Genomic DNA, 54,118 nt, shown 5'->3' with positions numbered 1-54,118 from the left:
TCTTCTTTAGAAAGATTAGCATTTCAGCCTTCTCAGCTGTCAGCCTGCTCCTCCTTTAATCAATAACTATGGACGCTGTGCAGAAGAGCCTCTCGCTCTCTACACTTGTTGAAGATGCACAGAGAAATTTAGTTGCTGTGACCGACAGGGAGGGAAGTCTAGGTTGGTTGACTTTCCAGTACAGCAGTGGATTGTCTGAGCGCAGAATAGTTGGCTTGCTGAGGTAGGGATACACTTCAATGTGTGCACTTGTGGTGGTTGACTCAGGACCAGGTTCTACTGTGATTTCCTCCAGGATTTAATCAAGAACGCTTCCAAGTCTGCTGTTGCTTGCAGCCTCCACCCATGTAGTCTTCTTTGCTGGCTCTGAGGCTGCTGATTCAGATGAGGTCCCCTCTGCTGGCTCTGAGGCTTCTGATGTGGTCCTCCTCATCACTTCCTCCATCTTTCTTACCTCTGCCATTAATGCAATAATGCATCCTTTGCATGTCTTGAGGTTTCTGCATATGTGAAGTACCTGGAATGATAAGAATACACATAACGTTTAAAATTAGCCTATCCTTAATATCAAGTGATTCATCACATTCTGAAGGTTGATACTTGATATGAAGTACTGTCATTAGATGTGCAAAGTAAAAATTCCACACACTGACAGGTATTTGATTTGTGTGTGTAAATCTTTCTCTCCCTCTCACTCACATACACGTGAGAATCATATCAAATAAAGTTAACAGAGGCCCCACATGCTTGTCTTTATATCTTGGCTCCAGTAGCGTTGCAACTGAATATAATGGCTCAGACTTCATGTCTCTGAAATGTCTGTTCACAGCCTCAAGAAGGGTGCCTTTCATGGTCTTAATTCCCTCCTCATCCTCGTTTTTTTCGAGTGAGAATGCATTTAAGGACTCTGACAATGGGAATTACATCAGATACAGATGAGGAGCTTACCTCCCTTGTCAACTTCTCAAAGGGGACTAGAGCTGAGACGATGTGTTCCAGTACCCTCCCACTGGTTTGCAGTCAATGTGGCTGGCAGGTCATACTCCGCTGTATATGTACACAGGGCCCGTTTCTGTCCATGAGGCTCTCGATCATGTAATATGTATTGCTTCACCTCATTCGTACATCTTTTTGTAGATGCTTTGGCAGCATATTCAGCTCCACTTGATTATCCTCCAAGTGGGAATACGCAAGTTCGAGTGCTTGAAGTGACCCACAATTTTTCTGCTGATATCCAGTGCATCTTTTACATTATGCTGTGATAGCAGTCCCTTGTTTACAGTAAGTTGCAGGGTATGCGCAAAGCATCCCAAACTGGCAACTCCAAAGTGATCCATTGCTTTTATTGTTACTGGCATTACCTCTTAAAATGACATGGACTTTCCTCTTCTCTGTTATCCATGCATTTAACATCTCCATTGCTGTAGTGATGGACTCTCAGTTTTGTGTGAGCCACAAAACTGCTTAGCCTGCAGCACTGCTTTGTGCAAAATAAAACTCGAGTATATCCACTCTGCTGTCAGACTTAGTAATGACATTAGACACATGTCTGAGCTCCATATGTCAGTTGTGAAACTAACCATGGCAACGTTTTCCACGCATTTTGAAATGAATTTGCACACTTGTTTGTACCTATCTTAGATAGCCGTTTCAGAGATGAAATGCCAGTTTGGCAACGTGTAGCAAGGCTCCAAATGTTCGACTAAGCATTGAAAACCCACATTTTCAACAACAGAAGGGGGTTTGTCATCCAGTAAAATGAATTCAGTGACTTTCTTCGTTATCAAGTTTGTTTTGTTGCTGTCTAGAGGGAGTTTTTTTTTCTAATAAATTTAAGTCTGATTTTTCCCTTTTTTCTCCCAATTTAGTAGCCAATCGATCCCTATTTTAGTTCAAACACCCACACTTGTACTGCGTGCATTCGCCAACTGCATCTCGCCGGCCGGCAGTCTCGAAGGAGACACCTCCCCACTTTCGTGACAAGGTGACTCCAGGCCGAACCACTGCTTTTTCCAACACACCCAGAGACGCATTCATGTGAAGAACACAAGCTGACTCCGCCCCCCTCCCGAAGACAGCGTTGCCAATTATTTCTGCTTCACCGAGTCCGGCCATAGTCGGATCTGACAAGACCGGGGCGCGAACCCCGGTCCCCGGTGGGCAACTACATCGACACAAAGCCGATGCTTAGACCGCTACACCACCGCGGACCCTATGGAGGGAGTTTCTCACGCTTCTGAATTGTTTCCAGCAATTTTTGTTGCTGCGGCACACGTATTTTCTTGGTGCTTGTTGCCTGTTTAAATTCGACATACTCCTTTCCATGATGTTTCTGCAAGTATTTAATCAAGTTTGTGGTGTTGAAGTGTCCAACGCTGCTGCCACCCCTCGAAACACTCGCATAGCAAAAATTGCACTCGGCTGTTTTGCTTTTTTCCCCCTTGAGCTTAAACTAATTCCACACAGGTGACACAGTAATGTCTCACTATGGTCTTACCCATGTTCTAGCTACTGCATGTGACACGTTACTCGTCGTGATGCATCTCTCTTTAAGGTACATCGCTCAAAGTTTAGTTAAGCATATACATGATAGTTTAGGCTAATGGATCGTATTAGATTATACATTTTTTTCCATATCTGACCCAGGGATTTTGACCAGTATCTGACTGATACCGATGGATCGTATCATATACCGGTATACATATCGTATCGATACGTATTGGAGCGTATACTGGTATACGATACGATCGTATACCGGTGTACGCTCCAGTAAGTATCGGTTGATACGTATTAGATCAACGCATCCCTAGTAGCTTTTCCTCATTGGGGAGTGCTGAAAGAAAAGATGTAATTACTGTCACTGCCAAAGGGGAGAGACAAAACTTCCGTACTGTAGGTTTAAGGCCAGGGGAAACCAATCTCGACGGGGAAACTGAGTTCGATACAACACATGCAGTCACTGAACTAACAACTGCAGGTAGAGTTTATTTTTGGATCATTAAGCATTTGTTTTTGGGACAGCGGGCTGTGTGACAAATGGGCTTTTGGTCCAATGGCACAGTTTTCATACTATTGGGGTTTTGGAATAATGCGCTGCCGGAACAATCGCATGGCACCATAATTCATAACGGATAAAATGAACGCAAACCAATACCTTTCTTATTCCATGACACCCCATTCTGTGGAAATATACCTCAGTTATAATTACAAAATGAAATATTTTTCTTTCTTTTTTTTGAGCAAGTTGAAAATATGGTGTTTTGCATGGCTAAATGCAGCAAAACCTTCTCAAACTCAGCAGTGACAAAACTGAACTCCTCTTCATTGGCTCCAAGTCCACTCTCAGCCAAATCAACAACCTTGCACTCAACATCGATGGCACTACTGTCTCCCCTTCCCCTCAGGCATGCAACCTTGGTGTGATCCTTGATCCCACCCTCTCCATTGAGCCACATATCCGCCAAATGGTCAAATCCTCCTTCAACCACCTTCAAGATCCTCTCTCACACGCCCTGCTGCTGAGATACTGATCCATGCCTTCATCTCCTCCCGCCTCGATTACTGCAACTCACTCCTCTATGGCACCAGTGCTAGCTCTATCAAGAGACTCCGATTGGTCCAGAACGCATCCGCCCAACTTTTAACTCTCACCAAATCCTGGCACCTCATCACCCCAGTCCTAAAAGACCTCCACTGGCTACCTATCTCCCACTGGATCAATTATAAAATCCTGGTTCTTACTTATAAAGCCCTTCACAAACTGGCTCCCCCATACCTGACCGATCTCCTCTCCCCCTACCAACCCTCTCGGTCCCTCAGATCCATCTCAGCCTCCCTTCTCTCTACCCCCAGGTCCAACCTCCGCGGCTTTGGTGACCGAGCCTTCTCCAGAGCAGCTCCCAGGCTCTGGAACTCACTTCCCCAAATATTAGAGACTCGGAATCCCTCCCACTCTTCCAATCCTGTCTCAAGACACACCTTTTTCTCCATTGACTTCTTGTGCCCCCTCCCCCATCCGCTCATACACCCCTGGTCTGGGGCAGGCTGGGGACTGAGCGCTTGACCTGCATCTGTGATGTATGTGATTTATGATGTTTGTTTTTCTCTCCCTTTATATCTGTCCAAGTCGAAGAGTACTGCTGGCGTCGTGTGTGGCTGCCTCTTCTCCCTCTCGTAGCCCCCCTTCCCATCCACCCCTGTATGTCGCTGTTATGTTTATCTATCATCTTGTTTCACTCCATTTATTGTAAAGCAACTTTGGGTACTAGAAAAGCACTATATAAGATTGATTTATTATTATTATTATTATTATTATTATTATTAAATAAGGGGTTGCATTTCACGGCAAGGGTGCATATTACGGTACAATGGCCCGTTTCATTGTCAACATCCGTTGTTGTCGCTTTTGTATTTGTGTTCTAGCTTTTGGATTTGTGTTGTGTCTTTTGCATTTATGTTTTCCATTAATGCGCTTCTGTATTTTTTCTTCTTTTTTTTTTGCGAAGCATTTTGGATATGCAATTTGTTCGACACATCTCAGCCACCGTAGAAATCTTGATTTTGCCAATGAAATCTAAGGGGTTTTAAGTTTTGTGTTATAATATTTGCCACAAGCCGGTTCATTTTTGCATATTTTTTCAGGTAATTATTTTGGTAAAGGTAATTTTTGTTTGATAATTATTTTGGTAAAGGTAGTTTTGTTTGAAACAACTTAACACATTGTGGTAAAGGTAATTTTGTTTGATATAGTATTTTGAAAATTACTATTTGTTATTTTGAAATGGTTCTAATTTGTACTGTTCGTGTATTTGTTTTCCTTCAACCAACAGGGTAAATATAATTTGTACATTACAAAAAGCAGTCAGTACACTGTTATTCCCTTTCATCAAGAGCATTGTCTGGGGGTCAGTTATTTAAAATACCATAGTAAATGTGAACTAGTCTACTGCTACGTTGGCAGTTTCTTTGTTATTTGGTATTAAAATTTTGGATATAACACATTAGGTACAAACTGAAATATGAGGTTAAAGGAACACTTAGCAAATTTTAGGTCATATATTACAAAAAGAAAAATATATATATATATGTATATATTTTCTCAAATACATTGATTCCCCATCTCGTGTGGGATGTACATTGTTAACAAAGGGTTTTGTAGGTTTGGACTAAGCTTTTGCTCCATCCATCCATCCATTATCCAAACCGCTCATCCTGCTCTCAGGGTCGCAGGGATGCTAGAGCGTATCCCAGCAGTAATTTTGAGTATTCTATTCTATTTTATTTTTATTTTATTTTATTCTTCTTTTCATTCTAGTATGTTGGAATACACTTTACTAGAAACCAACTGAATGCAGGGGCTGAAGGCTAATTGCATTGTAGGCGTACAAAAACAGTTGACAATTGTTATCAACTGATATTTATAATAATGTGTTTTTTATTGTGCATTCAATCAAAAAACACCTGGGTGTTGTATGTGGTGTCTAGTTCAAATTTGGATTCTTATGCTTGTTTCTTGCTTTGGACAGTAGCCAAGCTACAACGGAAAGCAATCCGGTTGTCTTTGTGACAGCGGTGCAAACAATAAAAACACTTGGATATCCGGGGGGGGGGTTGAAAAGTTGTCTACGTTTGCTTCAAAAAACTATTAATAAAAGCCACAACCCCCCCCCCCCAAAAAGTAAGTAATTGGTTAATCGGTTATTTAATTAATTAATTGATTAACGTTTTGATTTTAAAAAATTGCTGTCCATCATGGATAAGAGAGTACTGTCGAAAGATGAGGATATTTTACAGAGATGGAGGGATTATTTCAGGCACCAAATGAATGAAGTGAATAACAGAGAAAGAAGAACAGATGAACCACGAAGGAACGAAGAAGACATGGGGGAGATTACAAGGGATGAGATGATCAATGAATGAAAAATGGAAAAGCTGTGGGACCGGACAGTATACCAGCAGAAGTTTGGAAATACTGGCGAAACTGGCATAGAGTTCCTGACTCGACTCTTCAACTACATAATACAGACTGGGAAAATGCCAGATGAATGGAGAAAGAGCATATTGGCAATTTACAAAAAATTGATGCTCAAAGTTGCAACAACTGCGGAGGGATAAAATTGATTGGACATATAACTAAGTTATGCATAACTTATAGTTAATAGTTATGCATATAGGTTATGGTACAGGATATGTATGAGGTAAATGTGACAGTGGTGAGGTGTGTGGTTGGAATGACAGATGGGTTCAAGGTGGAGGTGGGATTACGTCAAGGATCGGCTCTGAGCCCTTTCTTGTTTGTAGTAGTGATGGACAGGTTGACAGATGAGATCAGGCAGGAGTTTCCATGGGCTATGATGTTTGTGGATGACATTGTGATCTGTAACAAGAGTAGGGTGCAGGTTGAAGAGAGCCTGGAGAGATGGAGGTATGCACTGGCGAGAAGAGGAATGAAAGTCAGTAGGAGCAAGATGGAATACATACTATGTATAAATGAGAGGGAGGGCAGTGGAATGGTGAGGATGCAAGGAGTAGAGGTGACGAAGCCGTATGAGTTTAAATACTTGGGGTCAACTGTCAAAAGTAATGGGGAGTGTGGAAGAGAAGTGAATAAGAGCGTGCAGGCAGGGTGGAGTGGGTGGAAAAGAGTGTCAGGAGGGATTTGCGACAGGAGGGTACCAGCAAGCACTAAAGGGAAGGTTTACAAGATGGTTGTGAGACCAGCTATGTTATATAGTTTGGAGGCAGTGGCACTGACGAAAAGACAGGAGGTGGAGCTGGAGATGGCAGAGTTGAAGATGCTAAGATTTTCATTGGGAGTGACAAAGAAGGACAGGATTAGGGATGAGTATATTAGAGGGGCAGCTCAGGTTGGATAGTTTGGAGACAAAGCAAGAAAGGCAAGTTTGAGATGGCTTGGATGTGTGGAGGAGAGATGCTGGGTATATTGGAAGAAGGATGCTGAATATGGAGCTGCCACGGAAGAGGAAAAGAGGAAGGCCAAACAGGAGGTTTATGGATGTGGTGAGGGAGGAAATGCAGGTGGCTGGTGTGACAGCTGAAGATGCAGAGGACAGAAAGATATGGAAATGGATGATCCGCTGTGGCGATCCCTAATGAGAGCAGCCAAAAGTAGCAGTGGTAGTAGATATAATGAAGTTATGTGAGAGAGTGATTGAAATGAGACGTAGGAAAGAAGTGACTAGGGAAAGAAGGACTTGTATTCATGCCTAGAAGAAGTACCACAGATGTGATATTTGTATTCAGGACCATAGCTGAAAAATACATTAAAGGACAAAAAGAATTGCTCTGTGTATTAATTGATTTGGAGAAGACATATGACAGAGTACCAAGGGAGGAGTTGCACTGCCTGAGAGCAAAGAGAGTGGCAGAAAATTACATCAGCGTAATTCAGGACATGTACAGGGACTGTAAGACCATAGTTCAGTGTGCAGTGAGAATAACAAGCGAGTTTGAGGTAAAGATAGGACTGCATCAAGGATCAGTGTTGAGCCCTTTCCTATTTGTGATACTGATGGACAGCCGCACAGAACATCTTAAGAAGGAGCCACCATGGAGCATGATGTTTGCTGATGACTTCATACTAGCAAATGAGGACAAGGGAAGGGTAGAGGGAGATCTCGAAGATCTCAAACAGAGACCCCATCACCACCGCCCGACTCTTTTAAAATCCTTGGAACATACCTCAGCAATAACCTGAAGTGGAAAATTAACTCATAACACATCATTGCAAAAGCTCAATGACTTTCTTAGGCAACTTAAAAAATACCGGATCAAACATCAACTGCTCGTTCTGTTTTACCCAGCCATTATCGAATCCATCATAACTTCTTCTATTACAGTATGGTATGGTGGCACGGACAGTCAAACACGGAACAACTTCAGCAGATTGTCAACAAGGCATCCAAAATCATAGGCAACTCATTCCCCTCCGTTGAATCTCTACATACTAACCAGACTGTAAAGCGAGCAAAGAAGATCATCTCCAACCCCTCACATCCTACTCATCACCTCTTCCACCTCCTTCCCTCAGGGAGGCGCTACAGGTCACTGTCCACTAAGACTAAATACTTCACAGACACCCCCCCCCAGCTATCAGAACTCTGAATTCCTCCCTATACTCCCCTCCTCACACACCATTAGTATAAATGCCACCATTCACCTAATTGTTATGTGTGGTATGTTTATTTCTGTTATTGTGTAACTGTATTGTTCATGATAATATGTGGAGTGTCTGTTGTTGTCCATCTAGTATGTATTGTATTTCAGAGTTTAATTTGTACCAAAAACAAATTTCACCAGCCTTGGTTGTGTGGCTAATAAAACAATATAATCATCTAATCAATTGGAGAGAAACACTAGCGATCAGAGAACTAATGATCAGAAGAACAAAGACTGAGTACCTATGTATAAATAAGCAAGCAGAAAGTCCAGGATTGACCTATGGAGGAGGAGAAGATGTTCCAGGAGTTAACAAATTCAGTACTTAGGACCAGCAATACAGACTGAAGGCAGTAGTGAGAAGGTGGTCAAGTAAAGGACACAATCTGGGTGGAATTCATGGAGAAAGGTAACGAGTACTTTGTGACAAAAGAATGCCATTGAGAGTAAAGGGCAAGGTATACAAATAAATGGTCAGGCCTGCCATGCTCTCTGGTATGGAAGCAGTGACAACAACAGAGAGGCTAGAATCTACATTACAGGTAGCAGAGATGATCATGATGCGTTGGTTCTTAGGAGTGAGTAGAAAAGACCAGAAGAAAAATGAAGAATTGAGAGATACGTTCAAGATCAGAGGAATGGATGAGAAGTTCAGAGACAAGATTGAGATGATTTGGACATGTACAGAGAGGAGGCATAGGCTATGTAGGAAAGAAGGTAGTGGACGTAGAAATACCTGGCAAAAGAAAAAGAGGAAGACCAAGGAAAAGATGGAGAGACCAGCTAGAGAACAAGATGAGGAAGGTTGGACTGTGGGAGAGGGATGGGCAGACAGAAAGCTATGGAGGGCAAAAATCCACTGTGGTGACCCTTGAGAAACGGGAACCAAGCCGAAAGAAGATGATGATCACGGACTAACCTGTGTTTACATAAATCTTTGCATAAATCTACATAAAGGTAGAAAAGACACTTAACAATGACATCAAAACATAAAGTATGCCGTAGCCTAACAAAACTGTACACAAACCAAGTGGTTTGTGGAACATTCCAGAAACTAAAGGGTTTTTTAGTATATGGGAATATACTATTACTACTTTCGGCTGCTCCCGTTAGGGGTCGCCACAGCGGATCATCCGTTTCCATTTCTTCCTGTCTTCTGCGTCTTCCTCTGTCACACCAGCCACCTGCATGTCTTCCCTCACCACATCCATAAACCTCCTCTTTGGCCTTCCTCTTCTCCTCTTCCCTGGCAGCTCCATATTCAGCATCCTTCCCCCAATATACTCAGCATCTCTCCTCCACACATGTCCAAACCATCTCAATCTTGCCTCTCTTGCTTTGTCTCCAAACCGTCCAACCTGAGCGGTCCCTCTAATATAATCATTCCTAATCCTGTCCTTCTTCGTTACTCCCAATGAAAATCTTAGCATCTTCAACTCTGTCACCTCCAGCTCCGCCTCCTGTCTTTTCGTCAGTGTCACTGTCTCCAAACCATATAACATAGCTGGTCTCACAACCATCTTGTAAACTTTCCCTTTAACTCTTGCTGGTACCCTTCTGTCGCAAATCACTCCTGACACCCTTCTCCACCCACTCCACCCTGCCTGCACTCTCTTTTTCACCTCTCTACTGCACTCCCCGTTACTTTGGACAGTTGACCCCAAGTATTTAAACTCAAATGCCTTTGTCACCTCCACTCCTTGCATCCTGACCATTCCACTGTCCTCTCTCTCATTCACGCATATGTATTCTGTCTTGCTCCTACTGACTTTCATTCCTCTTCTCTCCAGTGCATACCTCCACCTCTCCAGGCTCTCCTCAACCTGCACCCTACTCTCGCTACAGATCACAATGTCATCCGTGAACATCATTGTCCATGGAGACTCCTGCCTGATCTTGTCCGTCAACCTGTCCATCACCATTGCAAACAAGAAAGGGCTCAGAGCCGATCCTTGATGTAATCCCACCTCCACCTTGAACCCATCTGTCATTCCAACCGCACACCTCACCATTGTCACACTTCCCTCATACATATCCTGCACCACTCCTACATACTTCTCTGCAACTCCTGACTTCCTCATACAATACCACACCTCCTCTCTCGGCACTCTGTCATAAGCTTTCTATAAATCTACAAAGACACAATGCAACTCTTTCTGGCCTTCTCTATACTTCTCAAACAACATTCTCAAAGCAAATATCGCATCTGTGGTGCTCTTTCGTGGCATGAAACCATACTGCTGCTCGCTGATCATCACCTCTCCTCTCAACCTAGCTTCTATTACTCTTTCCCAAATCTTCATGCTGTGGCTGATCAACTTTATACCTCTGTAGTTGTTACAGTTCTGCACATCGCCCTTGTTCTTGAAAATCGGTACCAGTATGCTTCTTCTCCACTCCTCAGGCATCCTCTCACTTTCCAGGATTGTGTTAAACAATCTAGTTAAAAACTCCACTGCCATCTCTCCTAAACATCTCCATGCCTCCACAGGTATGTCATCAGGACCAACTGCCTTTCCACTCTTCATCCTCTTCATAGCTGCCCTCACTTCCTCCTTGTTAATCCACTGAACTTCCTGATTCACTATCCCTACATCATCCAACCTTCTCTCTCTCTCATTTTCTTCATTCATCAGCCCCTCAAAGTACTCCTTCCACCTTCTTAGCATACTCTCCTCGCTTGTCAGCACATTTCCATCTCTATCCTTGATCGCCCTAACTTGCTGCACATCCTTTGCAGCTTGGTCCCTCTGTCTAGCCAATCGGTACAAGTCCTTTTCTCCTTCCTTAGTGTCTAACCTGTCATACAACTCACCATACGCCTTTTCCTTTGCCTTTGCCACCTCTCTCTTTGCTTTACGCTGCATCTCCTTGTACTCCTGTCTACTTTCTTCATCTCTCTTACTATCCCACGTCCTCTTTGCCAACCTTTTCCTCTGTATAATTTGCTGTACTTCCTCATTCCACCACCAAGTCTCCTTGTCTTCCTTCCTCTGTCCTGATGACACACCAAGTACCTTCCTAGCTGTCTCCCTCACTATTTCTGCAGTGGTTGTCCAGCCATCTGGCAACTCTTCACTACCACCCAGTGCCTGTCTTAACTCCTGCCTGATCTCCACACAACAGTCTTCCTTCTTCAACTTCCACCATTTGATCTTCGGCTGTGTCTTCACTCGCTTCCTCTTCTTGGTCTCCAAAGTCATCCTACAGACCACCATCCGATGCTGCCTAGCTACGTTCTCCCCTGTCACCACCTTGCAGTCTCCAATCCCTTTTAGATGGTGCCTTCTACATAAGATATAGTCCACCTGTGTGCACTTTCCTCCACTCTTGTACGTCACCCTGTGTTCCTCCCTCTTCTTGAAATATGTATTCACCACAGCCATTTCCATCCTTTTCGCAAAATCGACCACCATCTGTCCTTCCACATTTCTCTTCTTGACTCCATACCTTCCCATCACCTCCTCATCACCTCTGTTCCCTTCACCAACATGTCCATTGAAGTCCGCTCCAATCACCACTCTCTCCTCCTTGGGTACCCTCTCCACCATGTTGTCCAACTCACTCCAGAATTCTTCTTTTTCATCCATCTCACACCCAACTTGCGGGGCATATGCGCTGATAACATTCAGCAATAAACCTTCAATTTCCAGCTTCATACTCATCACTCTGTCTGACACTCTCTTCACCTCCAGCATGCTCTTGACATACTCTTCCTTCAGAATGACCCCTACCCCATTACTCCTCCCATTCACACCATGGTAGAAGAGTTTGAACCCACCTCCAATACTCCTGGCCTTACTCCCCTTCCACCTGGTCTCTTGCACACACAGTATGCCTACCTTCCTTCTTTCCATCATGTCAGCCAGCTCTCTCCCTTTACCAGTCATAGTGCCAACATTCAAAGTTCCAACGCTCACCTCCACATGCCTACCCTTCCTCCTCTCTAGCTGCCTCTGGACATGCTTTCCCCCTCTCCTTCTCCTTCGCCCAACAGTAGCATAGTTTCCACCGACACCCTGCTGGTTAACAGTACCGGTGGCGGTCGTTGGTAACCCGGTCCTCGACCGATCCGGTATGTAAGTCTTATTTATGATCCGCATATTTGATTTGGCAAAGATTTTACGCCGGATGCCCTTCCTGACGCAACCCTCCCCATTTGTCCGGGCTTGGGACCGGCACTAAGGATGCACTGGCTTGTGCATCCTCAGTGGCTGAGTTTTTTAGCATATGGGAATGATGGATCTATTTTCTTTATTGGTGTTTAAACAGATTAAACATGCCTTTGGAAAAACTTAAGTGTGCTTGAGGACTCTTTAGGCTATTGGAGCTTGAAAACTTGGCAAGCAGTGAAGATCACTGCCCCTCCTTTCAAAAGATTGCTGTGAGGCCCCATCACAATCATTCCTTCCATGGACATCATCCATTTGTCAGCACTCAGTGTCTCTCCTGAAATTCATTAACACAATATGATCACTAAAAGAGCACTAAATAGCTGCACTACATTCACACACTGCCTTTCAACAGAACTATGTTAACTCTCAAGAAAAGGGGCACACTCACAGCTTATTTTAGATAGACGGCTTACTGAGAGGCTACACCCGCTCTGCTCTTCTGCCTCAGTCGTCAAGCACAAAGTTATGACATCTGAAGATACCAGACGCTATATCCAATATAGCTTACATTTACTGCTAACTTACAAAGCGGAAGTCAAAATACAATTGTCTGCCCTGTAACACGTGTAATCAATGCAATAATAACCCGGGGGCAACTTAACTGGGCCTAGCAAGAATGACGTCATGAGTGCATATGTAGACACTTAACTAACATTGATGGCTGACGAGTAGATGACGCATCTCTCTCTTACTCTTGATTTTGTATAATGGACTGCTCAAAATAATAATAATAATAATAATTAATAATACATACCGGCACTGGAACATCTGCAAAGAATTCAACATCAACACAAAAGAGACAGATCGTGAGATAAAGGCCAACAGACCAGACATCAACATCAAGAACAAAAAAGAAAAAAGCAGCCTACTCATCGACATGTCCATCCCGACTGAAAGGAACACCTCAGTAAAAGTAACTGAAAAACTGTTGAAATATAAAGACCTTGAAATAGAGATTGAACGAATGTGGGGAATGTAAACCACAACAATACCAGTAGTGATAGGAGCCCTGGGATTTGTAAAAAAAGGGATGGAGAAATACACCCAATGGATCCCGGGTATCATCAGAATACAAGAACTACAGAAGATCGCACTACTTGGAACATCTCATATCCCAAGAAAGGCACTATCCATCAAATAGACTTCTACCTCATTCTAACCCTAGGCCCAAGGAATGGGCCCAGTTAGTGTGTTGTATTATGGCATGAAGTTAAAGGACATTTGTATAATAATAATAATAATGCTCAAGTGGCCCACAGAGAGACCGACCCACTGGAAAGTTAGATGATAGTAGCCCACAACTGAGAGACTGACAGTATTTGAGCTAGCTAATGGTAGTTATTGTAATACTCTAGGTAATGTGACTGAAACAAGCCAAACAGAATAGTCAGTCCTGACTCAGATAAGCAGTATTAATATATCCACAGACTTAAACAATATATTTCATGTTACATACCGGAGATTTGTTCCTTGTTGCGGTCAGGCACAGTAGACCATGGCAAACTACGTAGTTGTACGCTCTGGTACTGTTGGTCGCGTAAATTCAAATATCAGAAGACAGCATCCCCACAATGCTATGCAGTGGCAGTAAAATCCCACTTTTAAAGTGTAGTTACAATAATATTACAGGAATGTCCATAAATTTAGTGGACAATAATGGGTAATAGTGGACAATAAATTATGTTGGAAACCACATATAAATTATACCAAGGCCAAAGTATCCAAATCAAATGCAATACTATTCAAAGTCAAAGATCTTCTAAATCAAGCTTCACTTTACACCTTGTACTGTTCCCTCATACTTCCATACATCACCTACTGTGTGGAAGTGTGGGGGAACACATAAAACCAACACGATTCAATCTTTATTATTCAAAAAAGAGCCATTAGGATAGTAAACAGGGCCAACTGCAGAGAACCAACAAACCAACTCTTTATCATCTAAAAACACTAAAATTCAAAGATCTGGTGGACTTTAAAACTGCTCAAATCATGTACAAGGTGTTAAATCATAAAGTACCCAACAGTATCCAGGGGTTGTTCCAGTTGAGGGAAAGTAATTATGACCTGAGGGGAATATGTACGTTTAAACCAAACCCAGTAAGGACAAATGTAAAATATCATTGTGTCACAACCAAAGGTGTCAAGATACGGAATAATTGAAGTGATGAAATAAAAACATGTGACTCAATAAACAAATTTGAAAGACTCTTTAAAAATAATATTTTGAACAGATATGGGATGGAGCTGTGACATTTTATGTGAGTTGTTCTTGAGTTATTTTGATGTTGCTCTGCACTTGCTTTGTTCTTGTTGTGTTGAATGAATGATCTTTGTATGGTTTACTAGAATAGACGTCATGGTCACTGGTGGTAGATGATTGAGTTTTCATTTAAATCGCACAGTTCACTGTTGAAATACTAAAATAGAAAAATGGGGTAGGACTAGAAAAGTTTTTTTTTAATACTTCTGCCTACTCCTTTTTGAACTGCCGAGATTTAAAACAAATGTTTGATGGTGATATTGCTTGCTTGTTTTGATTTTTTTTTCTCTTTTATTTTCTTTTATTATACATTTTAAAAAATTTTAACGTTCGAAATAATAAAAACAAAAAGAAATACCATTATGCATTGTCATTTACAGTAAAAACATGAATACAGTGTATTGTTGTAAAATTTACTGTAAAAATTGCCTCAATTACTAACAGTGAATAGAAGAGGGTTCCTTCATGGTTCCTTGGCACTCTAGGAACAAAGTGTTCTGACAATTTATTCTGGTGTGCTGTCTGCTCTTTCTCTTGCTGAGGTGCTTTACCCTCACTGTCCAATGAACTTTTTTTTAAATACAGTAGTTCTCTAAAATTACCAATACTGTAAATGTGCAGACATTTGTATTTGGTTTTATGTTATTATTGCGTTTTTATGTTATTTCATAGTCATTAAACATTGGGAAAAAATCATAGTAAATGACTGTAGATAGACTGGGCAGTTTCACAAAGTAACTACTAAATGCCCTTAATTTAGAGTGGTGTTAAATTTAGGTAATTAATACAGTAAATGTGCAGAAATTTGTCTTTTGTTTTATGTACTTATTGTGTTTCTATACATTATTTCTTAGTTATTGTACATGAAAAAAATAATATTAGGAAATTACTGTAGATAGACTGGGCAGTTTCATAAAGTAACTAATAAATACCCTAAATTTACAGAGATTAACCTGAAAAGTAGTTGTTTTTAATGTATTTTGACATATCTGTTTTTCCACTGTTTAATGGACATTTATCAAGAATAACGTACTATAATTTTATTAATTTTGACTGTAAAACCTGCTCTGTATTGTTACAGTTTATTACATGTAATTTTGTGGTAGGATTATTTACTGTAATTTGATGGTATTCATCTGGAAACTTTACTGCCAGAATTTTTACCGTTTCTTTTACAGTTTTTTTTACAGTGTAGATATTTTTTTAAAAATGCCTCGTCTTTGTGCCTTTGCCCACAGAGCTGGTTCCTTGTAGGTGCAAAATTAGTTGGCAAACAATGAAACTTTATGCACTGTCTGCTATTTTGTGATTGTATGATTAATGGTATAGATAGTGTTGGTTCAAATGTCTAGGGAAAGTGTACCTGTAAACTAACCTATGCTAAAAAAATGAAATAAACTTAGCTGAAGTAATATTTTCATTCTGCATTAAGAGGCACACATTTGTAAAATGTAAACTTTAGGCCTTACTTAGAATCAGCAGCTTGATATAAAATATGCTCTAGTCTGTCTTGGTGCACAATATATTTTAAATATTTTGTAAGTAATCGATGCAAAAAACCTAAAAGAATGGACAACATTTAGTTATGAATCAACATTTATTAGTTATAATATTTGTATATGTACACCAGAGGTACAACACTTATTGATATGTATGAACATAATTGTATGTATACCATACACCAGGGAAAGAAAGGAATTTAAATTTGTATTTTTTTTCTTTATTTTTTCCAATATTGTATCTCCCCCACACATACTCTTTCCCTTTAAATCAAAATTACAGCAGCTTTACAAAGAGGGAAGTTGGAAAGGAAAAAGATGTACAGGGAGAAGTAAAATGGGTTATCAAATCTACTCAGGACTCTCTTTAGAAAGACAGACACGTCTGCAGAAAATAGGCTCAAAGATATACTGGCTCATCTCAGCAACATGGTGCCAATCAATTTCCATTTCATTAGTACCATTAACACAACATGTGGTGGTTTGTTGAGTTCATACTTATCTATAAAACAGCAGGAAGAGTAATAGATGTGGGATAGATAAGTAGTTTCACCAAGTGGTTTTTGACTGATGTTTCGACGATGACACATGGGAAGTGTGACGGAGGCTCTTGTAATGGTAAATTTGAAGAAAAAAAATTGCATATAGGCAGCTTGACGAAATTAAACTGTTGGGTCTATATTCCCATGTCTTGCAGCTTTTGTGAAGGAGCATGCACCAAAAGGTGATTTCTTTTCATTTTTAAGACAGTATAGCGGGACACGTGCCACCTGAGGAATGCTGCTGTTATACCAGGTATCAGCTACACCAGGTATTTGAATACACCATTCTTTCTCTTGTCAGTAAATCCTCTAATAATTCCTCACTCTATACTACACATGGGGCTAATCTGACCTTTTTTTTTTCTCCCTCTGTTGCAAAACCAACTGTAACTTTCATGTCACCAATATAGCTCGTTATGCTAGGTGGGCCCAAACTTTCCGAACAGATACTTCCCCTTCGTCTTTCTCTTACTGCAAACAATGTCCGCGTCCACATCACTGTAATTTCAGAAAAATCCTGTATTGCCACTGAACAAAACAATTATATATTTATTTATGTACACTGAAGATGAATGCATACCGCTTATATCTTTATGGAACAAACATTCAAAACGTTTACATTAGATACAAAAAACATATTTATATAATGATGTGTGACAGGTAAGTGAAACAGCTAGTTAAGAGCTATTAGAAAGAAAAAAAACAAGCAATGTATTACATGTTTCTCTGTATACATTTTATCTATTCTAATTTTTAGGACATGTATACTATTTTTCTAGAGAATTACATTAAAAATGTAACAGCAGTGAGTCTATATTTCTACATAACGTCTCGACACCCCCAAAATAAAAAATAAAAACAAACAAACAAACAAAAAACATTTGTTACCTACAATATATACACAAAGTGCAAGGAGGCACTTCAAATGTCATGCTTTTAAGATAGTGGTGCAAAAACAAAATCATCATTTTTAACTTCATGCTTCTAAATCCGTGATTTTGAACATAATAGTGGTCCAACACTCAATCCCCAATGATGACACTATATAGTTTGTTTCGTCTCCTTATTGGAGAGCCTCTTCCTGGTGATCACAAGGGCAAAAGATCCGGCTGAAAAGGGGCCCGTCCGAGTATCACCGCTGTGTTCTGCAGCTCAGCTCATGATTACATCAATGAATGCAGTGACCTTCTATCATGGTTTTTAAAGTATTTGCATGTATGTCAGTGCAGGTGTACATCTGTGCATTTGAACGAAAAGGTGTGTGTGTGTGTGTGTCTGTGTGAGTGTGTGTGCGTGTGTGTGCATGAGTGCATGTTTGTTTCATGTGCACGCAGTGTATACAGCAAAACACTAGTGTAAAGCGGGTTTTTTTTTTAATACATGCTCAAAAGCAACGTAAAAAGTGTGGGAGAAACTGTTTCAGCAACTAAAGGACAGAGTGTGCTATATTTTTGTTAAGTTATCTAGTGTTACTTTAATTGGCATTTGACTTAATGGTCAAACTGAGTGCACAGTTTGAAGCTTACATTTCCAAGGCAAGGTTGTCATTAAGCGCAATGAACAGAAAAAGACCACAGAAAGGAACAAAATATTGATAGAGAAATCAAATGCACACATACATAAAGCAAATTTTGTCTGCACAAAGAACATCTCACACACGGGCTAGCAGCCAGTAGCCAAGGTTGGTTTCTGTATTTCTAGTCCTTCTTGAGTTATTTGCTTCTGATAGAGGGATGAATATTTATCACCTGATAAGCTGGCAAGCATGTGCTGTCTTGTTTCCAGTGTTGTGCTGTGTGTAAGAAAACTAACATGTCTTGACCGATATGGATGTAAAACTGCAGCATCTAAGGGTCTGAACAAACAGTCTTGAGCTCTGGTGGCTGTTTTACCTGTTTAGGACTGATTAAAAATGGAACGGGCAACTCTTCCTCTAAAAGTGTCATGTAACCATCCCATCTCGAGTCGTGCAGGCCAAGAATCCATCTGAGTGTCTACACTCACTTTCCTCCTCATCTTCAACAAGGTTTTCCAGTGGCTAAATGTCTGCATCCCATCAACCGTTCATTGTATAGTAAGCATCTCTTTGTGCTTTCAGATAGTAAGCAGCTCTTTGTGCTTTCAGATAGTAAACAAGCTTAGGATAATTCAACATTTGGAATGTCAAGTTTCAAATTTGTGTGCTTATTCTAATCAAGCCTGGTGACAGGATTTGAGACATGTTTTGAGAAACTCGCAGGTAATCTCTTATCATATTGGCTCATAATGACATTGTTGCCTTTAAAAAGAAAAATGTATATATATATTGAAAAAATATTTTGCAGCATGGAGTCGCTGCATTTAAAGTGAAAGCGTCCTCTGCATGGCACAGAGAAAGTCATTAGCAGTTCATTAGAGAACGTGAACAGCTTGCACGTGCAAATAACCATTATAGGTCTGGTCAAATATCTCTTCCCGACAAATGAGTTTACATTGATGCCCGAATGCTTCCAGTTCTGCCTTAATGGGATTCTCGAAATAATTGATCCGAGATAACTAGGGAAAGTGACTTTTTTTTTTGTTGTTTGTTTTGTTTTGATTTTTGTTTGCAGCTGCGGTTTTTCCATGTGTACGATTTAAGATTTTGCACACTGGCAACTCGGCTTTATTGATTTTTGTTGAAAATGTAAAGCCTGTCAAATTCAATATCGCAATATTCAAAGAAAGATTTGTTTCATTGGCTTTACCAAGTTGTTTCTTTGAAAAAGGGAAAACAAATTTATATAAGCAAGTAAACACTGTGTTGGAATTCCTTCCGTTAATTCATTTATTAACCTTTTTTCGTAGCTATGGCAGTGATTCTCTTAGCTTGAATTTTGAGATTTTCTTCAGATTATAACAAGTGACAATGCCAATTTCTTTGACTGTTGATTGTAAATGGGAGAGGTGGTACGAAACCAGAAAAAAGGGTAGTCAGTGGTGTCATGGAGACCGTTTAATGGCCTCTCCGAGTTGATTGATTGATTGATTTTCTGCCTATTTGGTCCCTATAAGTGACTTGGTTGTGTGCTCATCCCTAACTCTCTCTCACTCACGCTCACTCATACACATTTAATATATTCATAGAACGTCCCACACAACAGGCAACAAAGAGGAAAAAAAGTCCCTTTTCTATACATTATACAAATAAAGGAGTCAGTGGCTCCCTGGTATAATTTGTGCTTTAGGATTCAGTAGTACGCGTGCTTGCACAGAAGCTTGAATTTTGGGTTCAGAGTGTTGTTGTTGGTTTTTTTTTCTAGCCATTATTGTTATGTCTATCTGCCTCCTACCCCTTTATAACCATTTCATTGACGAAATGTGACGGGTAGTGGTTATTTACTGGGCAATAAAGACAGCCAGATCCACTTCAAAAAGCTCTGTCGGTCAAGAATTATAGGTTATCATCTGAGATAACGGAGACAGAGTTGAAAAGAAACGGCCTACCACATCGGTATTGGCCTTGTGATGCAAAGAATTTGTCAGTGCTAGCGCTCCACTTGCTGGCCATGACTAATGCTCTAACGCCCACTCATCGTCTGGCATCACACCAATGAATGGGTTGTATCAAATGTACAGGTTGTTCTCATTCTGACTTGTTGTAGTTTTATGATTTAGCCACATACCGATATTGAATCAGAATGCATATTTCACTGGGCATAATTTCAGTTTTTTTTTTCTTTTCTTTTCTTTCCCTCCCCAAGCCTTGAAGTGTGTTGTGCAAGTGTTTGCTACATAGCACATAATAGTGCCCTAATAGGTAAAATATATCTTTTATCATTTCACGGTTAAGTGAACTAGTATTAGTAATCAGTCAGATAGACAGTTAGAAAAACTACAAAGGGACTAATAAAAAAAAAATTTAAAAAAAAGACTATGCTACATAAAAAAGTAGTTCTGTTCTTGTGACTTTTTTTTCGTTGACTCTTTTTTTCACCAGATAATAGGAAAGCTTGTGGAGCCCAGGAGCAGGGGATCTCTGTGCTGCCATTATTCATGTTTCCATGGTTCCTCTTCAACAAGCGTGCACTCCGCAGCAGAGCCGTTTGTGGCCGAGGTTACCTGCAAGCAGTCATCAGGAAGATCTCAACAGAGGAGCCGAGGCACAGACAAAGAGTATTCATTATCTTCTTTTTTTTCTTTTAGACCCCCCCCCCCTTTTTTTTTTCTCCCCAGTTGTACCGGGCCAATTACCCCACTCTTCAAGCTATCCCGGTCGCTGCTCCACCCCCTCTGCCAATCTGGGGAGGACTGCAAACTACCACAGGCCTCCTCCGATACAGGTGGAGTTGCCAGCCGCTTTTCACCTGACAGTGAGGAGTTTCACCAGGGGGACGTAGCACATGGGAGGCTCACTCTATTCCCCCCAGTTCCCCCTCCCCCCTGAACAGGTGCCAAGACCAACCAGAGGAGGCGCTAGTGCAGCGACCAGGACACATACCCACATCTGGCTTCCCACCCACAGACACAGCAAATTGTGTCTGTAGGGACGCCCGACCAAGCCAGAGGTAACACGGGGATTTGAACCGCCGATCCCCGTGTTACCTCTGGCAACGGAATAGACCGCTACGCTACCCGGGTGCCCAGAGTACTCATTATCTTCTAGGTCAAGGGCATCAGGCAGGGGCAAATGTAGCTAACACATAGCATGTGATTTAACGATCTTGTTTACAGGATACGATGTCTATATTTTCACCAAGCATGGTGAAATTGGATTTTTGTTTATCCTGCCAAAATTTGCCAAAAAGCATGTCTGGCCATGCTGTATTGCTTGCAATGCCAGCTTTTATGATAACTAAGGAGATGGTTTAATAAGCCCTTCCCTAATTTGGCAAAACTTTTAAGGCCATGCACATGCATTCCTAACCATTTGATCAAAGTTACAATACCCGTAGATGTTGTCTACTGGGATTTTGGTAATCAGCGTACAACCTCTCGGGTACTACTGCTTTAATACAACATGGACAAATAATGGAGGAATTCTTCAACTCCTGGATGACCACTGAGGATCATGCCTATGGTAGTCCTTGGAATGGAACACACTTTCCCTTACTGACCTGGAAACAGACCACAAATTTACAATGACCACAGACTTCACAGGCAGTGAAAAATGTGAGCACATTATGAAATACATTAAATTGATGACAAGGTACAAAACACTACAAAGTGATGTCTTTGTTATGTATGAAGGAGAACAAATGTTAATTTGCAAGGCATTCTACAATGTTGCACATGTACAAAACAGTGTTAGAAATGCTATTCATGTTATTTACAGCCAACACATAATAGAAAAAAAAAAGAAAAGATGGACACTTGAAATACCAAGCCTTTGCGCTGGATTCATAGGACAGTAATGGTTGATAGTTGGATTCCCATATTAGATTATTTTAGATTAGAATAGATTGGAGATTCACGCCGACGTCCGTCTAACATTGGTTAATGGTGGAGGGCCACTTTTCACATAATTCCCCATGATGATACTGGTCAGGATTATAGCTATCCCCTGTCTGCTAGAGCCAGTTTCCACAAATTTAACGTAATCAGAATAGGCTGAACATGAACTATGGGCATGAGATCAAAATGAAGTCTTCACTAATTTGAATTGATAGAAGATGGGACATTTCCATTTAATGAACAATTTGCTAGTCTTGTGGATGTTGTAATACAGATATCAGGATCCATTTTGTATTACCTTGGTACGGTCTAGCAGTTAGGTTTTTTTTGGTTTGTTTTTTGGTTTTTTGAAGAAATCGTATCATATTCACACAACACAAAGGCCGCTATTCAAGAGCAGGGAAAAGGGTCCAATATTTACATGCATTGATTGTTTTCTCTTTTTTTTTGGTTCCGCTGCTATAAAATTAATAATATTTAAATAATAGTTCCATTGTTATGTCTGACGATGCAAAAAAATAAAAAACAGAAAAGCAAAAACTAATGAGCAGTATGAACATGCAATACAAAGAGTGTTATATACAAGTCTCTATGTCCGTAAGCATTACTAATTGTACCTTGCATTCATCTACTATGACTGAATTGTTAGCACCGTTGGAAGCGGTAGCGGTTAAGACGCACTGGTTGGAATTGTTTTCGTGGTGGTTCTTCATGTCATCGTAATAAGACTGGTTCTTTGTCATCATTTCAATGTCGTCAGATTTCGCGTGAGCATCCAACTCCTCCAGCTCTGCCTTGGACATGTGGTACACGATGCCTGCACCGTAGGAGTCACCCACCACATTCACTGAGGTTCTGAATCGGTCCCTGTTCACAGAAAAGGTTGAGCAAAGATAAAGAAGTGAAATGGTTTGAGAGGTGTAATTGGTAGTTTGGAATCAAACATCAAAATCAAAAAAGTGACATCAAAAAGGCGGAAATACCAAAATACCAAAATGGGAGTGAATAAGGAGCAAAATAAGATCTCAGATATATAATTAGAGCAAAATTGTTTTTTTTTTAAAAAAGTATAAAACTATAAATATGATATAAATAGTTCAATTTTTGAGGGCAAACTCACAGCAGCCAGTCAACAGCGACTAGCAGACTGATGTCCTGGGTTGGCAGGCCTACAGCAGTCAGGATCAGCAGCATGGTCACCAGACCGGCACTGGGAATGCTGGCGGCTCCGACGCTGGCCAGGGTGGCTGTCAGACTGAATAAAGATGTGCCAAAATCAGTATTCAAACCTTACCATTTTCTACGCAATATCACTTGTCAATTTCAATACTTTCCCAGATTCCCTTCACTTTGTGAAGAGAGAAGGTATAATGCTATATGTTAATTTCTGTTAATGTTCCTATCAGGTGTAGAATAGGCTATATATTGAGGTCCTTCATTATGCAAAAAGTGGAGTATAGGTAACACTGATTTAAAATGCATAAATGCAGTAACAGTATGCCTAATGTGAGTGTCAAAAGGATGAATATACTAGAAAAATATCACATTTCCGAAGATTAAAGGACAAGGGCAATTTCTATCAACACAGGAGCACTTGAAACTTATAATTACTTAAACTGATTTGAGTTGTTAGTATGACTTTCTTTCAACAATATGCACAACTGGATGTAGCTATCCGTCATTGTCCTATTAAGTATACATTCCTGGGTGGGAACAAGATGCAAAAAGAATGAAGGGGTTGGTGTAATACATATTTTATATTGCAAAGGAATTAAGCTGGACTTTTCCAATCACAAATGCTTTATTGAGTTATCGCCAATAACTCCAGAGGGCCAAACAGCATATTTTGGCATCCATTGATGACTACTGTTCATACCTGCTTTGACTGCTGAGCAGACGTCAACTACAAGACATCACATGACATCACACTGCACTGTAACCCCCCCCCCCCCCCAATTGAATCCGGCCAATTATCCCACTCTTCCAAGCCGTCCTAGTCACTACTCCACCCCCTCTGTCGATCTGGGGAGGGCTGCAGACTACCACGTGCCTCCTCCGATACAGGTGGAGTCGCCAGCCGCTTCTTTTCACCTGACTGTGAGGATTTTCAACAGGGGGACATAGCACGTGGGAGGATCCCACTATTCCCCCCAGTCCCCCCCCCCCAAACAGGTGCCCTTACCGACCAGAGTAGGCACTTGTGCAGCGACCAGGACACATACCCACATCCAGCTTCCCACCCGCAGACATGGCCAATTGTGTCTGTAGGGACGCCCGGCCAAGCCGGAGGTAACACGGGGATTCGAACAGGCAAGCCCCATGTTGGTAGGCAATGGAATAGTCTGCTACACTACCTGTACATGTAAATATGTTTTTGAACACAAATGATATACAGGGTAAGCTGTCACTGCTCGCCTGTTGATGTAATTGGATCACTATCAACATAATTAGTGATGACAAAGACCAATGTCCCTGTAATTGTGCTGCAATGGCCTTAAGACTTTCATGGCAAAATTGGGTATGTCAAACTGATTCACAACTAATTTCTTTCAATTATAATAGTCATACTAACAAACTCGACAGCATAACACAACACTCGCACAACATTAGTCTAGAGTGGAATCCACTCTAGACCAATATTTGTAAATTTGAATCCATCAGAATAATACAAAGCAGAGGTAACCCCAAGGACTTCACATCCACAGATGCTGTACCATCACCACAATGGGAAACTTCTAGTGTACAAGTGACTCTGCTCTGATAACGTCAAAGCCCTCTACAAGAAGGGTCAGAGCAGGCTGTACTTCCTGAGGAGCCTCAGGTCTTTCAATGTGTGCAGCAGGTTGCTGCGGATGTTCTGCCAGTCTGTAGTTGTCAGTGTCCTATTCATTGCCATTATTTGTTGGGGAGTGGGAGAGCACCAGCGCGAGAGATACCGGCAAACTGAACAAGCTGGTGAAGAAGGCTAGCTCAGTAGTGGATGGATGTACTGGATGTACTGGATGACCTGGAGATGGTTGTGGAAGGGAAGATGAAGAGGAAGATGTCCGGCATCTTGATGAATTTCTCCCATGTCCTCCACGACGAGATAGTGGGGAGGAGGCGCACATTTAGTCACAGACTCATTGCTCCCCCAGCAAACCACGAAATGCCCCGGCCAGTCTTGTACAACAGCCATCAGGCTCCACAACAAGGCCCACCCCCTGTCCCACTCTCGTCCCCCCCCCCCTTCCTATCTCCCTCCTCCTCCACCTCCTGCACAAGGACTGACTAGGGCTGACTCCTTAACCCCCTGTCCCTCACACAAGGACTGACTAGGACTGACTCCTTGACACCTTATCCACCTGTCCCCTGCATAAGGACTGGCTAGGACCGACTCCTTGACCTGGCCCCCACACAGGACTGACTAGGACCGACTCCTTGACCCCCTGTCCTCCGCACAAGGCCTGACTATGACTGACTCTTTGACTTCCATAGACCGCCACTGAGCCCTCTGACTTATGATTAGGCTGACTTGATCTAGTGACCCACCTCACCATACTGTACCTTGCATATTGCACATGGTATACTGTTTTACAGTGTACAAGTTGCTACTGTTCACATATGTGTGTATATGATATATATATATATATATATATATATATATATATATATAAAATCCAGTATATAGCATGAAACAGGCTTGTACTGTCTCATAGAGAATTTACTTGACTAACTGGATTATTTTGCTCCTTACTTGTTGAGCACTTTCCCTACCATTGAGTGTTTCTTTTAACAAAGTTTTATTTATATAGATAGATAGATAGATAGATAGATAGATATAGATATATAATAGATATAGATATATAGACATATATGCAGAATATATGTGTATATGCTGATCTCATATCTATGATGTTGTTTAGTAATGTTGGCATTAATGTTAGGTTTAGTATTGTTCTGATCCCGAGATGACTGACCTCTTATTATCTATCTATCTATCTATCTATCTTACTCTACCCTGTTGATGTCATTTTTTACCCTCCTTTCGGGGATGAATAAAGGTTATCTTATTATTAATCCTTCCTTCGACCATTTCAATTGTATATCTCATACACTATCAATTGTTTTACCAACCAGGTTATAAACTGTGACTACAACAACTTATGCTTGCCTGACAACCTGAATGTATCAATGCATTATAAACTGCTTACCTCATCCTGTCTGCTGGGTGCTTATGCAAGGATCATATATTGTTCCAAATGCTTGTACATTAACGTAGAATCAAATGGCTGATGATTTCCTCTTAAGAATGAAGATGCTTCCTAATATTACTTTCATCTTGTCTATTTCAGATGATCCCTCAACTTGACCCCTTCTGCTAATGGGCATATCATTCCTATGAACAAATACTGACTGACGAAACATAGTCCTTTGTGAAGTGTTTGCCCACCACAATTCACCATGACTATGGTGTGTAGGTGGCTCGCTTATTCCGTAATATAAGAGAACTGACTATGTTTGCAGCCATATGTTATTCTGAGAACATCCCAAGCAACAATAAATACTAAATGTATGGAATTAACAGTGTATGACATACATGTGAATTTCAACTTAATGACTGACGTGTAATTTTTTTGGGGGGGGGATTTTTCCTCCTTTTTCTCCCCCAATTATATCCGGCCAATTACCCCACTCTTCCGAACCATCCCGGTTGCTGCTCCACCCCCTCTGCTGATCCAGAAAGGGCTGCAAACTACCACATGCCTCCCCCCGATACATGTGGAGTCGCCAGCCGCTTCTTTTCCCTCGAAAGTGAGGAGTTTCGCCAGGGGGACGTAGCGTGTGGGAGGATCATGCTATTCCTCCCCCAGGTCCCCTCCCCCCTGAATAGGCGCTGCGACTGACCAGAGGAAGCACTAGTGCAGTGACCAGGACACATACTCACATCCAGCTTCCCACCCGCAGACACAGCCAATTGTGCCTTTAGGGACACCCGAGCAAGCCGGAGGTAACACGAGGATTCGTACCGGAGATCCCCATGTTGGTAGGGAACATGGGGACTGCCACGCCACCCGGATGCCCCCTGATGTGTAAATTCTTAAATGGATATTTTCTAACAACTTAGAGCCCTTTACTGCAACAGCAGTAGTGAAACTACATCAATTGATGAAATCAGACATGTTCATCATAATAAATTAGAAGAACAAGAATGTTTAGGGTTTTTTTTTCCTGACCTGACCGTGACAATCTGACCAGGGTCCAAGTTAATGCCATTCATTTGGGCAATAAAGATGGCAGCAACAGCTTCATACAGAGCAGTTCCATCCATGTTGATGGTGGCACCGACTGGGAGCACGAAACGAGTGACTCTCTTGTCAATGCCCAGGTTCTCCTCCAAGCAACGGAAGGTGACAGGCAGTGTACCAGCACTGAAGGGAGAAAGAGCATAAAGGCAGACATTACGGGAACAGATATAATACTTTAGTTGACCTGGTAAGCAAATAAAATACTTACCTACAGTCTTGCACAAAAAAAAAGGTTTCTGTGAAGTCTTTCAATATGTGACACGATTTGGTCAGTTAATGATCCAATAACAAATGCTGACCTGGAGGCTGTCCCCAGAGCAGTGATCCAGGCTTGGAAGATGCCCAAAAAGAAGGTGAAAGGGTTTTTCCTAACCATGACGAAGTAGATGCTGGGCAGGAAGATTGCCCCGTGGATGATCAAGCCAATAATCACAGTCACCATGTACATTCCAAGCTGCCTGCCCACCACCTCCAGATCCTTGATGGAGATTATCTTACCACAGATCAGACAAGCAATACCGAAGGGAGAGTACCTGGCGAGTAGACAGAGCTTCCGTTATTCTACATGTTGCTCTAAATACTTCCATGCACTGACAAAGCTGCCATGAACCATCCCCATCTGTACTGTTCTTATTGTGAACGTGTGAGTTTCAGTTTGAGTGTTATATCTAATTGCTGATTAAGCAATTTTGTCATACAATAATATGTTAGTTTCGCATAACCAGACAATACTGGTGTTTCAATACACTTCAAAAGAAATAGAACATATCCAAAGCATAGTTTGTCATTTTCTATTTCCACAGAGCTCCCCTATGAGTTACTGACCACATGATCAGGATGACAAGCTTCATCACAATCTCGTTGAGTATGTTGAAGAATTCAATCATTAGCCTGGCTTTCTCTCCCATCTTGCCCATGCATATGCCAAATGCAATAAAGAAACCAATCAGACCTGGAGCAAAACAAAAAAAAAAACAAATGACTTCATCAAAATCTTAAATGCAATGCTGATTGCAATTTGAGGAGAGTGGCATCTTTGTGATAATGATATGAAAACAGCATCAGCAACAGTCAATGAGAAAACAATATGATGGCCTGGAATTGGGGCACTATCAAGTTTTGTAAATATTCAGTGTGAAAGTTAGTTGAGATTTTCTTAACCTGAACTTATTAATGTTTTATAATGTTTTCGATATCAAACGATGTTATATACCCAGGACATTCATGCCACTTTTGAACTGAAGGGACTTTTTGACGATGAACTGTGGCTCCTTAGTGATGTTAGCCACCAGGCCCTCCATGGTAGTTGCATTGACATCTTCTTCAATCGCCACCTCTACCTTCTTTGTAACAGTCTGGATCTGAATTGTAACAGGAAAAAAAATATCGATGATGAACTGGCTTGTTCTAATTAGCAAAATATGACATTTATTAACACATAATACTTCACCATGGCATGACCGACCTTGATATTGAATGCAGACAGCTTTTATTTCTGTTAATTGTAACATGAATGATTATCAAAGGAGATGAAGAAAAGAATGAGCTATTCACCTGAATTTAGCACTGACAACATCCGTGCAGTTCACTTTTATATTATATCTGATGGTCTGGGACTTTTCCATAAACTCTAACTTAAGCATTGAATGATGTGTGTGTGTGTGTGTGTGTGTGTGTGTGTGTGTGTGTGTGTGTGTGTGTGTGTGTGTGTGTGTGTGTGTCTGTGCTCTCTCTCTCTCTCTCTCTCTCTCTCTCTCTCTCTCTCTCTCTCTCTCTCTCTCTCTCTCTCTCTCTCTCTCTCTCTCTCTCTCTCTCACATATCATCATCACTGTTGTGTAGTACCTGCTGGAAACAAGCCTGCACCAGGTTCTCTGGGAATAAGTTCCGGATCAGGTCAAAGAATGCATCCAAGCTGGAGACATCATCGTTTTTCTCACCCTCCCCTAGATTCTCTTTCAGTTTGGGGTTGCCAGGGTGGATGACTAACACCAGGATGACTCCCAGGATAGCAGCAATAATAGTGGTGGACATGTAGTAGACCATAGCTCTGGTGCCCAGGCGACCACTAGATTTGGCATCCAAACCAGCCAGACCTGCAGCCAAAGCAAGCAAGATTGTGTTTGCCTGGTGATTACATTGTCTCCTTGGGGGGAAATGCTGAATTAATTGTCGTCGATATGAAAGGCTGAACACAAAGACCCAACAGAGGACTGGATAATGATGTTTGTGCGTGATGTGTGACAAATGATGAACTGCTTTCAAAAAAATGAGAATCTTTAGTTGGAATAAAGAAAGTCTTCAGTAGCTCAAGCATTCTCTTTACTTTTCTTCACTTCATCTTAACACTCCGTCAGCACATGGGGGAGGCTGGAATGCAACCACTGTCAAGAACTGCCAAGTGAAAAAAATCAATATGTAATTTTGTTTAAGAAACATCAATTTATGCTGCACCTTTTTGTCTGCTTTTGAGTGAAAGTATAGAAATCATTATCCACCCTTTAACAGTTGAACAGTTATTTGTTTAAAAAAAGTGATGAGTGCGTCCAGGTAGCATGGCGGTCTATTCCGTTGCCTACCAACACGGGGATCGCTGGTTTGAATCCCCGTGTTACCTCCGGCTTGGTCAGGAGTCCCTACAGACACAATTGGCCGTGTCTGTGGGTAGGAAGCCAGATGTGGGTATGTGTCCTGGTCGCTGCACTAGTGCCTCCTCTGGTCAGTCGGAGTGCCTGTTCGGGGGGGGGGGGGGGACTGGGGGGAATAGTGGGATCCTCCCACACGTTACGTCCCTCCTGGCGAAACTCCTCACTCTCAGATGAAAAGAAGCGGCTGGCGACTCCACATGTATCGGAGGAGGCGTGTGGTAGTCTGCAGCCCTCCCCGGATTGGCAGAGGGGGTGGAGCAGTGACCGGGACGGCTCAGAAGAATTGGCCAAGTACAATTGGGGAGAAAAAGGAGGGGGGGGGTCTTGAGCTTTTCCTTTATATTTACATTCTTCGTGCTATTATACAAATTAAATGTGTCTCAGTGTTAAAATAATGATTAAAATGCCTGTTTTTTTCCCCATGGCCAAACAGTGCATGTATGTATGCTGGTGAGGGAGCTGCATGGTACCTGTGATTAAACTGGAGATAATGAGTGGCAGGATCAACATCTTCAGCATCCTCATCAAGATGTCTCCAGGGAATGCAATCACCATGACGATGTCCGGGTGGATGGGGGAGGCCACGCGAAGTAACATGCCCGCTACAGCTCCCAGGATCACACCTGGAGCAAGAAAAAAAGTGAAAGAAAGTCAGCTTGTAAAATATAAGTTATGATGATAACAGACAATATCCAGGGATCGATTCCAATTGAGGAATAACAGGGGAAATGGAGGGAATGACAAGGAATGTAATTCAGCTAAAATATCAGGATGAAACATTGCAAACTGAAGAAAATTAGTCTTCAGTATCATGTGCTATTGCACTGAGCGCTCATATAGAATCTATGAAATCATAAATAAATCATGACTCTAGTTTCTCCCCTTTGAAAGGCTTTCAGAAGCTGATCCTTGCTCCTTGTCAGTTCAGCTGCTCGGAGCAAATTGGTCAGGAAGGACAGTTGGTGGGGGAGATAAAATTGAAACCAAGTGAAAGGGAGAAGCTCACAGAGGATTAAGATCAGATCTTGAAGTATTAGGGAGTAGGCAGCGCGTCAGTAGTTCCCACATTCCCCAGTGTAGCATCTTATATGCAGGCCAAGCAGTTTCCCTGGAAAAGGACATTCCTGTTTTATCCCACGGAGTTAACACTGCTAACCTATTTATTCTGTCCAATTTGCTACTTTCCCTCATTCGCTCTCTCTAATAATCTTCTCAGACTAACTTTAACATGTAACAGATAAATGACCCATGCTTTCGAGTCCTGTGGTGAGTCTTAACTGCTACTATCATGCCAGCTCATAATGGTTTTCCTGCCACACACTGAACTGACTGTGTCCTGATACAACAGTTGACCTCTGTGTGCTCTGACCCCCTGCAGCCGGTCTCGGTGTCTGTTCCTCTCCAGCTAGACAAGGCAATGCCCCAAATCAACACTCCAGCACCCCCCAGGGGTTGCACTTCCTCTGCTACCACCTCACTGCCAAAGATCACAGAGCCAGAGAGGCTATTTAATAACATACATTATAATAAAATCCCCTTCAGTCTCTTAAGATTTGTAAGCTGTCCTCTGTGCCTTGATTTGCTCTCATGTGTAGCAGCATCCTGTTGACTCCTCTGCAGACCCAATGGTCTTGGATGGCACTTAGTTTCCTGTGCTGTACAGTGTGCCTTTTCTTTGTCCCTAATGCCAGCAACCCTTTCAATTTCTTATCTTCCAACTGGCAGATGATCAATGTTGGTGCTGGCTCTCTGAATTTGTGCCAATCCTGCCAGTTTGTGCGTCATGTAAATGTTAAATATTTTCACTCAAACGCATATGTATGTGGTTCTGCACACGCACACGCACACGAACACATATACACACACATTAACAGAAGAAACATCTACAATCACACAACTTTACACACAGACAGATATACATAAAACATGCGCAAATATTTTCAGACATGTACTCACACATTCAAATAAATAATAGTTAATTAAATTGGTGGATAGCGATAGCAATCAAACACACATGCACACACATATACACGCATACAGAAATACAAGTCCATGTGTAACTGAATGCTCTGAAATCATACTGGAAACTTTAGCATGGCAACAGATTGCTGATGTTGAATTCTTAATTTACAGGCAAACAAAAGAGGCAGGTTTATAGTTTGAACTAGGAATATGAAACTCACTTTAATTATAATATTTTTTTTCAAAACAAACAATTTAAAATTAGTTTGCTGAGTAATTTCTAACATAACTAATAGCAAAGTAATGGAAATGTCAAGAAGCTGTTTGTTGAGAAAATAGAAATCATCGTTTGAAATCAGAAACTTGGAAAAAAAAATCAAGGCCGACGTCACTTTCAGTAATTTCATTTTTAAATCTGTCAACAAAATAGTTCTTAATCTTTGTTTTCATAATTAATATTTAAGTTTTTCTTTTTTTCTGAAGTGTAGAATGATATTGCTGTTATTGCTGTGGTTCTAAAGTAGGTATATGATATAGTATGTAGTTGTGAGGTGGATGGTAAGTGAATAGTGGTTTATAAGATAATATAGTGCAATATAGTGGGAAAATATGGTATTGTATATAGGCATGATGGGTTGTGGAGTTGTGGTGTAGTATGTGGTCAATATAGTATATAAGCAATATGGTATAATATATTGGCATAGGCTATTTATTATTCAACCTTAACAATTATCTGTACACTAGCGACATACCTGTTGTGCATACATGCTTGCCTCCAATGTCTGTTGTTGTTCCATTTATTTCTTCTGTCTTTTTTTTCTTCTTTTTTTTTGTGAGTCTGCAAGTGCTAGAAGCTGTTATATACCAGAGCCATAGGCACAGTTGGCCAAAAAAGTTGATTCTGATTCTGATTCTGATTCTGATTATTTGCCACAAAGTTCACCAATTCCATCTGAGGGGTACTTGCAAGTTTGTTCATTTTTACATCATACTTGAAACTGTAAAAAAGTTTTCATATTTTCTTTGTTTTTATTTTCAAGCCTCTCAAACTTTGTTTTCCTGCTCCTAATCCCTCCCCCCCAGAAAGTAAGGAAGAAAAAGAAAGAAAGAACGAAAGAGAGAAGAAAAGAAAACAATTACAGTAGACACTGGAAATGGTGAATGTCAGCACACTAACCAAGCACAGTGAGCGTGAGCAGCAGGTTCTTGAACAACTTGGAGCAGATTTGGGCACATTTGGATTGGGGCCTGGCCTCAATGGGCTCCAGGTGACTCTCGTGCATCCTCACCTCCACTTGCTTAGGCATGCTGTTGGCACTGTGAGCAGAAACCAAACAGAACAAAAAGTGGATAACTGTTGTTAGTAAATTCATAAAATTTCATCAACGGTTATGATGATTCCCCTTGTATATGGCACACAAAGAAAATTGCCATAAACTCATCATTTTACATCACATGTTTACATCATGTTCATTGGGCACTTTCTGTAAGTTTTGAAAAGGGATAATAATAATAATAATAATAATAATAATAATAATAATAATAATAATAATAATTCAGTTGACCACATAGTGTGCAGGATATGTGGTCAATTCCAGGAAACCATTGACCATATGGTGGCAGGGTGCCCTGAGCTGGTCAAAACTGAATACCTACAAAGACACAACAAGACTGCCACATACCTGCACTGGAACATCTGCAAATAATTCAACATCAACACAAAAGAAAAATGGTACGAGCACGAGCCCCAAACAGTAACAGAAAAAGCCGACATCACAATCTTATGGGACATGCCAGTACAGACAGATCGTGAGATAAAGGCCAACAGACCAGACATCATCATCAAGGACAAAAAAGAAAAAAGCTGCCTACTCATCGACATGTCCATCCCGACTGAAAGGAGCACCTCAGTAAAAGTAACTGAAAAACTGTCGAAATATAAAGACCTTGAAATCGAAATTAAACGAATGTGGGAAATGTAAACCACAACAATACCACTAGTGATAGGAGCCCTGGGACTTGTAAAAAAAAGGGATGGAGAAATACACCCAATGGATCCCGGGTAACATCAGACTACAAGAACTACAGAAGATGGCACTACTTGGAACATCTCATATCCTCAGAAAGGCACTATCCATCAAATAGACTTCTACCTCATTCTAACCCTAGGCCCAAGGAGTGGGCACGGTTATTATGTTGTATTATGGCATGAAGTTAAAGGAAATTTGTATTATAATGATAATACACTTTATTTATATCACACCTTTCTTAACAGCGTTAGTGGGTTATATCGACCCCACAAACATAATTCCATTCAGAGTTCAAGCCAGATCGTCTGAATGTGCATTAAAGTGCATAAGGTACCCTGACGGTTACCATAACATAGCATAACAACACAGAGCTCAGAAAGCATAAAGCATGTTGTCCTCACTGCCCTTCCCATGCTTACTATGCCATCCAGTAGATGTGAGATGATTGTTTGGATCCAGAAAGATGGTGATTTTAAACATCTCTCAGGGCATAGCTCAATTTATAAGAAAAAAATTTTTTTCATTCTTTTTATTTTTTATTTTTTTTATTTAAATCTTATAAACCATAAGAGAATGTAAAAAGGCTTACTCTGTAGTACGACTATCTTTTGGATGTATAGAATCGAGTGCGTTTTATGTTTTAGCTTAACTTGTATGAAAACATTACAGATTATATGTATTTACATTATATAATACATTAACACACTACAAAGCTACATTGGGGATGGGTTTACTGACCATTAAAAACTTTAAAGGATTAAACAATCTATCATAAACTGTCATTCTGTGGAGAAAAAAAAATGTTATCCTGCTTTAAAAGAATTTGCATTTGAACTATCCTGTCTTCAAACCCCTCCCTGGCGAGGAACATTCATTTTGGAGCCACAGTATGATCTGTATGCGTTGGCTCATACACACTGTAAACAGGCAGAGACAAACAGCCCCTGCCCCCTGCAGAATGGCCACGGATGGCCTTTAGAGAGACAAATGAAGAGGAGAAACAGATGGAGAGAGGATGGCAAGGCAGAGAAATGGGGAGGTGCATCAAACCAAAACAAAGAATTTCACTGATTGGAGATCACAGAAAGTTGAATCAGTTCATCTGGACACAACGTTTATTGAGAGAAACGCTTCATCACTCATCTAAGTGACCTCTTCAGTCTCAACTGACTGCAGGTGTCCCCACCCTTATAAACAGCACAGTTGCATAACGACCGAAACCAACGATCGGTTTCATATGCAAATTACCGTGAGCAGTGAGCACTGATTGGAGAATTAGACAAAATGGAAGAGCAAACGTATTGGGCGGCACAGTGGCCCATTGGTTCGCGCTGTTGCCTCACAGCAAGAAGGTCCTGGGTTCGAACCCCAGTCTGTCCCAGGTCCTTTCTGTGTGGAATTTGCATGTTCTACCCATGTCTGTGTGGGTTTTCTCTGGGTGCTTCGGTTTCCTTCCACAATCAAAAAGACATGCGTGTTATGGTTAATACTCCTGTCTGTGCCCCTGAGCAAGGCATGGCAAGACAAACTGCAGTCGGTCCCCAGGTGCTGCACGGCAGCTGCCCACTGCTCCTAGCTACACAGCTAGGATGGGTTAAATGCTGAGTAAATTTCATTTGTATGTATGTACAAAAACGACAAGAGTATTCTATTCTATTCTATTCTATTCTATTCTATTCTATTGGCTGCTCACTTTCAGCTACATGCAATGTGTGTCCAGCTCTTTTTTAGAAAGTCACACGGGATGTTGGAGAGAGCTGAAAGCTCAAATGATATTGCACTGATAGGCACATGTGTCAGGTTGCTTAATCACTCGACTGAGCAGATTGCCCGGCCATGACAGGCAGCACAGACCAGTTAGTTTCCCCTGTTTCCAGTAAGGTTTGATAAGTATGTGAGAGGACAGCCAGCTGTGTCTGTCACTTGGCAGTTAGGCAGGTTTAACATAACATCATACCGCAAGAGAAAGAGGACGAGGAAGAGAGGGGTAGAAAAAAAAGGAAAGGGGTGCTCATTACAGTAATTACATCATTCGTACTCAACTCGTTCACCAAAAATAATTATAATCAATCCTCTTTTTCTTTTCTTTTTTTTAGTTTGACATTTTCTTTGCATAATTAAAGGCACTATAAATGTCCCTCCATTACTGTCCCTCTCCTTTTCAGTCTATTCAGTAGGCCTGCCATGAGGAAGTAGAACGATCAGCACAAAGGAAACAATGTGTGACTGAGTATGACCTTTCACCTCATCCCTAGGATTCGCAGCATCAAAATCACAAATGGCGATCTCAATGCCCCCCCTCCCCATATCCTTCCCCTATAGTCTGTTATAGAGTGAGAGTGCTGGGTGGCTATTAATCATATTACCTGTCACACCTTTACAAAGGGGAAAACTGATCAAAGGGAGAAATCGGTGGGCTGCGATCAATAGGGCACATTCAGCAACTTCCTCACCACTGAAGGTCGCCTGTGTTTCTTACCGCTATTGTGCCAGGATTCACAGGTAATTAATTATACACACACCCACACAAAAACAGATACACACACACACACACATACACACACATACACCCCCCTGCCACACACACACACACACACACACACACACACACACACACACACACACACACACACACACACTTTGTGTGTAGCTGCTTCAGGAACTTGGCTATACGTAGGCAGACCATATGGCCGGCTTCCAGGCAAACAGATGGACGCGTCCGATCTTTTCTTATTAATTTCAGAAAAGCGGTGTGAAATAAAGAAAAGTACATGCAAACAGCAGGTAAACATTAATCACCGCTGCACTTCTAGGCACGAGTCTATTTTTCAAGAAGAGTTGGATTCATCTATAAAGCTCCCGAAGTGAAAGAGGGGGAAAAAATAGAACATTACCGTGTCATCCCATTCCACAAGTCTGATGAATAGTGTTAATTGATTTTCCCCCCCTTCTTTTCTCTCTCTCTCTCTCTTGGTATTTTTAGCACAGAGAAAGGAAGCAGGCGTCATAGCGGCAGGAAATTATTCTGTCACGATAGTCACATTAACTCTGCTCTCACTAAGTTGGCGATTAATGAGACTTAGTGCATAAACCCAGTATTACATTACAGTGTGTAAGTATGGACCAGAGACATCGGGGGCGGCAGACCTACAGTAGTGCCGTTGCAAAAACAAAACTCAACTATTTGGGGTTAATGTTGTAAATTATGTGAAGCTTGGTCAATTGAAGACTCACAAATATGCAAATATGCTCACACACTTCCACACATATATGCACACACACACACACACATGCATGCACACACATGCATGCACACCCATGCATGCACATGCATGCACACAGCTAGGGATCTCTCCATTGGCTCGTCTCATGAAACCAGTTAATCGTAGCTCAGACATAAATCGGTTTAATTGAATTACAGGAGCATAGAGACTTGAAGAATTGAGGAAGATGTAACTAAAATAAGACCTCACATTACTTTAGGTGACACGGAGCATCCTGAGATTGACTTGGACCCGCGCATGAAATAATTGATCCGCTTGAATGATCAGGATGAATGAGGCTTTCTCCATGGAATCATGACATAGCTCAAGTATTGCAATTCTCACTCGTCCGCTCACTGGGACAGAGAAAGATGAAATCTCCAGAGAAGAGTTGGCACAAATGAAAAAGCCATGACACATCCTGCTAACTCTAAATATTCGAGGGCAAATAATGAAATAAATCAGTTATTTATTGAAAAAAAAAAAGATAACCCACATAGGCGTTAACACAAAGTACTCACTTCATCTCTGGTGGAGTTGAGGTAAGCGCTATATACATCAACCAGGATCAAATCACAAGCCTTTGGTGTTTAGGTATGAATCCACAAAAAAAATGGATGGTAGGATCACAGCTGCCCCATCAAGAGCTCTTGCTGGGGAAGTCGATTGACAAGGTCCCCCTTGCACAGCCCGAGGCTGCAGACTCCAGAGCTCTGGTGGGAGCTAGCAGTTCAAAGTTGGCCGGCAGTTTTTCCTAAGCATCCTATTAGAGGAACAAGTCAGCGCCGTCCGCACGACAGACCACACGAGTCACAGCCACAGCAACCTGGCTTGCCCTGTCCTGATGTCTGTCCCAAAGATTTGTGTCAGACCGACCAGACCCCTCCCCCCATCCTCCAAACTGCATACACACACACATGCACATGCACGCACATGCACGCACATGCGCGCGCACACACACACACACACACACACACACACACACACACACACACACACACACACACACACACACACACACACACTAAGAGGAAACACAAATATGCATATACAGGCTTACATACACACACACACACACACACACACACACACACACACACACACACACACACACACACACACACACACACACAAAGACACATACAAATCATGTACATTGGAAAGTAGAGGAGAAGGACTTGGGGGTGGGAGGAGTCAATATCTGAGCTTAAGAGTCAAATCCCCCAGGGTCCCTCTATTCCCTGGACACTGTAATCCCCACAGAGAGCACACTCCCAGACTCATCCCATCTACATGTGGAACAGGCCGGGCTACTGGAGATGATCGTGATGATGCCCGCTAATGGCACAGTATGGACAGCAGTCCTGTTGTGCGTGTTGTGTGTGTGTGTGTGTGTGTGTGTGTGTGTGTGTGTGTGTGTGTGTATAGCCCCATTTTGCAGGGCAAAGTGATGATTGATAGAAGACTTAACATGGATAAAGACAGAATATTTGAGGCCATGATGCCATCCTGATGGACGGCAGATGAGAGGTTAATGTTGAGTGTTTAGCTCTGTCCATGTTTATGCTACACAATACAAAGTATTATGTCAATCATAGCCACACTAGTTCAAATACTGGAGGGGGTGTTATCTAGCGGAGTGGCTAGGTTGAAAGGGATCAAACATAAGAGATGCTGGCCAAGAATCACACAGCATGAGTGACTAATATTTGCCTAGGACAATCATCAACTGTCCTGCGATGGCCTGGCGGCCTGTCCAGGGTGTCTCCCCGCCTGCCGCCCAATGACTGCTGGAATAGGCTCCAGCATCCCCACCACCCTGAGAGCAGGATAAGCGGTTTGGATAATGGAATGGAGTGGAATCATCAACTGTCTAAATGTAGGGAATGGCACTTTGGATCCATCTGAATCAAATTCATAGCAACTGTCCCAGAAAGCTGAATCAGTCCATCTATACACAAGGTTTAGTGGGAGAAATATATCATCACTCATCTAAATGACTTCAGCGCCAGCACTTTTTTTACCTCACACTAGCGGGATGTGAATATTTTGAAACACCTGGTGTTTGATTCTAAAACCCCCAAGTCTGCGACATAAATGCTGCAACATGTAGATTTATTCCCCAATTCAAGGAGAAAGAAAACTCCAAAGTGCAAAAATGACCGATGTGATTCATGACCGAGACTGCGTCACGCCGCTTTTCTCTCAAACCTCCCAACTGCATGAGACTTCACATTGCACTGAGCGGTATCACATTATTCTAATTAGGGAAATGTGTTGGAAAGCTATTTCCTCTTCAAACAAGTGACCAACAACACAACAAAAGCCTGAGGAATGCCATCTCTGTCAGCAGAGGTTGTGTCATGAGAAATCACTCATCCCAAACCCCTTGACATGTCATACTCATTGAAAGGCGCGCTCCTAGGGGAAAGGGACCATTTTGAGGATGGGGGGGTTACAGAAGAGGAGGGTTACAACGGGGAGTAAGAGGGATATTGGCTGGGTTGGGAGGGGGGTACTGGGGTCACACCAGCACCTCTAAGCCAAAAGAGGGGCCAGTGAGAGGAGGATTGAGGCAGCCATCTCCCTGCTCTTGGCTGGGACCATGTGAAGCTCTCTGCTTCCTCCCCACTTCCCTCTGAGAGTCTTTGTTTCACACGCAAACAGTGGCAGTGGCCCCAACTCGCTCGGCCAAGCGCTGCATCCAAACTGGCAGGGGTGAGAAAGGGGAGGGGGGGCAGGGGAGAGATGGGTATGGAGGGGGAAGAGGTGGGGGGGGGCTGTCTAGAATGCCAGTTCTTTCAGGCAGCTGATGTCATGCCTGTGCCCACCGTGGGAGAGCAACGGAGAGACCAAGGCGCCCTCCTCCTCCTTTTTTTTTTTTTGCTTTATCCCTCCACAGTCTCTTTTTCCCGAAATGAATGAATCTTTCAGAAGCGGCGGCCCATTGTGTCCCATAATCGACGGCGATTATCCCAATTTTATGCTGCCTTCCCGGACCGAGGAGGTTCCCTGAGTGCTGGCATTGAGAGTGGCCACGATGCAGCGAGGACCTAGCGGCGTTGTCCTAGCAACACTCGGTGGCTTAAAGAGAAAGGGAAGAAGGGGGAAGAGGAAGCTCGCTGCCACACACGCTCACATATACAAACAAATACACACATATACGTACACATAAACACACACACACACACACGGATAGGATGCAGAGCTTGGTAAATCAGCGGCATTATCTATACGTTATTAATCCGCCAAAAATCACACTTCTAAAACATTGGGACGAATGGGTGTTGAGACTTTAACAATGATTATACAAGGACAATGTATACACAGTCTTCTTAAATGCTATTGGTTGCAACCCACAGCAGCTTAGCTAACATTTTCCAAAATACTTGCAATGAAATGAATGCTGTTGTGATCATAAGGTACAAACTTAATACTGTACAACACAAATCTACAGGTCACCATTACCATTCCCACCTGTATTCCCTACTGGTGTCACTGTACATACAACATGACATGTACTTGTTTAGTGTAGTTGTCCAGCTATACTTGCCCAGAACTGGTTGCTGAGATATATGTAATGCCGCAAAAGGAGATGTAAAAGAGTGTAAAGTGGCCCACTGTTCTCACAGAGGTCCAATGGCCGTTCTCATGACTGGAGCATCACAATGCACTGTGAGGTAAAGACAACTGGATCTGGGCCAGCTTCCGGATATCTCTGGCCCCTTTGGGCCTCACAGCCACTTGCACTGGGAGGACATGGGCTCGCACACATAGGCTGCCTGGGAGGTGTGAAAAAGACCCCCAAATGAAGCTCTCAGCAAACACTTCAGGTTGTGCCATGCATGGGAAGTAGGAGATAAATTCTGTCATGTGAAGAAAGGGGAGCTTTGTCAGTCCATGGCTCTCAATTATGTATTCCTAGGTGGCTGCTGGGATGTATTCAGTGATAGATGAGTGTGTGGCCTCACATGTGAATCTGGCGTCTTCCGTCAGTATTGCAACTTAGTGTTTTTGAGATGTTTATAATGACGATAATTACTTGGGGAAAAGAAAAGCTGCCGGAAACACACACAGAGGGGCTTAATATGAAGCATGTTTTCTACTGCGAGCTTGCATGTTGTGAGCAGTTTCCATTGTTCGAAATCCCATATTTTTCCCTACTGCCCAAATGAAATAACTGAGACACCTTATACTTAAATAATTAAAGGTTTAGTACATGTTTTCAGCTGCCTGTGGCTGGAGGTGCATGGTTTTAAATATTGATTTGGAGTCAGGTAGATGCTCTGGGGGACTAGTTCATCTGGAGTGAACACCTGTGTTAATAAAGCCACTGCCTCTATGTTTCGACAAGCTAAGAGACCATGACAAATGTCTAGACGCTGCAAGGCTTGTGCTAATTCAAACGAACTGGTTTTGCTTGATGTATTGCTTTCAACCATTATGAGGGCGAGAGAGATCTTATCACATTGTGGTTTACCTCACAAAAGGCAGGGTTTGCAATAAACCGTTTTTTACCTGTTTTTAATTGTCCCTGAACGCTTGTCTTGGGTGTATCCTTCCACTGGAAACCCCAAACATTTTGCCTAAAGATGGCAAAAAGTGAGTATGTTGTGCAGTGATGCCAGCAGAGCATTTTGGATCGGGTGGCCAAAGAGGGGCCAGTAGTGATCACTGGCCCCTCTTTGGCCACCCCAATCGCCGCAATTATGGATGGGGGTGGTAGTGCTCACATTGTTATGAAAATATATCTTGAGTTTAAGCCATCTTTGCAGTCTCCCTAAATATATGGGGAGTAATTAAATATCTGCAAAAAAAAGCTCAGGGCCTATTATGTAAGGTCTCTTACAAGAGTTGTTTGTGGAACTACTGATCTGACACTAGTAAGATATATATATATGTGTGTGTGTGTGTGTGTGTGTGTGTGTGTGTGTGTGTGTGTGTGTGTGTGTGTGTGTGTGTGTGTGTGTGTGTGATTTTTTGGGGGGGGGGGTTTCCCCTCTTTTTCTCCTAATTGTATTTGGCCAATTATCCCACACTTCCGAACTGTCCCAGTCGCTGCTCCGCCCCCTCTGCTGATCCGGGGAGGGCAGCAGACTACCACACGCCTCCTCCGATACATGTGGAGTCGCCTGCCGCTTCTTTTCACCTGACAGTGAGGAGTTTCGCCAGGGGGACGTACTGTGTCGGAGGATCACGCGATTCCCCCCAGCCCCCCCTCCCCCGAACAGGCACCTTGACCAACCAGAGGAGGCGCTAGTGCAGTGACCAGGACACATACCCACATCCGGCTTCCCACCCGCAGACACAGCCAACTGTGTCTGTTGGGACATCCGACCAAGCCAGAGGTAACTTTTTTTTTTTAACCTTTGCTGTGGGTAGGCTTGGGATACAACACAGGGGATTCACACGCCAGCGTGTCCTAGACAGAGTTCATCTCCAACTGGAGTTCAGGTTCTCCACCTGCAAAGGCGGTCTTTTTCCTTATCAAGAACTAACAACTCCGTCCTTTGGATGATCTGTGGGATGTTTTTTGCTGTACATTTATAGCCACCACCGGTCCCCCAATTCTGCATGTTTGATCAGTTAAACAACCAATCAGCATCACTTCTCCAAGAGGGGGACTACCACCACAAGCGAAACAAAGAAACATTGAAACGAAAAAATGACAACATGCATCTATAGGACAGAGACATTAAAATAGACACTGACATGTGTTCGACAAAATATAATTAAATCGATCTTATTGATATCAGTTTAGGATAGCTGTTACAGCAATAAAGGAGAAGGGGGGGAAAGGAAAGAGGAGAAAAAAGCGGGAGAAAGGACTAAGAAGAAGGACGTAATCCAGAGAGTGTTCCAGGGAGTGTGTGAGGCAGATGCTAGTAGTGTGTATTGGCATGTGATGTGTCCACTTTTGTGTATGTGAAGTGTCTACCTGTGAGTGCACAAAAATCCAAATAAATTCTGATGTCTGAGATCCACTATTTATCATAGTGTCTCCAGGCTGAGCCCTGCAGCTCTACAAACACCCCACGACCAAGAGAACAGCTTGAGCCCAAAACACTGCAGCCCCAGAGGAACACCAAGCCAACAGGGGAGCCAGAAGCCTGCAGAGCAACAGCCCCACCCCCAAGGAGCACAAACCAGTCCCCGAAAGCACAAGCCGAGCCTGCACCCCCACCACCAACCCCCAGGTACAGGCCCAGGGTGCACCCACAGGCAGAGGACCCAAGCCACGGATGACAAGCACAGACCACCTGCCCAAAGCTGGGCCACACAACCAACAGACCGACGCACTGTCGGGATCGACCGACCCAGCAGGCAGGCAAGGGGGCCCCATGCCCATCCACACTCGAAGTAGGGCTGAGGGCTGTCGCACCGCCCCTGGGTAGATGTCCCATCCAAGCGCATGCACTAAGTATACACCCAAGTGGCTCAATACACCCAACCCAGCCCACCCAACAGCAACCCCCACAGAGGAAAGGGCCCCACCAGTTCCCATGGACAGCCAGACATGCGGTCCACCCACAGCCTCCTGCACCCGCGGCACCCACTACAGAAAGGCCACACAGCGGAGGCAAGTCCAACAGCCGCCCCCCACTCCACCGCCCACACCCACATCGACAAGCAGCCACCCAAGGGTCCAAGAAAGAACCTGGCATCCCTCACCGCAGCCCTGCCGGAACACCGCAAGAAGGACATCCCCCAGAACTGAGGTCAGAGCAATCCACCTGGACAGGGGATCTTCCCGGCCACCTCCCGGCCGACCACCCACCCATGCCAATCCACCGACGATCCGCCCATCCTGAAAGTCCCAGTGCTTATTGTGCACTCGTGTCGTGTATGGAGTTATGGTGGGGAGTGTGAGTATGAGTCATCCAAGCTCATCAGACCCAAACCACTCACACTCCCCCTGCCCAGCTGACCCTGACCTGGTCGTGGGTGTTGTTTGGAGTATGATTTGTGTGAATGTGTGTGTGTGTACTAAACTAGTGTGACTGGGATTAAAATTTCAGGAGATTGTTGAGGTGCGAGCAGGGATAGATGTGTCTGAGGCAAGCTGTCAACCGCCTGCCTCGTCGCCGCCCAAATGGCTTGCACCTAACCTATCCAGCAAACCTGTAGGTCTATCATTTGGTGTGTGTGTTCCAGAACTGGGAGAAAAGGCCCAAGTGCTTATCGTCATGTGACTTGACCACCATTTAATTACCATCTTTTTGGTTTTTGGTTTTTGTTTTTGTTTTGTTTTTTACTTGAGACAGTAGGGTGGCAACAACAGGTACTGTAAACAATCTGGTCTGGAGGAGTAACAGGGCAGAGTTCAGTTGCCACGCTCAGCTATTTATGCTCGACACTTGCACCAGCACAGTCTGAGGGGAGTCAAACACCTAAAACTCTGTTAAGACGACTTGCGAGCAAATTTTAATTATGATGTGACCCTTATTGCCTTTGTACATTTTCTCTGCAAAACATGCTAACAAGGACAATATAGCGTCCAATTTTTATACAACTCCACAGGATACTTACTGTCGGGTATGTGTAATAATGAGAGGATTTTTTTCCTTTTTGTGCAGCAGAACACATGAGATATTGTAACCATTGCTCTTCTTACATTTTCAACACTGGGTGCATCCTCAGCATCCTTACAACGCATGACTGAACCGCACATGCCTGTGCTTCAGCAATCTCTGAGATTTCCCTTTGTTTGGCCAAACTCTTTGTGTGTATAATGAGGCAGTGATTAGAAAGGCCCTCTGGGAATCCTGAGGCCAGCGTTGTAGTCTACATAGGTCTTCTTACGTGAGAAGTCCCCTGTAATTATGCATGAGCAGCCCATTATGATTGTGACCTGTTGTCAGCTGACTGAGCTGGCCGGTTGCCATTTATCGGAATTTTATTTGAAGAGAAACGGAGATAGATAGTGTGAACCGACTGCATTCATACTCTGCCTATTCCTGCATGCTGCAATCGGAAACACTCAAACTGTCCTCGCTATCAGCGCCACCCCCTACACACACACACACACACACACACACACACACACACACACACACACACACACACACACACACACACACACACACACACACACGCTGTTGTGGTTCTTAAGGGGGTCGTACATATTGACCAAAGCCATCCAAAAGGATTTGGTTTCTCGTCATCTATCAAGCCCCCTCCCCTCTATGGATGAGCGTGTCACAAAGGAAAGGTCAGCAGAGAAAAGAAGTTCATCTACAGTTGCTGAAGGTTTCTTTGCCACCCCTCCCTATAGTATCCTCTATCGCATAAAGGGGCTAAACTCCTACTGCGGGGGGGGGGCCCCATCTCTCATCTGTCTCGTTGTATAGCTGCTAATGCATCATGCTGCCTCCGAACGTGGCAAGGCTACTATCATTAGCAGAGCCGCATCTGTTATAATGGAGCTGGCTATGTAGTCTCACACCGCTTTGATGGCTTCAATCCAGTCCCCACCGGAGCTCATTAAATCAGCCAGCTACCCAGGACAACCCCCCCCCTTACTACAACCACATGTGTGCCACTATGGTACTCTTGCTACACTGCACAGAGGACGTTTAGACGGAGAGAGAGTGAGAGAGAGAGACAGAGAGAGAGAGAGAGAGAGAGAGAGAGAGAGAGAGAGAGAGGAGAGAGAGAGAGAGAGAGAGAGAGAGAGAGAGAGAGAGAGAGAGAGAGAGAGAGAGGAGAGAGAGAGAGAGAGAGAGAGAGAGAGAGAGAGAGAGAGAGAGAGAGAGGGTCATGTAGTATACAGAGGGAGGGATGGGTGAAATAGCCTTTCGGCGATAGACGGGAAAATGAATGGGGGAGGGGTGAAGGGAAACGGAGGAGGAGGGAGGGGAGGGGAGAGGAACGGGGAAGGTGTGGCTGCGAAAGGTAAGGAGGGAGACAAAGGAACCAAGTGTGGGAGATAGCGCATGAGTCAGGGTGAGGGGGAAGGCAGGGGGAGTGGGCAACAAAGGCCAGATTACAGCAATCGGTTGAGCTGCACCGAATGCAATGAATCTATCGGTCTGCATAACCACCGTGGGCTCCGGTGTTACCAGGTCGTATCCGTCGGATATGCGGAGAGCTAACATCTGCATCGGGAGGCCTGCCCCATAAAATGTAATTACGACTCTTTGTGAACAAATTCTCTTTCGTACATCACTGGGCTCACCTGCCACACTCTCAAATTAAATTCTAAGCAGACATTACATGCAGTTTCTCACATCTCCCTGGCACCCCTTTTCCCCACCTACTAAGAGAGATGCACACATTCAGGATTTTGCCATTGTGAAGTCTGAGGAGGACGAATGTTCCCTCACTAATTAAACAGTAGAGTCTGCAGGGACTCAACTCAGCCGGCAGCAACAGTCGTGCCCTCCTTTCCTCACACCACCCGACGGTGCTGACAGAAAGGAGATTCCTGCACACACACACACACACACACACACACACACACACACACACACACGGATGCCTGCCCATACACAAACACACACACACACACACACACACACACACACACACACACACACACACACACACACACACACACACACACACCACACACACACACACACACACACACACACACACGGATGCCTGCCCATACACAAACACACACATGCACTTACATACAGAGCATTCATGCGTACAAACAACTCATTACATCAGGCAGATAGGTTTGACATCTGCACACACAACAACAAATACACAAGCGCACCCACACGCAACAAACACAAATAGAAATATGGAATACTAGAAGGCCACAATAAAGCGTTAATACTAACTATTGTATTCCGCCCAGTAATTGCTTAAAAGAATGAGAACAGAAACGGACTCATTAAGCATTCCATCGATGATAATTGGAAATGACTGGGACCCGGAGTGTTTCAAAGGAACGGCTAATGAGACAAGGTGTCTATCTGCACATCTTCATTTTGACCATTTAAATAACTAACGGGAACAAAAACACGTCATTTGAGTTGTACAAAATGTAGGAATATTTTCTCCTACAGAGGCACTCTTATCATCTTATATATTTCTACATAGCACAGTAGCTACATATAAAGCACTACGTAGCACAAAATAGTCAAGCATGTAGCAATTCCATGGTTCTCCAGCCACGGCCACCGCATTGTACTAGTTCTTCTACCCATGCATGGTGTAAATTCTTAGAAAGACAAAAAAAGTGATTTCATATTACCCTTGCAATGCCCTGGTAATGTAAAGCACCGTATGTTATCTACTGGCTGAATATCATGCCATGTCTGTTAACCAGAATATATAAGCTGCACATATATACACCAGGCTTATGGAATTGTAACAAGAACACTTTTTTTTCAAGAATGCTGTTAACACTCATCACCATGGGGTGAAAGGAACTTTTAGTAAATTTATTTTGTCATTCATTGTCTAAGAGTATGTGTGTTGTGCCTAACACATTGAAGATGACAGCTAAAGTTTGGGCTGGGTACCACAGGGAGAGATCTCAAGAAGGCAGGGGAGTGTGACCATGCTGTCAGCCTCTGTCTGTCTGTCTGTCTGTCTCTGTCTCTCTCTCTCTCTCTCGCTCTCTGTTTCTGTTTCTGTTTCTCTAAAGCTCATCTCCCCTCTCTTCTGCTCCTATTACTTCTCATCACTTTCTCTCTCTCATTTTATCAAACGCACGTAAACTGACACAGACCCACATGCACACAACATATCATAATCCCGCATCTAAACTAAAAGCATAAACTGCTATGAATGTCGGGCAGTTAACAAAACATATTGTCATCGGCGCGTATGAGCCGAAAGTCAAGATCTTTACTCTCTTATACTTTTTTAACGAGACCCAACAAATAAAGGATCTGGAATCTGGAATATCTGGAACCAGATATGACCAGACTAGCTTGGTCTAGTCAGACAGGCACGAACTGATGAAGCCTCTTGGATGAGAGGCGAAACGTCTTCACGGATATATAACCAAGTCCAGTTGCACTTGATTCAATTCCTTTGGATAACCAGATATGGTTTCTTGGCACATAAGAGCACTGCATATTGATGGCTCTGTTGAACGGAGTAATCTGGACCAAATCCAAGTGTATCGGTGCAAAGGAGCATGAACAATAAGGTGGGAAAATGGATTACGATAGAGGATGAACAATAAGTCCTTTTTATTTTGGTTTGGTTTTTGGACCTTGGCCAGTTTTGCTCTCTTGGAGGCGAAAAGCTCTGGCTGACATGTTCAAATTTGTGCAGTAGGCTACAGGCCTCTCCACGTTGCGAGCCTGCTTTCCTTACAAGCACTCTCTCTAGTGACGCTGTTCTTTCAGAACCACATCCGCACAATCGAGCTGGGAGTGTTCTTGAGGAGTTTTTCTTTTTTTCTTTTTTTTTCGCTTGAGGCCTTCGAAATATAGCGGACCCTAATTTTGCCCACTGCTGGGTGCTATGTCATGTCAGAAGCACTGGGGGAATGCTGCTGGTCCAGAGTTCCTTGTTTTTCTTTCCACATCACTATTCGCTGCATACTTTGTCAAACTATGTAAATATTTCTTCAGTCACATGCAGCAGTGGAATGCTATTGAGAGTGTACGCGCTAGCCTGGGCTTTTTTCATTGCCTAATTATAACAGGTTGCTCATACGCATAGCGAGTCACAATCAGTGACAAACCTGCGGGGAATTTCACATTATCAACACGTTTTCATGATTTGATTCCGCTTATGATCAAATCCCCAAAGCTTGCTCATCTAAGCCTGCTCAGAGGACGGTAAAACCCTTCAGTTGAGATTTAAGGCACAAAACAGATATTCCCCCAAATCCGACAGGCCACAGTAATCCTCATCCTACGAGAAGAATTGGGATTCCCTGTGCTATTAATGCCTATATCTACTTGTCGGCGTTTTATGCACTGTGTAAGATGACAAAGTAAAGATGTGCTCAATTCAATTATGGGAATTAAATACCACATGGAGTCATTTATAATAACCCATTATGTTCTCTTTTCTTCCCTTATTTGAGTCACCTCGATGTTGACCCATAGTCTTCATTTGCGTCGCTACAAGGAAAACCGTTAAAGGCACGTTTTCACATGGTAAACAATCAACTTGATATATTTAATGCAAACATTTATGGCTGACAGAGAGGATAGCTCCAGAAATGTCCATGCAAATCGGTGAGTAGATAGATAGATAGATAGATAGATAGATAGATAGATAGATAGATAGATAGATAGATAGATAGATAGATAGATAGATAGATAGATAGATAGATAGATAGATAGATAGATAGATAGATAGATAGATAGATAGATAGATAGATAGATAGATAGATAGATAGATAGATAGATAGATAGATAGATAGATAGATAGATAGATAGATAGATAGATAGATAGATAATAGATGGAGCTCCTCATTAACCAGTGCATTATGAGCTGGGCCAAAAAAGCCCTAACAAAACCCTCTCTGTGTTGGTCGGCCATTGAGGCAAACCGCTCTTGGAACACGTCACCCCTACCAGAATAATGGGCCACTTTAGAGGCCTCCAAGTTAGTTCACAGAATCTGGAGCTGGGAAACCGCTCGAGCAGGGTTCATGGGGAGGAGGGGCTGGTTAATTGTTTCCTCCGTTTTTGTTGTTGTAACCCCCACCACCACCACCCTTTCTCTTCTTTTAGCTCTGAAAAGGGGATCTGACAAACAGGCAATGAAGGGGATTGTTGTGTGTTCCGCTGAACGAGTGAGGGAGGTAAACAAAGCTAGGCTGTGCGGTCCATCAACTGGACTTGTCAAGCTGGGATAGGCCGAGCAATGGGGAGAAGCACACAAGGAGAGGGATGATTGGTTGAATATCTGAAGGCGGGGGGGCGGGGTGTGGGTGAGGGGGGGTAAGTAGGTAGGTGTAGAAGGGTTGAGGGTAAAGGGAACTGAGGGAATGGGGAAGGAGAGAGGAGAGGAAGGGGGTTTATTCCGGAAGGAGAGGGAGTTGGATATGGGTACCAAGGTTACTCCTCATTGTGTTTGGTGCTGAGGTTCTCATGCAATGCCCCCTTTTGGCTCCCGGAGAGTCTAAAAGTGATGGCGCTCCCTGCGATTAAACGGACAAGTGGCAGCTCTGCGCGGCGCTCCCACAGCTCAGGCTATTTACATACTCAAGAGGAACATTAATGTCCACCGATCCCCAAGAGCTGAACAAAGAGGCACACAAACCTGCCTCAGAGGCCCATTACACACTAAATTGAGGATTTGCGAAATAGTAAAAGGGAGAAAAAGGAAGAGGAAAGTGGGCAGCGGTGGGGAGGGGGAGTCAGCAAAGGGGGCAGCAGTAACCTTTTTTTTATTTTTTCTCCATGGTCCCCGACCAACGAGATGAGAGGCGACCAGATAGAAAATTAGAGAAGAAAAAAATCCCACAATCCAATCCCACAATCAATCTATAAACAGCCGTCTTTTTCTTCTCATTCACCTTCCCACTCTCTCTTTCCATGCCTTGATCTTCCCATTATCCTCAATATTAAACGGCCTTACGAGGTTTACTTGCATGAAGGATAAGGAAGAGACAAGTAATAGGGACAACTTTTACCATTTCATTTTCTTCACAGCTATAGCACTGTTTTTATTACCTGTATCACATGAACTGTTATGAGCAGTGCTCGCTGCAAAAGCAGGCTCAAAAAGTCAAATGGCCTGCATTCCCATCGACTGTCACTTCCAATTACTTTAAATTAGTATCATATCTATCTGTAAATCTTCTAGAGAATGCCAGAAAAAAAAAATTTTTTTAAAAACTGTCAAAATTGGTAATGAAGGACACGGTCCATAATGCATACAGGAAAACAAAACAGCATTCCCATTCAAAAGCCAATGTTTCAATTAAAGATAGCATGATTTGTTGATATTTTAGAAATTATGGTGGGGCAAAGGCCACCAAACGATCGCCAACATCAGTGCTCAGTCTATATGATGGCCGGTGTGAACATGTCAGGCTGCATCTTGCAACAGTTGTTCTGATGAGCGCTTCCTCTTGTTTTTAATGGTTTCCGTCATGCGCTTTGATTATGATTCGTTTATAGTCGTACAATGCGAGATTGTTCTCAGTGGCATGGACTTTGGTGTCAAAGAGGCAAAACAAAGAGACACCCCCGACCCATCCACTATCACCGAGCCTCCCACCCCACCCTACCGCACCCTCCCCCACCCACGACCCTCTTCTCTGACCATGCCAAGAGCCCTTCCGTGACTCCCATGCTGACCTGAATTCCGATGGAGCAGGTGCCAACCAGCTGGTGGGTGGTTTGATGTTTTGGGGAAGAGGACCGTGGCTGTGGTTAAGAGGAGATAGGGCTGAAGCCAGTACGCGACCCCAGTAAAATCCTGAGCCTGACCTCTGTCTAACCCCATCCTTAACAGCAACAGTTAACCTCCATCTAGAGTAATCCAGCTTGTGGGATGGGAGATTGCTAGAAAGGCAGACGCGCTGGAAAAAAAATCCAATAGAATTTATTCATTATCGTGACATGATATGTTTTAATTTGTCTCGGCATTGTGTTACCGAGACAAATCCCTGTACACTCATCCTAATTAAAGTGTCTTTGGCATAATATCATTTGTGCACGGGAGACCTACAAATGGCCTTTACCTTGCTCCGGCCCGCGCCATGAGGAGCGGTAACGCTTCAACAGTGTGCAGGATTAGTGTCGGACCACGCACAGCTATTTATAATGCCATTCATCTCCGCTATGTGCTAGGGTTTACAAATAAACAGCAACAGTGATGCAACTCCCTGGGGATCCGTTATTTCGGTCTTCAAAAAAATCTCATTATCGAGAAATGCCCGGCAGACAGAGAACCACGTTTAGGATTAGCATACGTCTCCTCCTACACATTTACACCACCGCCGCTGCCCAAGATTGCCGGTGTCTGATGGCAAACGAGCAGAATTTCCACCACTATGGCCACAGAGATCTGTCGCTTTGCCGCCCAGCAGCAGGCTTGTTGGTGAAAGCCTGTGTTTCTGTTCTGGTGCAGTCATACAGAAGGGAAGGGGAGCCATGTTCATTGTTCAGCCAACCCATGGGAAAGAGCTCACTCTGTTCACCCCCCCGAGAACTGTATCACCCGTTCTATAGGCAGAACTACAAAAAGTTAAAAAAGGGCATGAAACCCTCACATTAGGCCAGTTCACACCCCAAATACGACGATGAGGGTGAGCTGAATCCCCTTTGCATGAGGGGGGGAAGAAAAAGGCCAAGATAAAGCGCGGGAGAGCAGGGAAAAGGTTGGGGATATCAAAGTAATTAAGAAATGAGACGAATCCCTGAGGAAAGTGAAAGAAAAATATCAAGCAAGAAAGGGGGGCGGGGGGAAGAGACAAAGGAGAAAGATGAATAAGAGGGTGGCAAAGACGTGAAAAGAGGAGATGGATGCCACTTTGGCAGCTTCGGCGTGTTCCCAGGAGGCTTACTCAAGTACTAGAGTCAACAGATTACCAGCGAGACCACAGGCAGGCTCAATTGACAGAGACGTAGCCACACGCGAGCATACTCACGTGCACACACACACACACACACACACACACACACACACACACACACACACACACACACACACACACACATATCATTACATAATAAACAAATCAGAAACAACTGACATTTCTCTCTAAATCTCTGCATGCAATATTCTGTTGTCTGCATTTACTATTTTCCTCTCCTCTCCTCCCTCTCTCTCTCTCTCTCTCTCTCTCTGCAGCCCATCGAGAGGGTGGAGAGGTTTGACCAGGCCAACCACTGACAGGTGACATATGCTCCACATTCGGGCTGCTGGCACGGCCCTTCCACCTCCTTGTGGAGAGAGGACTTTCATTTCACGGAAAAAAATGCCTGCAAGGCGACGTTACGCCGCCATCTACCCTGCTCGTTTCGCCATTTATCTCCTCCCAACCAAAGATAGACTTGATAGATCACCCCAATCGTTCCCTTACGTTCTGTCCCCATCAATCTCTCTCTCTTACTCTTCCTTACTTGTGTGAAATGTGTGGTGCAAATTCTCTTCTCGTCTGGCAAAAACTCAGCGATTTCAAATGTCTACCGAACAGCATAAAGTGACGTAGCAAAGAGCCATCTGTGGGCAGGGGGCTGTATATGGAATATAGCCTGACTGCCCTCTATGTCAAAAGGATTTGTACCTAGGTTAAAGCCAGGTTACGTTGTTAAATTCTATGTAGTACAGACATCATAAAGAACAGCTATTAGGTCAATTTCCATGATATCTTTCAACACCAAGGAATTTTTCATTTCACTGATTCATGTTTGCTTACTGGTGATATTACGTCTACCATCTGGCCTACTATTATTATCCGTAATGTGTAAGTATCCCTGAGAAATCCTTCGATTTGAATCTCCGAATGGGCTTCGAATACACTCTGTTCCTTTTTCTCAAGCCAAGCAATCATAGCTTCTTTTTTTCTTCTTTTTTTGTCAAAATTTGAAATTACCACACAATATTACATCCAAGATGCATCCAAAACACTGATCAATCAATGAAAAACCCATCAAAATGATGTTCATATAATCAATACTTTTAATGTTTAACTAGCTAGTTGCAGTGCCCTCTGTATCTTACTTATCTTTATGCGTGTGACCCCCCACCCCACCCCCTGCCCTCCCAAGGACCACACATGTTCTTACAAATACATTCAAACATATACATATTATCTGGCCTGATTGATGTCTGCCCTAATTAAACTAACGTGTCTTCACAGATGTCTAACATAATAGACTGAGAAATATGGTTTTGACTCGCTCCACTTCCAGCTCCGGACCAGCAGTGCTCCAGGCTTTTAACAAGACTTTGTATTGTGTGTTTGGCTTGTGT

General features: G+C 42.9%; 1 protein-coding gene across 1 annotated transcript; it reads right to left on the bottom strand.

The window, feature by feature from the left end:
• Positions 1 to 20,665: 20,665 nt before the first annotated feature.
• On the bottom strand, positions 20,666 to 37,817 carry slc1a2b (solute carrier family 1 member 2b). The gene is made up of 11 exons (XM_056281434.1): positions 37,780 to 37,817; positions 33,143 to 33,282; positions 30,474 to 30,626; positions 29,201 to 29,451; positions 28,571 to 28,718; positions 28,183 to 28,309; positions 27,657 to 27,890; positions 27,286 to 27,480; positions 23,190 to 23,324; positions 22,687 to 22,936; positions 20,666 to 20,737 (listed from the first exon to the last, which is right to left on the bottom strand). The coding sequence occupies exons 1-11, from the start codon at positions 37,815 to 37,817 to the stop codon at positions 20,666 to 20,668; spliced, it is 1,743 nt and encodes a 580-aa protein (XP_056137409.1).
• Between the last annotated feature and the right edge of the window lie 16,301 nt (positions 37,818 to 54,118).

This window comes from Lampris incognitus, chromosome 6 (assembly GCF_029633865.1).
Source record: "Lampris incognitus isolate fLamInc1 chromosome 6, fLamInc1.hap2, whole genome shotgun sequence".
NCBI classification, from domain to species: domain Eukaryota; kingdom Metazoa; phylum Chordata; class Actinopteri; order Lampriformes; family Lampridae; genus Lampris; species Lampris incognitus.
This window is presented reverse-complemented; position numbering and strand designations above follow the sequence as displayed.

What these genes read in the sequence shown, in the direction of transcription:
- slc1a2b (XM_056281434.1), bottom strand. Translation starts at nt 37,817, where the DNA reads ATGTATATAGCGCTTACCTCAACTCCACCAGAGATGAA. An exon ending in TCAACTCCACCAGAGATGAA is followed by an intron (nt 33,283 to 37,779) that starts GTGAGTACTTTG and finishes TTCTGCTCACAG; the next exon opens with TGCCAACAGCATGCCTAAGC. An exon ending in TATCTCCAGTTTAATCACAG is followed by an intron (nt 29,452 to 30,473) that starts GTACCATGCAGC and finishes CTTTGGCTGCAG; the next exon opens with GTCTGGCTGGTTTGGATGCC.